This window comes from Apodemus sylvaticus, chromosome 6, assembly GCF_947179515.1.
Source record: "Apodemus sylvaticus chromosome 6, mApoSyl1.1, whole genome shotgun sequence".
Classification (NCBI taxonomy): Eukaryota; Metazoa; Chordata; class Mammalia; order Rodentia; family Muridae; genus Apodemus; species Apodemus sylvaticus.
Window position 1 is genome coordinate 41,623,479 of NC_067477.1, and position 60,948 is coordinate 41,684,426.

Here is a 60,948-nt window from a genome sequence, read left to right on the forward strand (position 1 = left end):
GAGCCACCATTCTTCAGTCTGGTTTGGGATCCTGAAGAAGTAGGTTCTAAGACCAGTGAAGGAATCCCTCAAGGACAGGATAGATGAACTTTCCAGAGAGTGAGGACAGGCAGGCAAAAGGCAAAGGCTCTCTTCTTCCATGTCCTTTTAGAAGGGCTGCTACCAGGAGGTGTGACCTAGATTCGGGGTGGGTCTTCTGATTCAAATGACCCAACCAAGGTAATCCCTCACAGGTGTGTACAGCTGCTTGGGATTTAGGTGATTCCAGGCACCAAGATTAGCCACAGCAATATCTATGTGTGTGAGAATCTGAAACCACACCATTCGCCACCAGGCAGAGCATCAGGAAGCTCTGACCCACCTGTCCCCATTCTCCTTGTATTTCTAGACAGGACTAGGACTCTCCATCTCTGTGGTCCTCATCTGTTCTGGTGGGTTGAACACTTAGCTCCTGCTCTGACACCAATGTCAGCTCTCCTCAAGGTATCAGGGAGTGGACAAACTACTACACCAAGAAAATGGAGAAGTGGAGGCCCATGGCAGGCCAGCTACGTCCTGTCTCGGTTCGTTATTTTGCCTTTCCTAAACTGCAGCATTGGCTGCATAATCTGCATTTCCTCTGACTAAATAACAGTGCAAAGTCCCTTCCATAAAGATCATTGAGCACTTCAAGATGCTGTTAGCAGAGCAAGAAACCAAGGGTGAACTCTTCTGGGCATAGGGCTGTGTGCTACATGTCTTAGTTACTTTTACATTACTGTGATAAGACACCATGACCACAAGGACCTTATAGAAGAAAGAGTTTAATTTGGGGCTCATGGTTTCAAAGGGTTACAGTCCATGGCCATTGTGGGAGGGAGCATGGCAGCAAGCAGTAGGCACGGTCCTGGAGCAATAGATGAGGTCTTACATCTCCATCCAGAATCAGGAAGCAGAGAGATAACTAGGAATGGTGTGGGCTTTTAAAAAGTCAAAGCCTTTCCAGTGACACGCCTCTTCAGCAAGGTCACACCTCCTTGTCCTTCCCAAGCATCTCCCACGAAGGAGTGTTGCTCACTGGTTTGCTCCCTCTGGCTTGCCTGGTCACCTTCCTTATACAGACCAGGCACACCTGCCCAGGGGTGGTACCACCCCCAGTGAGCTGGGCCCTCCCGGTCAAAGTTTCCTGATGCTCTGACTGGCGGCAAATGGTATGATTTCAGATTCTAACACAGATAGATATTGCTGTGGCTAATCTTGGTGCCTGGAATCACCTAAATCAATTGATAATCAATAAAGTACACACACACACACACACACACACACACACACACACGCCAATCATATGGAGGTGGTCCCTCAGTTGAGACTCTCTTCCCCCAGGTGTACCTCGGTCTGTGTCAAGTTTGATACTCAGAGTAATTAGGATTTTTATAGTTGAAAAAACAGACACATTAGTCCAAAGGAAAAGACTCATACTTCATATTTTATGTGTTTGTCTCATTCCTGTCTAGACCTGTCTTAGTTAGGGTTTTACTGCTGTGAAGAGACACCATGACCAAAGCAACTCTTAGAAAGGAACAACATTTAATTGGGGCTGGCTTATAGGTTCAGAGATTCAGTCCATTATCATCAAGGTGGGAGCAAGGCAGCGTCCAGGCAGGCATGGTGCAGGAGGAGCTGAGAGTTCCAAAGGAAGCCGGGAACAGACTGACTCTTCTGCTCTGGGAACAGTTTCAAAGACCACTTCCACAGTGACACACTTCCTCCAAGAAGGCCACACCTCCTATCAATACCACTATCTATGGGCCAAGCATATTCAAACCCACAAGACCCATTCTTATATATCAGTATATATATATATATATCAGTATAAGGGACTGATTTTATGGAACCATTAAACAGAGGTGTAGGACACAGACTTCCTCAAGTTTCATCTTACTGCTGTGGCATTCTATCCTCTTACAAAACGGTGAAGTGTTTAAAATTGAAGAGTAAGTCAAATACCCCTGGCCCTGAGGTCACCTAAAGAAATATTATATGATTTATTTGAGCCTTATTTTCTTCATATGTAAAACGGAGACAAAATTGCTATACATACTACACAGATTACTGTGAGAACTATGTGAGAAAAAGCATACAGAGAGAACAGCATAGCACTTGTTGTGTAGTATATGTTCAATAATAGCCTTTGGCAATACCATGATGAGTTTTTTAAAACAAACAAACAAACAAACAAACAAACAAACAGATTCTCCTTATATATCCTTGGCTGTCCAGGAACTCACTCTGTAGACCAGGCTGGCCTTGAACTTACAGAGATCTGCCTGCCTTTGCCTCCCAAGACCTGGGATTAAAGGTATGTGCCATAACAGCTCATTACTTTTTACATTTTAGACAGAGTTTTTGCTATTTAGTCCATACTGGCCTCAAACTCTGAATCCTTCTCAAACTCCTACTTCAACCTCCTGAGTTCTGGGATGATTAGCATGGACCACCACACTTAGCTCTCCATTAATTAAAATTTTTTAAAGATTTGTTTGTTTATATTTGTAAACATGTTTTGTTTGCTTGTTTGTATGGGCAGCGCGTGTATGCCTGCTGCCTGCAGAGATCAGAAGAGGGCATCAGATGCCCTGGAATTGGATGAGCCACCCTGTGGGTCCTGGGAACAGAACCTGGGTCTTCTGTGAGAGCGAAAAATGCTCTTAACTGCTGAGCCATCTCTCCAGCCCCCTGTCACCACTTTTTAAAACTAGGCAGTTTATGGGGCTAGAGAAATAGCTTAGTGGATAAGAGCACTTACTGTTCTCACAGAGGACTCAGGGTTGGTTTCCAGCATCTATGTGATGACTCCCAACCATCAGTCTGTACTTCCGGTTCCAGGATTTCTTCTGCCCTCTTCTGGTCTCTATGAGTACTGTACACAAAGATGCATAGACTATACACAGGGGGAACACTCAACATGCATTTTTTAAAGCAGGTAGTTGGATTTGGTTTTGGGTTTTTTGTTTGTTTTGTTTTGTTTTTGTTTGTCTGTTTTGTTGTGCTGTGGTTTTCTTTTTAAAATAGAGTCTTGCTATCTTGTTCAGACTGACCTTGAACTTCTGGGATCAAGTGATCTTCCTGCTTTTGCCTCTAGAGTAGCTGGGTTCAGAAGCATGACACTGTATCTGGCTTAACATAGATAAGTCTAAGATTGAGTTCTATTGAAACAGAAGTGTCTTAGTCACTGTTCTAATGCTGTGAAGAGACACCATGATAATGGCAACTTTTTTTTAAAAAGATTTATTTATTTATTATATGTAAGTACACTGTAGCTGTCTTCAGACACACCAGAAGGCATCGGATCTCATTACAGATGGTTGTGAACCACCATGTGGTTGCTGGGATTTGAACTCAGGACCTTCAGAAAGCAGTCAGTGCTCTGAATTACTGAGCCATCTCTCCAGCCCATTGGTAACTTTTATCAAAGGAAACATTTCAATGGGTGCTGGCTTACAGTTTCAGAAGGTCAGTTTATTATCATCATAGCAGGGAGCTTGGTGGCAAGCAGGCAGATGCTGGAGCAGACGCTGGAGTAGTAGCTCAGAGCTACATCTTGATCCACAGGCAGAAAGGGAGGGAAAGACTGGGTCTGATGTCAGCTTTCCAAATCTCAAAGCCCACCTCCCTAGTGACACACTTCCTCCAGCAAGGCTATACCTCCTAATCCTTCCCAAGCAATACCTCTCCCTGATGCCTAAGCATTCAAATATACAAGCCTGTAGGGACCACACTTAAATCACCACAAGAAATAATCACAGCTGAACCATTTCTCTTAGCATTATGTTTTAAAAAGGGATGGATGCAGAGAGGCTGGCTGGGAGTGTGCATGTCAAACGCAGATCACAGATCCTAACTGTCCGTTAGAGACACATCATCATTAATGTTCCATTGAGCTCATGAATGAACCTCGACAAGTTGAATAAAGGCACTTCTCAAATTGTAGACAAGATAAAATAACTATAAATTATATTAGTTTTTCCCAATTTTTAGAAAGACTCTGGTGCATAGTTCTGGATATCTATTACAAATAATGAGTGTTTTAAAGTCTAATCACACGAATTTATGATCTAGAAGGAGGCTCAGTTGCATGGATAGTTACAAAGAGGGTGATGATGGATAGTGGTCTTGCAGGAACACTAGCCAATGCTCATAAATGAGAGTGAGCAGAGGGCATCTGTGGCCCAAGAGGACACCCCCTGCTTTTCCTTTGGCCACGGTTTGATTGTGTGTGTTAGTTAGCTTTCCAGTGCTGTAACAAAAAAAAAAAAACAGAATAGGGAAATCTATTGATAAGGAGAAATTTATTTTGGCCCACAGGTTTCATTCATGGACTTGACCTGGCTCTATTCGAATGGGGCCTGGATGAGGGTGGCACATGCCAGGCACTGGTGGTGCACGATTTTAATCCCAGCACTCGGGAGGCAGAAGCAGGCAGATCTCTGTGAGTTCTAAGCCATCCAGGTCTACATTTCAAGTTCCAGGACAGCTAGGGCTACATGGAAACTGAAGAGGGAGAAGGAGAGAGAGAGGGAGATGGAGACAGAGAGATAGAGAGACAGAGACAGAGAGAGGAGAGACAGAGACAAAGATAGGAGAGACAGACAAACAAACAGAGACAGAGAGGGAGAGGACCACAGGGAACATTTGCTGAAACAAAGCTACCCACTTTACCATCATGGCAGTCTGGAAACATGGAAATGGACAAGAGATGCTGGAGTCCCAAGAATCCCTTCAAAGGCCTCCAGTGTTCTAACTTCCTTCCACCAGAGCCCAGCTCCTGAAGGCTCCAAACATCACAGCAGCATCATAAGCTGGCAATGAAGCCTTCAGCATGTGGAGCTTGAAGGACATTCTAGAGCCAAACTATACTACTACACTCTGCAGAACTCATATGTTGAAATATTCACCCCCAAGGTACCATACTGAGAGGCGCCCAGGTCATAAAGAGAGAGTGTGTATGGCTATCGGGAATGAGTTCTCTCTCTCAGGACTTGATCAGTTACCTCAAGAGTGGGTTGTCAGAAAGTAGGTCTGCCCCTTTGGACATGCCCACTTCCTTCCATTTCCTACCAGGGTTTAAAGCTGCACAAGGCTCTCACTGGTACCATGCTCTTATTATTCCCCACCCCCACCCCTGCCAGAACCATGAGCTAAATAACCTCCTTCCCTACATTAACTACTTAGCCTCAGGTATTCTGAACCATGAGCTAAATAACCTCCTTCCCTACATTAACTACTTAGCCTCAGGTATTCTGTTATAGCCTCAGAAAACAAAGACACTGGCCTGTTAGGATGGACTACCTATCTCTCCTCCTCCTGGGTTCCACCAGATAGAGAAGCTGAGATGACAATTAAGGACAGGAGGGCAGAGAAAAGATAAGAAGAGGAGAGGTGGGGGGGGGGGAGAGGAGAAGAGGAGAGGAGAGGGGAGGAGAGGAGAGGAGACAGAAATGTGTGGGATTCTGGTCCTAATGCATAAGTCAGTCAAATCTGCACAGTCCAATGACTACCACAGAGGGTTGCCTTGGTTCCTAGCCCTCCTAGGCAGTGAGGTGACAGCTGCATTTGGAGGTCAGTTTAGGAATGTGGACCATGCTGTGCTTTGAATCTCTACAGCAGAGGCTACTGGATGGCATGGCAGACAGACAGACCTCTCTTCTGACCCCACCAGCCACAGTGAGATTTGCTGTGTGCGGAGAATGCCAAAGAAGGATCTGGCCAAGACAAGGTAGCTATAATAAAAAGCTTAGCCACTGACCGCTGCCAAGGCCAATGTCTTGAGTAGTGTCTTCAAGGAACGGCTGGCAGGAGACCAGAGCCTGGGGCTGCTAACACCTCCGGTCTTGGCGAGTATATGGCTCCTGCAACAGCAACTGCGGACACCCGCCCCAGATCTAAAATAGACCCCACAGTTCTGTACAGTAGAAAACAAGTTATAGAGCATACGTGTCTCTTCCAGTTAAATATACTGTCATATTCGACATATACAGTCCCCCTTCTCTTCTGCCAAAATATGTTGATTTTTTGCCTAGGTTTTGAATCTAGTGAGGGAAATTCAGATTCCTGCTACGCACAAGACCCTACCTGTCTTCCTTTTGGGGGCAGAGTGAACAAACATATTTTGAGGCAGGGTCTTATGTACCCCCAGGTTATCCTCAAACTTGCTATGTAGTAAAGGGTGATCTTGAACTTCCGATCTCCCTTCTGCATTCCAGGGACAGGGAATCTAGGCGTGGAGGCCTGGTTTGTGCAGAGCTGGGACAGAATCTAGGGCTTTGTATGTGCTAAGCAAGCGCCCTGCCAGCTGAGCCGTGTCCCTAACCCGGAGCTCTCCCTTTCCAGGGTCTGTGACCAGTCAGTCGTACAGGGAGAAAGCAAGAGGAGAGCGGTGATTGTTCTTCAGTGGCTTGCATGTGCGAGCTCGTGAAAGTGCTCGTTCCTTTATACAAGAAGGAAGGCAGTTTGTATGCACTTCTACTGTTCTTTTTTCTTTTTTTCCCTGCATCTATTAAGTGCCTACTGTGTTCTTGATTCCGAGAAACAAGGGCAGGTGGGATTGCAGTCCCTGACTCATGGGTTTGCAGACCAGTGACGTCACACCGTGGGACACTGTAATGGATGCTCTGTGGAGGACAGGGTGAGCACTCACAGGAAGCCTTGGGCAAGAATGGCCACACAGAGAACTGTCACACAGACAGCCTGAGGGAAGACCAGAAGGCTGGAACGAACAGGCATGCATCCTCTTACTTGAGTCTACAGGTGCTCCAGACTGGGTAACGAGCCCTGGCTGGTCAAGGTTCAGCTCCGTTACAGCTCCTTTCGCCATCTTCTGGGATATCTTCCAACTCACCAGCACCACCTGCTCTTCCTAGGAGAAAGGATGAATATGCTGGGGCAACCATTTCTTCTTGTAGACGGTTGACAAATCACCTTTGCTATTGGCTAGAACCTTATCATAGGGCAACACCAGACTACAAGTAAGGTGGAGAAAGAATATAAAACCAAACCACCAAGCATCAAAGTACTTACCACAGAGCTTAGTGCCTAGCTCGTCCTCCCCAAGTCTGTCGTTCTGTCCTGTCTCTTGCCCTCTCATAGACATTCTGTTTCGCAGACATTCTCCTCCTCCTGTGGCCTTGGCTTCTAATTGTCTGCTAGCAACCACCCCCTCTTCAGGGAGATGTCTCTGGTTCCCTAGGGCTTTTTCGAATGGTTCGGCACTGGGAGAACACACCCCCCTGGGTATAGCGGTTTGATGAGGCCCAGATGTCTGCCCATGTGTTAAAACCACTAATCCACAGACTAGAAACTTTGGGGAGCTCAAGGGTTCCCACAGACACATGGCTTACCTCTGTGTGTGTCAAGTGTACTCATTACTCTTTGTCTACACCCTCACAGCTACCACCTTGAGGAAAAAAAATCACTCTGAAATTTGCAGTAGGATAGGCCTATGAATAATTCAGCAGTGCTCCTGACTGGGAGGAAGGATTCTGTTTCTTAACTGACAGAAACAGTAGACCTGCTGCGGTGTGGCATCTGCTCAGATTGGAGACGGTGGATGGAGGAAGCAGGGAGAAAGAAAGATGCAAGTGGGAGCATGGGTAAGAGATGGAATTAATCAAGAATGCCTTCTTTCGTGGGGCTTAGGAGTTCCTGGGTTCTTTATCTCACTGGAGGGATGTTCTGTGGTCTGGCTGGCTGACTGACGGGTGGCGTTACCAGGCAACCACAGCTGGGAAATAACTAAGGGCAAAGCCTGGCCGCCAAAGGGAGCCTTGATCTGAATGAAAGAGGAACACAGTGTTTGCGTGCAGAGACCTTCCTAGACAGCACAGACCACAAGACCATTCTCCCATTTCTGTTTAGCATTGTTTCAAAACTCCAAGAGGTTAAAGGGTGGGGAGGGGTAATGAGGACTTAGGTTGTAAGTTCCAGCCCCAATTCTGCCTTTTGTGGGAGTAGGATCGTGGGAATGTTATCCTCCTGTGATGTGAATGGGGTAAGGATGGGATCTGACCAGGGATCCCAAATTGTCCCAGCCGGCCCCATCTCAGGGCAGACAAAGGCAGCGTTTATCACCGAAGTTTGTTTCCATTTTGTTTTTGTCTGTGTAGACTAGGCTGTCCTATGTAGGGGACCTTGGTATGTGTGGGACTGACTGAGGCACCGTATTTTAGTTTTCTTTGCTGAATCCTAAACCTGTTTAAATTTCCCATCATAAGGAAAGGTGAACCTGAGGGAAGCAGGCTGAGAGAAATCCATCTCAGGGCAGGACAACTCCAAGAAACCCATCTTCTGCTCACTGAGGGAGGGGTGGCCCAGGACTCACAGGAGCAAGGATGCAGCTGACTCCTCCTCACTCATCTTCACCAGTCACACGGATAACGCATCTCCACATGGCTCCTTGGGAGTGGAAGACAAAGGTGGGCTGGGCAAGGATGGAGTGGTTCTCTGAGCCAGCACTCTGACCTCACCTCTCAAGTAAGAATTACAAAAGCAATAGTCCTGCTTCCTCAGCGGGTGGGGAGGAAGCAGACACTGTGCAGGTGGAGGTGGTGTGAGTGACAGCAAGAAGCCTCACTATAGAGGCTATATCACACACACACACACACACACACACACACACTCCAAGCAGTGGTGGTACATGCCTTTAATCCCAGCACTTGGGAAGCAGAGGCAGGCAGATTTCTGAGTTCAAGACTAGCCTGGTCTACAGAGTGAGATCCAGGACAGCCAGGTAGCACTACACAGAGAGACCCTGTCTCAAAAATCCAAACCAAACCAACACACACACACACACACACACACACCTGGGACTTACTATGGGACATGGCTGGGAGATGTATGGGACATGGCTACAACCCCCAGGGACAAACTGCATAGGACATGGTCCAAACTTTCAGGTTCCCTCCCTTCCTCCCTCCCTCTCCCTCTCATTCTCTGATGGAATTAAATCCACCTCAGAGTGATTCTAAGAGACTAGAAAATTCTCTTATAAACTGAGTGAGACCATAGAGTGCTGAGACAGGAAGGCAGGGGTCTGCCTTCAACCGGTCTCATCCAGTTTCTTCTCTGGGAACCTTGGGGGTGGGCTCTCTGGATCCTCGGTGGATAAGCACACTCCCTTTCCTGACCATCTCTTGCCTTTCCCCCCTGTCCTTTGTAAGCCATCTGCCAAGAGAACACTCAGCAAGTCAGTATTCCTCAGACACCAGCTGCCAGGGAGACCCTTGGAGAGGAATCCCACTTTCAGCCCCTCGGAGCAACATTCTCTCTGTGGATGAACAAACTGTGATAGCAAATAGTCTCTGAAGCTCTCTCAACTTTCGCCTGGGGGAGGGGCAGTTACAGAAGCTCCAACCCAGGAAAAGCAACAAAAAAGCCTCTTCACGGAGCCACATCGCAGGCCTCGAATTTTTCCAGCTCAATTTCTGCCCACAGAACTCTATCAAGTTTTCCTACCTGCAGTCTGAATGACAAAAGAAGTAAGTCATATGAAGAACTATCATAATTGTAATAATTATTATTTAAAATTGTATTAAACCATCGGAGGTAGTTTCGAATTCTGTCTTGTGGGTCCCCTCCCAGGAGAACGTTTCCTTTGCCATCGTGAATCAGTGTTTTAGATTGACCACTCAAACCGGTCCTTTCTTGTGCTAAGGTGAACCAATCCCTTGGGTGATCAATCACAGGTGCAAGATGCAATGTTCATGCTACACAGCCTGTTAGTGTGTGAAATAATTACTATGCAATTCAGTAACTAAAGTGTAAATTTACCCAACTGTGCTTTAGGATTCTGAGGATGATTTGGAGCAAGATGAGGTACATCGCTCAAATTGAGGTATCATTGATAACCTGGGAGCCAAGCAAATACCCAAGAAAGCACTCCTGGCGCCCCCTGGAGAGCACAAACGGTACAACACATTTGTTGATGAGGGTTTAAGTAAGCCTTTTCCCATTAACAGTTCTTCCAGAGGCCGCCCCAGCAGTCCACCTCACTTACCAGGCCAGGCAGCCTAGAATGTCACAACTGACCCTGTCCCTTTCCAGGGAGTTCCTGGAGCACTCCCGTTATTACTTTTCCCTCAAAGGTCCCCAAGGCCTTGTCTGTCTGGGATTGAGAGACAAGCGTTGAGTACATCTTCGTGAGGTGGGAAATAGTCAAGTCCGTTTCCGGTGCCCCCAGTTTATGCTAAATCCTAACCCCTCGGTGTGAAAGTGTTTAGGCATGGCTCTACAAGGTAGCAACTGAGGTGAAGGAGGCCACGACCATTAGGGTTCACGTCCTTTAGGAGAGGGAACCCGGCGTTCTCTTTCACCTGCACAGGCACAAAGGAGGCCACAGGAGCACCCAGCAAAGGGTCAGCCACCTACAAGATAAGGAGAAGGTCTGGGAATGAAACCTGCCTTACTGGACAGTAGTTTGAACTCCAGTCTCCAGACCTGTGGCCCTCGGTTTCTGTTGTTCACATAGCCAGACAGCAATATTTCACTGCTGCCCTGGTCCACCGACTCAAAGCTAATCCTGTTTGCCTACATTCTGTTGCCACGGCTCACCTCCCTTCCCAGGGCTCCTAGACTCCCTTAGTCTGTTTTCTTGTAGGTTTCATCCTTGTATGTTTTCTATTTGCCATAGCTTTCTAAGTTTTTCAGTATGCTACATAATACTTTTTTCCTTATCCCTGCCCTGCCCCGCCCCACCTCCAGCAGGAAGATAAACTCTATGAAAGCCTTAGGGATTTATTTTTGTTTCTTTTTGTTATTGTTGCTGTTGCTGGGGGTTTGTTTGTTTTGTTTTGTCTGAACAGGGTCTAACTAAGTAGCCAGGCTGGTGCTGAACTTGAAATCCTCCTGAATCAGTCTTTCAAATCCTGGGATTATAGGGCTAAGACATAACTCCTATTGTGGTGGTTTGAATGAGAATGGTCCGGATTGATTCATATGTTTGAATGCTTGGTCCCTATTGGTGAAACTATTTGGGAAGGATTAGGTGGTGAGTCAAAGAGATGTCACTGGGGGCAGGTTTTAGGTTTTGAAAGACCATTCCACCATCCAACCCCCGTCTCTCTGCTTCCCACTTGTGGGTTAAGAGGCAAGCTCTCAGCTGTTCCTGCTGCTTTGACATCACGAACTCGAACCTTTTGGAATCATAAACTGTCTTCTTTTCTAAACTGCATATTGTCTTATTACAGCAATAAAAAAGTAACTGACCAAGCTCCTCTCAGTCAGTCAACAGGTTCTCCAGCGCAGGAGTGAGAATTGAAAAGAAAGAGACAATTAGACAAAACTGCAGCATGACCCCAGTCAGTTCTGAGACTGAAGATGGGTTTAATAATTTCCAATCCACTTTTATACCAATTTAATTACATGCAGGAATTAAGATCAATAGTAGTACAATGAGGAACAAGCAAGACAGTAAACACAAAATTGTCAAGGCAATAAGCAAAATCTCATGATCAATTCAGTGACAGTTGTTTCCAACGGTGTGTAAGGATGACCAACTGAGCCTACTTCCTTGTCCAAACCCAGAATCTTGCCTGAAGCCTGCTTCTCTCATTCCATCCTAAGATTAAAATTCCTGCCTTCCGGCTATAACCTACTTCCCTATTATGTCCTAAAGTCAGATTTCTGCTAGAAGTCCTTGTCCTTGGTCAAGGTCAAGTTCCTGCCAGGCAGCAGGGTACCCCAATAAGGCTCTCTACAAGTAACTAAGATGCCCACCTTAGGACAGAAGTCTTAGCTGGTTCACTGTATGTCTAAATACTTGGTACATTATGGGCTTTCATTACAGGAAAGAGAGAACTCGCCCCTCCGGACCCAAGCTTATCTCTAAATGGAAAGCCATCTAGCCCAGCAGGAGTGGCCAAAGGGCTGTGTACGATTGGGCACTGATATGGGGAGGCTCAGAGCAAAGTCCTGTGGTTGGTATTCTCCCCATGCCACTACTGGAGAGGTCACACATTGTGCCTGAAGAAGACACAGGGGAGATAGGAAGATGTCCCTAATATACAGTGCTTGAAAAGACCTAGTGGGGAAAAGCCTCCCTGGAACACAGGCTATTAAGGCATGAAGGTGAAAGAGAGCGGTGGATAGCCAACAGGGGCCAGAAAAGAGGAGATCATGTGACCAAAATGGCCAGGCTCAGCATTCACCTGAGCTTTCTTCTGCGGGGAACCTGGAGTCCTGAGGGATTGCAGCAGGAAAGCGAGGTGATGAGGTTCACTCTTTAGAAAGATGGCTTTGGGCAGCTGGAGGAGGAGCTGGTAGGGGCAAGAAAGCCCCGTAGGGGAGATGATACACAAGCCTGGCACACCCATGTGCCCTGTGGCTGCGTGCTCTTCTTGGCACCCGGTGAGACCAGTTAGGTATGGAACACATCTTTGTTAACCCCTGGGACTCATGCACAGGCAGAGTGAGCGTGGGTGTGCTCCTGTAGCCTTGGGGGAAAGAAAGCCAAACGCAACACTGTATCTCTGCAAACTCTTCTCCCGAGCTGAGATGGCCGAAGAGGTGTCATCCTTTGTCTAGCAGAAGAAAGACTCGTGTCCTTAAGCAGTTATCCTTCAAAAGACTCTCACCCCAGTCTTTTTCTTGTGACCAGGCTCCATCAGGCTGTTGCCATGACAACCGTGGCTGGCCCAGCCTTCAGGAAGCAGCAGCTGCAGTCCAGAAAAGCTGTGGTCCTGCTGCTGCTCCAAATTACTCAGCTTGTGATGCAACTGTGGCAGGTTGCAGATCTCTCTCTCTCTACACACACACACACACACACACACACACACACACACACACAGCCATCCCTTCTGCACCTATCCTTTGCACATATTTTTATTTCTGGCAACACCCCTCCCCCAGCAGTATTGGTGGATTGCCTAAGCAATTCTAGCAGCTCACTCTTCCCACCCGCAACAGTGATTTAGCCAAGTGGTAAGCAAGCACAGGACTGGAGGAACAGGGACAGTTCAGTCCCTGGTACTGAAGCTTCCTTCCTCCCAGGGAGGCCATGCTGGGGCTTCTCGTGGCTGTGCCTTCACCCCAGATGTCTGCAGTGGCAGAGAGCAAGGACGCCACACAAAGACGCAGAGGCAAACAGAGCCAGCATTTTCATGGCAGCCAGACCCCGCTTCTGAACCCTGAGCCCCAGCTCCTGTGGCTAACACTTCCTGTCTGCTCCGCCTTAGCTTCGGGAGCCATTATGCTCTGATCAAAAGCCCAAGTGGATTCGTCTCAATTAGCTCCCGTCTGCTCCTCAGCATCCTCTGAGGGGATCACATCCCTTCTGTGTGTCTTACCTTCTGCAGCCCCGACAGGGGTTAGAATGCATCTTGGTCCCAACTGTCTCCACTCTAGATGGGAGAGGAAGCAAGAGCAGGTGGTGGAAGGCAGCAGCAGGCCAGGGGATTCTGGAATGATAGCCCTGCTAAGGAGCAGGAGAGAGACAGAAGGGACCTCTCCAGAGAGCTGGCCTAAGGCCGAGAAGTCAAAACCATGTTGCCACACCTGGAAAAGGGCACCTCCTGGCACTGACAGGCTGCTGCCGCCAACAAAGAATGCACCAGAGTTGGCACACTGGAGAGGACGCCCCCAAGCCAGTCTTCCTCCTTCCCAGAGAAGTCGGTGCTCATAGCAGGTCTTTGTTACTGAGCTCTGACTCACATTTTATCTCAAATGCAGAAAGGATCAGCCCCACCATGCATGCATGCATCTGTATGTATGCATTGTGTGTATGCATGTGTGTATATATGCATGTACACATATGTGTGTATATGCATGTGTGTATGTATGCATGTCCATGTGTACAGCACATGAAGGGGCTCAGAAGGAGAGGGAAAGAGTTTTAAACAAGCAGTTTATGAGCCAGGCAAGTCTTTGGGTGACAGAGGCAACTGGAATTCTGAGTTCGAGGCCAGCAAGGGCTATAGACCCTGTCTAAAACAAAACAAAACAAAACACAACAAAACTAGATGAAACAAAGTGAACCTGAACAAGGATGAGGCCTGAAGGGGCTTAAAGAGAGAATTGGGGGTTTAGAGAAATGAGGCACAGCAGTGTGGGGGAAGGGGGTGCCCAGGCAGGCCCTTGTCCAGGCACCTCTTTCCCCTGAGGGACCACACACACACACACACACACACACACACACACACACGCATGGTATAGAATAGAGTTTATTCAGGGTAGAGGCTGGAAGTTAGTGGTATAGTGGAAGTAGAGAAAGGCAGAGAGAGAGACAGGCAGACAGAGAGAGAGAGAGAGAGAGAGAGAGATAGTAGTGGAGCCCAGCCATGACCACGTGGAGAGAGGGGGGAGGGGAGGAGAGCCCAAGGGGCAGAGAGGTGAGAGTGGGATGGAAGAGAGGGAAGAGAGAGAGAGGAGGGGCAAGTAGCCCCTTTTATAGTGGGCCAGATCTATGGGGCGGGGCATACCTGGCTATTGCCAGGTAGGTGTGGGGTGGAGCTTAAACAGAATACCAACAAGGCCACTGTCATTTCAGGGAGTGTTCACAGACTGGAGACAATACTTGTAATGTCCACACTGGGGAGGGCGGGGCACAGCTGCAGTCCCAGCACTTGGGAGGGTGGGGCAGTTTAGTGTGATTTATCTTGTGCATCTGGCCCTTCAAAGGATCCCCGGTTGCTAGTCAACCAGCCTTTAAAAACTTCTTAGGTGTAGAACTACTTGACCCTATGACCTTCTTTGTTGGTTGCCTCTTGGATTTCTGGGAACAGGATGGGACACTAAGAAAGGGGGTTGGGCTAGCAGAGAGGCAGTTGGTGCAGAAGGACCACTGAGCCAGAGGAGGCTGCGCGGAGAGGAGCAGAGCGGATAGCTGGATAGCCTGGAGCGTTGTTAGAGTTCGGAGCTGCTAGTACAGGGAAAACTGGGAGAAGGGACTGTTTAAGCGGACTATTGGCAGGACCACTCTGTTCTCCATGCTGGGCCTGCCTGACTAGAACAACACTGCACTGAACAAACAACGCGCCGTCTCTCACAAGCCCCTCTGAGCCAGCAGAGTGGGTGGAGCCAGCTGGTTAGGACCGGGGTTAGGGCCGGGGTTCTGCTGCACTTCTGAAAACCCTCTTCCACCCAAAGATGTCCCCAATAGAGATTCCGGGTTTGGGATAAGCATCGCTGGCGCCATTAACCACATAGAGCCAGTTTTGTGAGTCTTGAGCATCTCATTCAGGACACCAATTCCAAAGAGACCAACAAGATAAACAGGCTGGGGTTTTCTCGCCTCTGGAACATTTCGGGCTGTTGGGACATCCGAGGAGTTGCTTACCACGTGCATCACAGCAGGCACTTGCGTCCATCAGTGTCCCTCTGCCAGACTACATTTCCCAAACTCCCCTGCAAAACGATGTGGTCGAGCTTCAACCAATTAAATGAGAGCAGAAGTGCTCGCCACTTCCAGGAACATCCTATGAGCAACTGGAGACGCGCCAGCAGTAACCTTGGAAACCTAAGGTTGATCACTGAAAAGTGACTGTTGCACAGGCCTCTGGATGCTGTGTAAAGGACTCTGTATGGTTAACTTGGGTGTGGCCTCATTATGCATCGCTAACCCTTGCACTGTAGCAGTGTTCAGCCCACAGAACACATGTACCATCCAGCCCAAGAAACCAGAGAGGACATGACATAGTTTTTATGTACCCATAAGAAATCAAAATACTGGCAATTAAATTATAACATGAAATCTTCACGTAGAACTGTCTTTTCTTCCTTTGTTTCTTTCTTGCTTTTTGTTTGTTTCTTTGTATATTTTTTCGAGACAGGGTTTCTCCGTGTAGCCCTGACTGTCCTGCAACTGGCTCTGTAGACCAGGCTGGCCTCAAAATCGGACCTGTGCCTGCTTCTGTCTCCCCAGTTTTGGGATTAAAGTCACCTGGCATATGGCTATTATTAAAACAGCCACGACTTTCTGGAGAAACCTAAATTGGGTGTAGTTATCCTTTCCCTAAGAGTCTTTTTCTATTAATGCCCAAGGTTAAACTCTTAAATCTCTTCTCATTACATTCCAATTCTAGGGCCTGAAGAGATGGCTCAGAGATTAAGGCATTTGCTGCTTCAGAGGACCTGAGCTCAGTTCCCAGCACCCATGTTGGGTGTCTCAAAGGAAATTCCAATTTTAGATATTGAATTGCAGAGGAAATGGGCCAGAACTCTCAAAAATATGCTTTTGATCCTCAATGAATATTCATTGAAGGAATGAGTAGATGTCTCTAGTTTCTAATCTGTGGTTGAAAAATGCCTTTGACTATTTTAGGGCCAGAGCCCTTAGATAAGGGAACAACATCAGTAACTCAGCAATTCTGGGGGGACCAAGGCTCCACCCGTTTGGCTATCCTGCATGCACTGGCATGGTCCTCAGGTCACGTGTGATAGTTAGACAGGGCAGAATCCGCACAGGGAAGGGACTGTAGCTCTCCTATGACTTGCTTTAAGGAGAAAACCTTTCCCAGGAGACCTCTGACAGACTGGGACTTTGGCATCCTCTTGGCCATGCGCTGCCTCCGGAAGCACTATCTCCAGCAGAGAAAAATAATTGCCATGATTCCACTGAATCAATTATGATGTGTCATTGAGCTGGAATCAAGTTCACCTTCCTCTAGGGGTGAATGCTTGGACGTGAACCAAAATTCTATTCCTGTGAGAGAAGCGACCAAGTGGCGAGAGGTACCCTTGAGTAGGCACCAAGCATTTGACTGTAAAGCTGCTTTAGGGCCACTCCTACACAAAGCCAGCCTGGCCTGGAGACTGAGCTTCAGGACAGCCAGGGCTACAGTAAAGCCCTTTCTAAATCAAAAACAAAAGGACAAAAAAATAAAACAACAAAAGAATGTTCATTACATGATTTTTGGTTTTCTTTTTTGAGACAGGGTCTGAGTATACAGCTCAGGCTATACTCTCTAAGTAGCCCAGGCTAGCCTTAAACTTGCAGAAATTCTCCTGCTTCAACCTCCCAGTGCTGGGATTACAAGTGTGTGCCACCACACGTGGCTCCTCCAAAGGATTTTGATTTTGATTTTAAAAGAGTGGTAGGGGGCCAGCACGATGGTTCTGTGGCTCAGGATACTCAATGCTTTCGCAGAGGAGCAGAGTTGTGTTCCCAGCACCCACTCTGGGTGGTTCAGAGCTGCCTCCAACTCCAACTCTGAGGGATCCAATGCCTTTTCCTGACATTGCCGGTACCCACACGAGATGACATTCACACCACACACACACACACACACACACACACACACACTACCTGACAGATAAAATAAAAATGTTAAATCTTCAAAGAAGGAGCCATTTACAGGTGGCTACAAAAGGCAGAGAATGGCCATCAAGCAGCCATGGATTTGTGTAGAATGCTAATCCAAGAATATGAACAGTATTTTTTTGTTGTTGGTATAGATGCTGAAATTCAAAACTGAAGTCAGTCGTCACACTGACACATGATCTATGCTGCAGCGCACAAATCTATAAGAAGAGCAATGGGCACCTTCTTGTGGGTTTCTTTTACACCCATTCTTAGTCTGTTATTGCTTGTTTTATGAATAAGCTCTCGGGTATGTTCTAGGTTGGCCTCAAACTTGCCAGGCAGCTGAGGATGACCTTGAGGTTCTGGTCCTCCTGCAGAGTTGTGTTCTGAGTGGGTGTGGATGCTACTTTCTGAGTGAAATAGCATCCACACCCACCCACCTCTGGTTTATACTATACCGGGGATTTGAACTTGGGGCTGTGGGCATGCTAGGCAAGCCCTCTTCCAGCTGAGCTATATCCTCGGCCCCCACAGCCACACTCTAAAGCAGCTGTTTCACACAAGGTCTCTTTAACGTTGAAACGGAATGTTCCCTCTTTGCATAGATAATCATTCATCGGAAGCAAACTCTAGGCAAAGTCAGAATTTTCAAATGAGAAATGTGGTAATGATTTTCTTCTGTTAATGAAAGGGAAAAGAGTGGGTTATATTGTACCAGCCTTCAACCACATATTCATCATCAAATGCTTAGTAGAGAAGGTGGCATCCTGGGTCTTCACCTGGATGGCAGGCCCGGGAACACTTAGCCACTCTGTTGAGGGGCTCATTACTTTCTAAGATCATTTGAAGAAAACAAGGATATTTCCCCTTCAGTTGTACCATATGCCTGACAAATTCACCGTATCTATGGTCTTAACACTTTCTGCCCACAACAGATATTAAGTAGACTTCTGCCCTACCCCTCTTGTCTCATGCACCCTCAACACAATTTGGACAAATGCCACCAGGGGCAAATGGAGTTCCTTGGGTTAGGGCCTGGGTGGCGGCGAATGTGGCTGCTGCTTGAATTCTGAGGCAGCTCCAGGGGCAGGAAGCTGCAACCTACACCAGAACTGGGGGAGAGTTGACTAGCATCCGCAGTCGCACATACCATAATGCTGTTCCAGGAAATGTTATATTTTCCAGGGTGTGCTATAAACAGCACCAACCTTGAGCTCAAGCACCTGAACTTCCATCTCCAAGTCACGTGACCCTGGGCAAGTCCTTAGCCACAATGGACCTTATTATATAAACCTAGGAAAGGGATGTTGTGAGACCACAAACGAGAAACCAGTGTGAAAGGGTCTGGTTTATAAGGTACTAGGTGTACGACGGTCAAAGCAGAGCCTTTGTTTCCTGTCCTAAGGGAAGGAGTGACCTACAGATCCACCCAGACCTACCATGCAGCACTGTGCAGTCACAAAGCCCTCCCCGCTGATGCCAGGAGCCCCAGCTCACTTTCCCACCAGAATCTGCAGGCCGGCTCAGAGCGTGCTGCCATCTGCTGGGTAAAGAAGGCAGTGACCATTCAAGCATCCCTAAACTGCAGGAAGCCAGAGTGAAGAAAAGAAGGGTAGGAACAGGGCAGTGAACCCTTGTCCTTTGAGACAGACAGGCCCCCCCCCCCCACTGGCCAACAGCTTATCACAATAATATTTCAATTAGCTTTTATTTTTTAAAAGTGATAGGATATTATTTAAGGAAAGAAATTCCGACACACTGGGGAACCTTGAGGATATTATGCTAATGATGTAAGCTAGTGGGGAAGAAAAATCTGGTAAAGAACATTGGGTACTATTGCAAAAGACCCTGGCTTGGTTCCCAATGCCCATGTGGGAGCTCGCAACCATCTGTAACTCTAGTCCCAGGAGATGCAACGCCCTCTCCTGCCACCTTTCAGGCACCAGGCATGCGTATACTGTGCACGCATACGTGCAGGCAAAGCCGTCATGCACACAAAATAAAATAAATCTTTAACAAAACAAACAAAAACGGGCTCATGAGACAGCTCATCAGTGGGAACAAACACAAAGATTGACAAAGACTTGTGTTTAATCCCAGAAACCCATCGTGGTGGAGGAGAGAACGGTTCCAGCAAGTTGACCTCTGACCTCCACGTATGTGCTGTATAGCACTCAATAGACAAATAAACATACAAAGAAAAAGGCAAGTACTGCCTCGATCCACTTACTTGATCTATTTGTGTCTAAAGTTGCCATAGACACGGGAAGTAACATGGTGTTTGCCAGCACAAGGAGTGAGGCCAGGGGATTCTTTCTTTCTTTTTTTTTTTTAAAGATTTATTTATTTTTATATGTAAGTACACACACTAGACACACTAGAAGAGGGCGTCAGATCTCATTACGGATGGTTGTGAACCACCATGTGGTTGCTGGGATTTGAACTCAGGTCCTTCGGAAGAGCAGTCAGTGCTCTTAACTACTGAGCCATCTCTCCAGCCCCAAGGGATTACTTTTTAATGGGTTCCAAGTTGTGCCAAATGAAGCATCCTGGAAACATTTGCACAGCAATATGAATATATTTAGCATCACTAAGTCACGTGTGCAGATATGGTTCAAATGGCCAGGAGACAGAGGCAGGCAGATCTCTGAGTTTGAGCCAGCCTGGTCTACTACAGGGCAGATTCAAGGACAACCAGGGCGACACAGAGAAACCATGTCTTGAAAGAACAAAAAGACAAGAAAAGAAAAGAGAAGAAGAAAAGGAAGCAAGCAAAAATAAAAGGGGTTCAAATAATTCTATATTTAAAGCGATAATTTTGATTGCATATTTTACCTCAATAAAAAGCCCAATAAAAGACAATGGAGGTGTGCAACTCCACACCAGAGAATCACAACAAATGCTGACTGAATGAAGATGGGGGGGACACGGCCTCAGAGTGTGAAGGGGACAATGGGCATCTTCCACTGATCATTTTAAGTTATTATTTTATTACTTTTCCCTTGTCTTTCCTGTTCTCATCTCAAGGACAAAATTAATTAACTAATTAATTAATTTGAAATGGTGTAGCCCTAGCTCTCCTGAAACTCACTATATAGGCCAGGCTGGCCCCAAACTCACAGAGATCCACCTGCCTCTGCCTGCCTAGTGCTAAGACTAAAGGCGTGCACCACCATGCCTGGCTCACTTTTCTATTTCCGATCATTTGGAGGACAGTGTGGCACTTAGTTCAACTAACCAGAGCAGCGCCCCCGCCCCCCAGAGGGCCTGGCTCTCCTGACCTCTAGTGGCAGTCACGGGCAGTTTTCTATAGGCTACAGAGCAGGAAAATCCTGGATTATGGGAGTCCATACTCCACAGTCATCCATGTGACCTTATGAGATTAAAGAGGCCTCTCTCCTGCAATATAGACATACACAGATAAAGAAATCATTATAAAGAGGGGCTCTGCAATGCCACATGTCCAACAAGTGGCCAGCAGAGGCTTTACCTTCTCTATCAGGGCCACCTCTCCACAGAAGTAGCCAGAGAGGCCAGGTCCTCCCGGGGTCTTGTCAATTCAAGTGCTGCCTGGCAAAGGACAGTCTCTTTTGAGACACCCCAAGTCCATCAGCCATGGCTGGGATAGGGTAACAGGCATGGGTTGACTGCTCAGAGAATGACTAGCAGGTGTCAGGTCCCCTAGGACCATGAATCCCAAAATGTAGTTTGCTCTTTGTCACCTGGGTGGCACCCTGGAGCCCTAGATGCACACACAGCTTGTGTCTCTGAGAAGCCCTGAGTCACCTTGGCTTCACCTGATCACCCCCAAAGCAAAGCCACAGAGACACAGGACAAGTTGCATTTCCAACTGTGGCGATGTGGGGAGACAGTTACCAAGGAGTTTGTTTTATTAAGATCTATCCCAGAATTCCTGGGCTTGGTGTGTTCCCTACACTTTTGACGGACCTCCGTTCAACCCTGCTGGATGGAGTGGCTCTTTCTACCAGACTGAGAAGATAGAAAGATTCTCCCTCAAAGCCTTACTGTTCTACCCCTTCACAAGAGGTAGAGTGAAAGAAGCCATCAGCTCTTTCCTGAGTCAGAGCTGTGGGGTTTCTGACTTTGAGGAGACTCTGCAAAGAGATGGAGATCTGAGAAGCTTCCTCTCTGGCAGGGGCCCCGGGGCTCCGTGAACAAGTGCTTTGCCCTGTAATTTGCTGCTGTCTGGTTAGATCACACCTGACACCCTAGGCTGCTCCTGAGATGGGGGCATGCATCTGTCCTCCAAACAGGCTGCCCAGGCCAGGCTAAGCTGTGATTAATGGTTTGAGAGTATTGCCTCCTTCTGTAGATCGAGACAGGAGGCAGGTTCAAGGTTGGAACATTTGTGCTTTCCCAAGTCTCTTGTTTTCTTTAACATGCCTTTGGGGTGTGGGGGTATAAGGGTTAATCTTGTCAACTTGCTGGGATGTAGAATCCCCATGGAAACAAACCTCGGATTGTGTCTGTTCAAGATGATCTAGAATTAATTCATGGAGGTTGGAAGATCCACCTGAAATGTGGTTGGGACCATTCTACAGGCTGGAGTCTGGGGATGAATATATAGAGTCAAACTGTAGTGACATGAATAGTAAAGTCTTTGTCTGGCTGTAAGTGAAATGTTTCAGCAAACCCTTTGCTGTGTTTGGGTCAATCAGTAGAGACTGAGAAATTGTTTTGAGACTGTTTGAACCTTAAAGAAATGTCTCTCTAGAGAATCTGCACTCGGTGTCACGTGAGAGCTTGTAGGTGCACTAATCTTGGTCCTAAGACACTCCTGGCACACCTGGAGTTCTTACTTTTGATTATGGCTAGCTATGGTCAAAAGGACTGAGATCTGTGTGGGTTGTCTGCTCTCGAGGGCAGCAAGGGCAAGATAACTTTGGTAGCTGGAACCTTTCCCAGCCCCAATTAACTTTGTATAATGTTTGGATAAAGTAACCGGAGTGAGCTAGCTGGGTGCCAGTCTTTTCCAAGAAGGCTGACCCCTTCTGGTCCTTCAGAAAAATGACGAATGACAGCTTAGATCTTGGTGAGCCTCCCCCCTTCCATCAATCAATCAATACTAAATCAATATCAACATCAATCAATATTAAATAGTAGCATTCCTGTCTCCCTGCTACAGTAAAGGCAGTGGGACAGCTTTGGGAGCAGCTTCTTCTGAAAACACTCTTGTCTTCAGAGACTGAACTTTTGCTGGCCTTGCAACCAAGTTAATGATGGGCCTGGGGGCCACTGAAAGCTATGCACCGACCTGTTTCACACTGCATTTTCAGCCTGTTCATCAAGCTTTAAGAAAGCAATGCAGAGCCCACCGTATGAGGCCTTGGACTTGCCCTGTAGGCACTTTGACAAGCTAAACGGAATGCATCACTTTATTCCACCACATTCCTCCCTCTCCTTTGTGACTCTTCCATGCCCCTGACCCAGAACAGTGTGTGTGTGTGTATGAGAGAAAGGGGGGGGGGAGAGAGAGACAGAGAGACAGAGGTTAGCTAAATCAGATAAAAATCAGCAGCATCAGAAAAAATTATTTAATTGTCCATTATAAACGTTGGAAACAGCCGGGCAGCAGTGGGGCGTGCCTGTAATCCCAGCACTTGGGAGGAAGAGGCAGGCAGATTTCTGAGTTTGAGGCCAGCCTGGTCTACAGAGTGAGTTCCAGGACAGCCAGGGCTACACAGAGAAACCATGTCTAGAAAAATATAAACAAACAAATGTTGGAAACAACAGGTGGACATAGGTTGGTGACATCTGCTTGCAGTTTTGAGTGCTATTCTGGGTCAGTAGGGTTCAATAAACTAAATTCTTCCCTTGTAATCTCTGGTTTAAAAAAAAAATACAAGTCAGATGGCTCAGTGGTTAAGAGCACGGACTGCTTTTCCGAAGGTCCTGAGTTCAAATCCCAGCAACCACATGGTGGCTCACAACCATCTGTAATGAGATCCTACACCCTCTTCTGGTGTGTGTCTGAAGACAGCGACAATGTACTTACATATAATATATAATCTTTAAAAAAATATATAAGTCCAGCTGAGCAGTGGTGGCACACGCCTTTAATCCCAGCACTCGGGAGGCAGAGGCAAGCAGATTTCTGAGTTCAAGGCCAGCCTGGTCTACAAAAGTGAGTTTCAGGACAGCCAGGACTACACAAAGAAACTCTGTCTCAAAAACAAACAAACAAACAAACAAAAAAAAAAACCAAAAACATTCTACTTGTCTTTGTGAATCCAGTCTTTCCTGAGAGACATAGTTAAGACTTTAGCCAGGTGGTGGTGGTGCACACCTTTAATCCCAGCACTTGGGAGGCAGAGGCAGGCGGATTTCTGAGTTCTGGGCCAGCCTGGTCTACAGAATGAGTTCCAGGATAGCCAAGGCTACACAGAGAACCCCTGTCTCAAAAATAAATGAATGAATTTATTAATGAATGAATGAATAAATAAATAAATAAATGTCAGAAGGTTCCTCAATCCTTCTATACCATGTTTTTGTGTTTTTCAATAAATATAGAGTAAAGCCCTTATGGACAGACTATAGACATGGGGAGAGAACTGGAAAATTCCAATTGTGATCGTCCTTGGCAGAGATCGCTCCAAGAGGAAGACTCTCATTTGAGGTGGCACCATCACAACCTTCTGATGCCATGGCTTCCGCACCAAATGGGTCTCGAATGGCAAGCCAGAATAACCCGTTTCTTGATCCATATCTGGTAATTAGTCACAGGAACAAGAAATGTCACTAAACTGTGGGGAAGCATTAGAGGCAAGCGACCATTCCATGGGGACATCCATGATAGGCAAATGGAAAGCCTCTAGGTATGCAGGGGAAAGGTAAACACCAGGGCAGCCTGCGTGACACACATCCTCAGCCAGGACACTGTCTGAATAACAGTGACTCCTTTCTGCCTCTCCTGCTGATTATGAGACAAAGCATGGTTATGAAACAGAGCTGGGAAGACCATCCATCCCTGGTGTGAGTGTCGAAGCTAACAGGCACATCGTCTCTTTCAGGCTGTGCCTTTGTTCTATAGTTAAGTAAGAGGAAAACCCTGATGGCTTTATAACATGGAGACATCCAGGACCTCGGGGTGGAAGCACATAGTTTCCAGTTAATTATTAAGAAGTCAGTCACAGGAGGAGAGCTGTGGGGTTTTCAGCTGGAACATGCAGGACAGGATACAATTCCATGAGTGGCCTGCAGGGGGCAGCACAACTCTAGGAATGACTCCACTGCCTACTTCAAAAACACTGCCAGGAAGTAATGCACTTAATTGGACAATGATTAAGAGTTACTTTTAGAAAGTGCTTAATTAATAACATTAATGTTATATGTCCTGTCAATGTTTCCAGCAAGTAATTCCAGCCCTCCATATTTTCGTATAGGGATGCTGGTTGGTACGTGCACACGTTTGTGTGTGTATATACCACGTTAGCTATGGTTGGAGGTAATCCAGACTTGCCTGAGGCATGGAAAGCACAAGGTGAGATGAAGAGAAAATGGACTAGGGAACTGGTGCTTGTGCTCACAAAGCACTGCTGAGATTTGAGTCTGTCTCCTCCCAGATTCCTGTAATCCCAGCACTCTGGGAAGCAGAGGCAGGCAGATTTCTGAGTTCAAGGCCAGCCTGGTCTACAGAGTGAGTTCCAGGACAGCTAGGGCTATACAGAGAATCTCTGTCTCAAAACAAAAACAAAAACAAAAACAAAAAGCAAAAACAAAACCCAAATGTAATTACTCCTGGGCAGTGGTGGCACACATCTTTAATCCTAGCACTCTGAAGGCAATATAGAATTATTACAATAGAATTAAGAGTGGGAACCTATCACGTGGAGGTGGTGGCACAAGCCTTTAATCCCCACACTCAGGAGCCAGAGGCAGGCAGATCTGAGCTCAAGGCCAGCCTGGTCTACAAAGGGAGCTTCCATCCTTCATAGATTACTGGGCTGGGTGTTTACTAGCTCAGTGGGTAGAGTGTTGCTTAGTTTGCTTGAAGTCCAGTCCTCAGGAGGTAGAAGCAGGTCATCCTCAGACTCCCTGAGTTTGAGGCCAGCCTGGGCTATCTAAAATTCTGAATGAATAAACAAGGTAAAATACATACTTGCACCGGGCGGTGGTGGTGCACGCCTGTAATCCCAGCACTTGGGAGGCAGAGGCAGGAAGATTTCTGAGTTCGAGGCCAGTCTGGTCTACAGAGTTCCAGGACAGCCAGGGTTACACAGAGAAACTGTCTTGAAAAAAAAAAAACAAAACAAACAAAACAAACAAAAAAAAAACAAAAACAAAAAACAAACAAAAAAAACATACTTGCAGGAATTCTTGTATAGCAGTACTTTTCTTTCTGGTTAATAATTTGACCAGGAACACCAAATGCATTTGAAATTTTCTCCAAGAGCAAGCCATTATTAATTCTTTAAAAACAAACAAAACCAGTAATGTGGTTTTATACGTCTTCATTCCAAGTCCATTCCGCACACATATCATGTAGACAAGCTTTGGGTATATGCAGGTTCATATGCATTCAAAGCTTTATATTTGCATTCAGACACACTGATTCCAAAACACCCTACCGAAGGCCACCCCCACCGGGAAGGGATCTTGGGGAGCAGGGCAGCCCAGACCGTGGCAAGGGTTCTTCCCCAGGGCTACTTCTGTCCCTCCCTCAAGATGCTTCAGTCTCCTGAATAGAAAATGGATGCCTTTGATCCAGCACTGTCTTAGCACCCAGCCCCTTTTACATTTTTTTTAAAGTTTTATTTTGTGTATGAATGTTTCATCTGCACATGAGTATGTACACGCACCGAGTGAGTGCCTGGTGCCTGTGGAGGTCAGGAGAGGGTGTTGGATCTCCTGGCAAATGAAGTCACATGTGGTTGTAAGCTACCACGTGGGTGCTGGGAATCATGTCTGGGTCCTCCGAAAGAGAAACAAGTGCTCTTAACCACTGCCTGCATTTCTGTACCCTCCCCAAGTCTTGTTTGGCAAGACTGATAGACTCAAGCAGCTTCTGAGGGATAGGCCCAAAAGACTGTCAGAGATGAAGAACACATCCCTCAGTCCTTGGCCTCCTGAAGGGTAGTGGTCTTCCATAAAACCTGCAGGCTGATGTTATAGTGTCACCCTGACAACACTGAGCCAACCGATGGCTACTGGCTCCCCACAGGCCCATGTTCCCATGTGGTGGGTTCCAGGCTACATTGGCTCACTGAGTGAGGATGCTGCAGGAAGAGGCAGCAGGGTGAGCCGGCTGGGAGAGAGGCAGGCCTCTGTGATCTCAGGGCAGCAGGGTCACAACAGCCAGAGGCAGCTAGAGCTCTGCCTGACTGGATAATACAAAAGCTTCTTCGCTCCTGATCTGGCTGTGTGTACTTTGGGGAAACCCTGGGGTCAAGAATTCTCAATCATGGCTGGAAAAGAACAAATCAGGGACCATACACTTCTGTACCCTCCAGCAGGCTGCTGGAGCTATCTATGGAGAAACCCATTTGTGACTAGGAGGCCTGGGTGGACTTACAGACAGCAGCCCCCAGGAACACTGCAGAGAGGTATGGGGTGCTGTGAGCCTGGGGTTGTGTCTTAGGGCCTGCTCTTCCCTCTCTGAGGACATGGAATATGTGCAGAGGGCCTGGATACGACACTGTTGTATTGGAGGATTAGGAGCGAAGAGAGAGTTGGGGGTTGTTATGTGATCAGGGTCAGTGCTGCAGAGTCACGGAGGGGTACGGTGGGTACCAGAGGAACTTTCCAGTACTCACGGAATAGACAACTTCTCTTCTTGACCAACAGATCAAGAAGACACAGAGTCAGGCCTCATCATGGCAACCAGGTGAGGACCCACCCCACCTAGGGTAGACCCAAGGACAGGGCTCAGGCCTGGAGAGACGGCTCAGTGGTTAAGAGCACTGTTGCTCTTCCAGAGGACCCGGGTTCGATTCCCAGCACCCACACTGTAGCTCACAACCATCTGTACCCTCCAGTTTCCCAGGGAATCCAGTACTCTCTTCTGAGCTCCAAGGTCAGGGCTCCGGGTGAGGCAGAGCAGGGTATCACCTCCCAAGGGGAGTCAGACCTCCCTGCTGCCCCACCAAGGAAAGACAGGAGGTGGGGGAGGGGTTCCCATTACTTTCCTCCCCGGGGGAGTGCAGAGGCCCCGGGCTGGGTGGCCATGATGTGATAGATGGATTCCCGGAAGCGCTGGTCTCTGCTTAGCCTCTTGGCCACCTCCTTCAGCTCCTCTAGGTTGTTGGCTTCTAGCTGAGAGGCCATGAAGGACTGGGATGGCTTCACTGTGGAGGTGGGAACCCATTGCCCGTGAACAGCATTCCCCCCTGCCGAGCCCACCCTTCCTCCCTCACCCCAGCCCTGCACACTGCTGAGTTTCACTTGGTCCTCCCCACCTCAGACTGGTGGTAGAGCCGCGATGAAGGACATACTGTCCAGGCTTGACTACCTGTTCTCTAACTTGTCCACTCCCTGCCTTGTCGCCCACAGCCTGGCCCCACCGGGACATAGGGGTACTCACTGTCATTCCAGGAAGTGCTGGACCGGCGGCGGTGGAAGCGGCAGCTCTTGATGCGGCGAGTGGCCGCCTTGTGGATGTACACGGAGTTCTTCATGATGACCGGCATCTTGGCCTCCAGCTCTGCATTCCGGATGCACTCCTCGAAGAACCCTGGAGGCAGGAAGGAGCAGCTGACAGTGTCTTTCTCTGGGCCTGTCCTCCTCCTAAGTACTGGCTTGGTCTGGTGGGAGATAGATTGATCTATCCTTTATAGAACACGGTTTGCTCCTCAAACCACAACCTGTAGCTATCACAGGGAAGAACAGAGCTCTGAGCTTTGTTGTTGTTGTTGTTTTTTAAAAAAGAAAAAAAGAGGACAAAATTCCAGGCTTCCCTTCCATACTCTCACTTGCCAAAGGTGCTCCTACAGGAAGGTGTCTGAGGAGGAACAGGAAGGGCCACCTCACACCGCTAGGCCTGTCCCAGCTCTGGCGGGTCCTGGCTTCTGGGGGCGGAGCTCTGGGACTAGAGCTGAGCCCCGAAGGGGAGGGTCTTACTTTTCAGGTGGCTCACGTCGGCCCGCATCCGCTCTTCCTTCTCCTTGTTCCGAACCTTGGAATTGAGGCCTTGCTCCAGGCTCCGCAAGGCCGCCTCTGCCTCCCGGAGGCGTCTCTCAAGGTCCATGCGGACTTTCACTTCAGCCTACACGGAGGGACGAGCAAGAGAAGAAAAGTCCGGGGAGCTGTCTCCACCTCCCCAGAAACCTTCTGTGGTGGTCGATTTTCACTGCTAATCGGACCGGTTTTAGGATCACCTAGGAGGCACACTTCAGGATGTGTCTGTGGAACACGTCCAGAAAGGTTTAACTGTGGGTTGAAGATGCAGTGAGGGCAGAAGTGGCACTGTCCCATGGGTTGAGGTTGTCCCAGACTGAACAAACAGGAAAGAAGAGAAGGTATAGATCCTTGCTGTTTCCTGACTACAATGTTGCCAGCTGCTTCATACAAAGATTGCCTTGGCTTCCCTGTTAGGACCGACTATCCCCCTCCATCCACCTTCCTTTCTTAGGCTGGGTACTTTATCACACCCTCCCTGGTCACTGTGAGTTCAATAGGCTTAGATGGAGGGTTCCACATCCGTGCCTTACCCATGACCCAGATGGCCGGGCTAAGCCCTATCACACTTTATATCAATGATAGAAAGACTGCTATTGTTGTTGTTGTTGTTGTTATTGTTGTTAATTTTATTTATTTATTTTTGGTTTTTCGAGACAAGAGTTTCTCTGAGTAGCCCTGGCTGTCCTGATCACTCTGTAGATCAGTCACTCTGTAGACCAGGCTGGTCTCGAACTCAGAAATCCGCCTTCCTCTGCCTCCCAAGTGCTGGGATTAAAGGATGCACCACCACTAGCTGCCAGGCTGACTGCTATTCTTTTTTTTTTTTTTTTTTTAAGATTTATTTATTATATGTAAGTACACTCCAGAAGAGGGCGTCAGATCTTGTTACGGATGGTTGTAAGCCACCATGTGGTTGCTGGGATTTGAACTCAGGACCTTCGGAAGAACAGTCAATGCTCTTAACCACTGAGCCATCTCTCCAGCCCCTGACTGCTATCCTGGGAGAGAGGATGGGGGTAGCTGTGAAGTACAAGGATGGACAGGAGTCCCCAGTAGTATGGAGGGCCCAGAGCACAAAGCCCATGCATTGCACACCTTGAGTTCCTGCTCAGCCTGCTGCTTCTCTGCAGTGAGCTCCTGCAGCGAGTTCTGCAGGGCTTGGGACTGGCTTGAGTAGAACTCCCGCTCCTCCTCCAGGGCCCGTGAGCGCTCCTCGTTCTCCTTCATCCTGTAGACAGGAGACGTGCTTACCCACAGCTCGCCTACAAAGGGGGTTGCACCTGCTAGAGACATGCCTAGAGAAAGACTGCGTCCTCTCCAGTCCGGTCAGCTAGGTGATGAGAGGGGTGCTGTGGAGTGCTGGGAGCCCCGGGGGAAGATGTTTGGGGATTGCTACTTTTCTGACCTCAGAGATGTCTCCCGAGCCCAGTGAGTGGGGAGTAAGGCTGTTTCTTCTTGGGTCGGATGAGTGAAAGCTAAGGGAAGCCGCCGGCTGGCTGGCCAGGGGCACTTTTTGATGGCACTCTGTAAGGTTGGTCACGTCAGCTTTGGGAAAGCCAGGTCATAGGCAGGCAGGAAAGGAAGTGACCCATGTCGTGAATGACAGCTAGAACTCGAGCCCAGCTGTCTAACTTGAGGGCAGACACAGCTCCCAAGACACCGGAGGACCGGACAGCCTCAGGTGCCTCACCGCTTCTCTGCCAGAAGCTTCTCGGCCAAAAGCTCCTGCATCCTCTCTTCGATCTGCCTGAGGTTGCTATGGAGACCGTCGCTGGCTGGAGGCTGCTCACTCTGATTGGTCAAGGGCTGTGGCTGGTTCTTATCTTCCTCCAACATCTCTAAGGTTTTCTTCTTCTCTATGGACAGTTCCTGTTACAAAGAAAGGGAGAGAGCAGAGGTTAGCTCTCCAGCATGGTTGCCTTGGCCTTTTTACAATTCAAGGGAATAAACAACTCCTCCTTCAATCCTCCATGAAGGATATTTTACGTCTCATTCCAAGATCTCCTTTCTGAGAACATGGTCAGGTTACTCCTTCATCAAAACAGGCAGACAGACAGACAAGGAACCCAATGTGACTTCCAATAGAGATGGCACCCATCAGAGCCAAGGCCTAAGGGCAGCATGACCTTTTGAGGCCCTTGTCCCCCAAGGAGGAAGAAAGTGTACTCATGTGAAAATGCCCAGAAGGATCAGTTTAGGAATACATTTAGACATTCTCCACATTTATCAACTAGGATCTTAACACTACACTGAAATTATGCTATTGGAAATATCCATGGTGGGCTGGAGAGATGGCTCAGTCTTTAAGAGCACTGACTGCTCTTCCAGAGATCCTGAGTTCAATTCCCAGCACCCACATGGTGGCTCACAACCATCTGTAAGGGGATCCGATGCCCTCTTCTGGTGTGTCTGAAGACACTCATATACATAAAATAAATATACATATATATATATGTATATAAATATACATATATATATATATAAATATATATATATATAAATATATATATATATATATATATATATATATATATATAATATATATATATATATATATATATATATATATATATATATATATAAATATATATATATATATATATATAAATATATATAAATATACATATATATATATATAAATATACACATATAAATATGTGTACTCATATACATAAAATAAATCTTTTTTTTAAAAAAGAAAATATCCATGGTAACCATTCCCCACATTAGGAAAAATTAAGCAAATCTAGGATCCAGTTGCTAGGGAGACTAACACTCTTGCAGCCTTCATGACAACTCATGGATTCAACTAAGATGCATGGTCCCATGCTCACTTCAGATGCTGGACCTTGGGATGCTGTGAAGACATGATCAAGGGAAGCCCACAGTCTTGAAAACACAGCCCTGTAACGGATGTGCAAAAGGCACAGGACACAGAGAAAATGCTTGCCTGGAAGAATCAAAGAAACTTTGACCAAAGAGAGTCTGAAGACAAATGGCTCCCCAGAGAGAGAGGATAGGGCTATGTGTCCTGGAAGCAACCGTGGGATTGAGGTGTCGGGGCTTGAAAATCTTACTGTCCTTGGGGATCTGAGCTCCGTGGTTGGAGCTGGGAGTGGAGGGATGGCGGGGGTGGGGGGTAGGGGTGGGGGTGTGGAGGGCTGCACTCGGGAGTGGGGTGGGGTGGGGTGGGGTGGGGGGTGTTTGCGTGCTATGCTAAGAAGTTTGTTCTCTGTCCTTGGCACAGGCTGCTGGCCCCTCCCCCCCTCAGTCTCTTGTATCCGATGACAGTGACCTATAAGTTGATTTCCCTTCATGCTCAATGTCACCCAGGAGCAGCTAAGTTAGGAACCACAAACGGATGTGGTGGGTGACACTAATCGATCCCACCTCTGGTGTAAAAATACCAGCACTTTGGAAAGCTGGTTTCCTGTGACCACGGTCATCACAAGGGCAAGCTGGAATTCCTGCTCTGGGTCTGGGAAAGGCCAGTCCGTGCTTTGGGTCTCATGTGCCTGTTAGGGTTCGCGGCCGAGCTCAGAGACGGTCCTTTGAGTATGCTCGCCTCATGCTCACCCTCCTGTTGGTACCTTCCCTGGGAAACACATGGGGGTCCAGTGTTCCACAGCCCAGCCGGCTTGCTTGTCTGCTTACCTCCAGTGTATGCTGCAAGGATTCTGTGAGCTGCCTCAGCTCCTTCTTCTCCTGCTCCACACCCCTGAGGCATCTTGCGGTGAGTTCTAGCTCCCTGTGGGGACAGAGAGCTGGTTGGGCAAGCTTCCCAACCTCTGCATCCGACACGCTTCTGCCGTACATGACGTCATTGCCCAGTGGGACTCTTGGATAGCCAATGCTCTGCAACACTGGGTTGCACTGAAAACAGCCGTCGGGGTCAGGGCTGCAAGGAAGCTTCAGCCAAATGGGTGGATTCACTTACCAGATAGTGACTGAGGTCCTGAAGCCGGGGGACTTATTTGGTGTCTAACAAATGCCTGACTTTTTATTTAAGTAGATTCTATTATTTGTATGCTAAGTCTAAAAATGAGTAAAACTAACAGTCTCTGTATTCCATCCCCCTCCCCAGTACATATCTAAATGATTCCCTTTAATAAGGTCTTCACCAGTAAGTTTCTCTGGGCTATCACAGATGGCCCATGGTGGTGGTAGAGATGATGATGGTGGTGGTGGTGAGTGTGATGATGAGGCTATGACACTGAGCACTGTCAATCTCAGCAATAATTTCCGAATCCTGGATAAACTACACCTGAGTCACCTGTGCTGGGGATACATAAGCGCCCTATCTTTATGAGATTATAATTCAATGAATGCTTATAATGGGCAACTAGATCTGCCCATGATACATCAGACTGAAGATCCCAATGTGTCATTAACTAAAATGTGAAAGGACTCCAGGAGAGCAGAAGAGCGCTGGATGCTGCAGGAGCAGTTGTGGGTCAGGGCATCTCGTGGCCAGGGGCGTCACAAGGATCAGAGGGAGGGGCCTGTTCCGTGGGAGAGGCTGGCCCACGTCTCACACTCCTGCTCACACCATTGCAGGAGACCATTATCAGTGAGCAGAAATGACCCGCTGACCTGGCCCCAATAGTCTGGGTGTACTCAAGGCCCAAAGCATTGGGAAGACCAGGCCATAAGTGGTTTTCTGGTAAAAGCCTAGTCTGTATGAACATCAGTCTGCCAGGGCCAGGGCCAGGGCCAGGGCATTCCCTCTGTCTCCCCTCCCAGAACCAGGGCACCCCCCCCCCCACCTCTTGCCCCTCTCAGGGCCATGGCATCTCTCTGTTGCCCCTCCCAGGGCCAGAGCATCCCCCCCATTGCCCCTTCCAGGGTCAGGGCATCACCCCCATTGCCCCTCCCAGGGTCAGGGCACCCCCCCCCATTGCCCCTCCCAGGACCAGGGCATCCCCCCACCCCCGATTACCCCCCCCCCCCAGGGCCTGCCGTCACCTCCTGATCTGCTCCTGCTCCACTCTCAGCTCTTGCACCACCTCCTCGAACTGCTGTTTCTCAGCCTCTAGCACTTGGTTCAGGCGCTCGAGCTCCTGAAGAGAAAGGGAGAAGGGGAAAGTCACAGTGGGCACAGAACCCCTAGGCTCCCTTCACTAGTCCAGGGGACCATCTCGGGTTTGGTTCAGTCTGGAGGCATAAAGCCAAACTTCTGAGAACTGAAGAGTTGGCACAGCCTCAGCTAGCCCAAGAATGCGATGAACCTGGCCCATGAGGGAGGAAGGACGGGGTTAGACATGATTCCAGTAAGGGTCCTCTGGCAGATATGGCTACTTCTGGACGTCGTTCTTCTGAGCAGCTCTAGGGACTAACACCTAACGGTGAGGTAGTTATGCCTTCCTTGAGCATGGAACAGACAGACGGATAGACAGACAGACGCTGATAACAAAAAACGTGGAGTTTATATTTCCAGGACACTGGATGGCATCAGGTAAACTGTCTAAGACAAGCTATTCCCAACACAAGAGTCAAAGAAAAGGTGTTTTATCTCAAGGCTCCTGGGAGTCAGGCCTACAGCTTCCCTCTCCTCAGTCCTATAGGAGTAGGAATGTCAGGTGGCCGAGGACGGGTCCCAAGGGGCCAGAACAGTCCCTTCAGGAAAGCCGGGCTCCCTGAATGTTCCCCACAGCAAGTTGGAGCCGCCAGGCTAGGCGTCCTATTTCCCCTTGCTCAGTAGAGGTGGTATTAGGAAGTTTGGCTCTGTGTTTTTATGTCAGCTGCTTTGTTTCTGTTCGCTTTATGTTGTGGTAACATTGTTTCTGCATCTGCTCTTCAACTTTCCAGTTCCAGGTGACTTCCTAGGCACCTGGGGGCTTTGTTCTCAAGCATAATGGAGTCCTTGCACCGGAGTGGCACTGCCTATGGACAATGATGTTGCCGTTGGCTTTGAAGAGATACAGAGAGGAATAAATTATAGGGGGAAGAGTCTAGTTTCAATTCCCACTCCTAGGTTTCCTCACCCAAAAAAGTTACTTCTCATCTAATCTTATCTTTAAATGTGCTCACCACCTCCGCCGTCCCTGGGTACACACATGGCTACAGTATATTATTGTATAGGTGGCTGGCACTCACGAGAGTGTCTGAAGCTGATAGAATACGAGCAGGTATCTTTTGAAAAGACAATGTGCTCTGGTCCCTTAACCCTGGCACCAGTAAGTGTCCCTTTAGCCTGGGCCTCGAGGAATGAGCATCAATCAGCCGAGGAGCAGTGTGGGAAACGCATTTGTGCTGTTGAAAGCCCTGGGCAAGCCAGGAGGTAGTGGCGCATTGCCTTTAATTCCACTTGGGAGGCAGAGGCAGGCGGATTTCTGAGTTTGAGGCCAGCCTGGTCTACAGAGTGAGTTCCAGGACAGCCAGGGCTACACAGAGAAACCCTGTCTCGAAAAACAAACAAACAAACAAACAAACAAAGCCCTGGGCATATAGGGGCTTTGGGTTACTGCAGAAGCCATGACCTCGCCTATATCTATATTTGATGTGTCTTATATAGACAAAATATAAATAAGATTAAATTTGTATTCTTGCACATACCCCTCTTTACAATTGAAGACAACTTCAGACCTTAAAAAACAAACAAACAAACAAAAAAGCAGAGTATGAAGCTCTGCTTTAAAAAAAAAAAAAAAAGATTTAGCCGGGCGGTGGTGGTCCACACCTGTAATCCCAGCACTCTGGGAGGCAGAGGCAGGCAGATTTCTGAGTTTGAGGCCAGCCTGGTCTACAGAGTGAGTTCCAGGACAGCCAGGGCTATACAGAGAAACCCTGTCTCAGAAAAAAAAATCCAAAAAACAAAAAGACCAAACAATAAAAAAGATTTATTTATTTTATGTACGTGAGCATACTGTCTCTGTCTTCAGACACACCAGAAGAGAGCATTGGATCCCATTACAGATGGTTGTAAGCCATCATGTGGTTGCTGGGAATTGAACTCAGGACCTCTGGAAGAGCAGCCAGTGCTCTTAACCACTGAGTCATCTCTCCATCCCCAAAGCAACATATGCATGGTGTTATGGGTGCTGACAGCCTCTCTGGCCCCAGAGTCAACAAACTTGAGAGGCTCTCCCTGGTAGCGACTGTCTGCTGTCAATTTGTCAGCAAGAGCTGTTGAGAGGCCCATTAGCTACAAGGACCCCAGCCCCAGGATGGCTCTCACAGGTCCCATGATCACCCAGGACTCTGCCCCATAGCCTGGCTTCATCTTCCTGCCAAGTTCCCTGGCACCGCAGCCTCCAGCCGCTCCTGATCTCTGCTCCCTCTGTTGTCCTGGCCTAACCACACTGGAATAGATTTTGTTGAATTGTCAATCAGTGTCTGAAACTCAGGCCTTCCTTCCCTAGGACTCAAGCTCCTCTGGATACCAACAGATGCTAGGTTGTGCCTCCAAGAACCCAAAAGGGAAAGTAACCTTCAACATAGCAGGGCAATTGAAAACAACCCAGCCATTTAGGACCACTCAGTGGCCCTAAACATATGTGCTAAGATGTTTCTACTTGTGTCAATGAGTAGCTACTGTCGGCTTTGCTGCTGCCTCAAAGGGGGCAGGAAACTGAGTGTGGTGAACCAGAGCCCTCCAGGGCCTAAAGGAAGTTCAGTCTTCCCCAGAAGCTTAAATCCCCCAATGGTTTTCTGCCAGCAGGTGGCCAAGCTCAGCTTGAGTAATGCTCAGGGTAGAAAAATCAGAAAACCTGTTTCAGCTTTGAACAACCAACATAAAGCACCCCACCACCAGCTCTGGGTCTTAGTCTCCGAAAGCCACAGACACAGGAGCATGAGCAAATGATGGAGAATTTTGGTGGAATTCTTCACCCAGAGGCGACCATTCACGTAACAAGTCTCTGCTACTATCCCAGTCCCTGAAGTCACCTCTGAGGGACCCCTCCCTTTAGCCACTACCTCCCTCCTGATCTGTATCACACTTTCTTCCAGGGTCTAAGTCTCTGAGACCTGTGGATCCCAGGAGCTAGCAGGGGGTCCTGAGTCGAGCAGAAGACCCACAGGGCCAAGGGCAGTGGCCAGCCCCCGGGCAGTCGGGGCAACCTTCCTGCTCTCAGAGAAGCAAGCAAACCCATGTGGCCCACCAGCTCCATTTCAGCCCAAATCTGCCTCCCTGCCAACTTCCCTCCCTAAACCCAGCTTTTCCCTGCACCATCAAACAAGACTTATTTCTTTTCCCTTTAGGTATTTAAGAAAAAAGTCTCTTCCCAAGTTTCCTGTCCTCTAAGCTAAACACAGCTTGTTTGCCATGCTTCACAGACCATGATTTCTTGTCCTCAATAAAACTAATTATACTCATAAAAGGAATGCAGCAAAAGGGGAAGACTTAGACAAGGAAGGTTCTTTGGAAGTCATTTACAGGCTCAATGCAATTCCAGGAAATGGCCCAGTGAGATTTTTTTTTTCTTATAGTTCCATTCATTCACGCTATGTCTATTTACCAAGTGCACAGTATGTTCCAAGCACCTGCTGGGCTCTGCATGGAAGATCTGAAGCTGTTCTTGCAGAGACTATGGTCTAGCGTAGCTACTAAAAATCCCAGAACAGGCATTTACACCAAATGCAGGATTCCGGTATACTAAAATAACCGGGTACACCAGAGAGCAGTACAGAACAAGAGATACATGTCCTGCAGGACAGGGACCCAGTTCGAGTCAAGCTGTCCTGGGTGGAAGTAGAAACTCCACAGAGGTGGGGGACTGGCAGGCAATCAGTTGGTTCTTGAGCTGAGAGACAAAGACAGATGCCTGGGCTAGATGTTTAGTTTGGTGGCTCGCCTAATAAGTACAAGGCCAGGGATTAAGTCCTCAGTATTGAAAACCAGCAAGCAGCAGGACAGTGGTGGCACACGCCTGTAATCCCAGCACTCTGGGAGGCAGAGGCAGGTGGATTTCTGAGCTCGAGGCCAGCCTGGTCTACAGAGTGAGTTCCAGGACAGCCAGGGCTACACAGAGAAACCCTGTCTCTTAAAAAAAAAAAAAAAAAAAAAAAAAAAAAAAAAAACGAAGAAGAAAAGAAAAGAAAGAAAACCAGCAAGCAGCCAAAGGAAAAAAAAAAGTGGAAGAAAGAGGAAAGAACATTCCAGATGTAAGGAACAGTACCTACAAAGCCCCAGTGGAAACCTGTTGCCTGGAAGAACCAAGTCATGCTTGTATGAGACACGAGAGCAACCATGATGAGAAAGAGGCTGGGGTCTGAGAAGCGGAGAGACTGACAAAGAAGACGCCATACCCACGTAGGGCCTCTGGCTTAGCTGGGGATTTTGTAGGTTTTCTTTCTCCTGAACAAGAAGCAAAGAACACGTGTTGGTTAGTTGGCTGTTTGGAGACTCACATTGACCATGTCACCTGTCCCAGCCCGGCCTCAAATTCAGTCTTCCAGCCTCTGCCTGCTGAGTGCTGGGATTGCAGCTACACACCTTCACAACAGTGGCAGCCAAAGATCCGAGAGCAGAAGGCGGCTGGCAGGCAACATGATGTGTTTTTCCTTTAAACACTGAGTTGGCTGCAGTGTGGAGGAGAAAGCAGAGGGGTAGAAAGAGTCTAAGGGCCCCAGGCAGGAGGCCACAGCACATCAGGTAAGGCCTGGTAGGTAGCAGCAGGACTTGGGAGTGGGGTGAGAAAGAGGAAGGAAGAAGGACTGGGTAGAGCAAGCCCCCTGAGTTCCTGACCCACACAAGCCTTGGATGCTACACCTCCCCCCCCCCCCCAGATGGGTATGCAAGAAGACAACCAGCCTTCTAGAAAGGGTAAAGGCAAGACATCTTGACCTCAGACAAGATGTGCTCTTAGTATCTTTGGATGTCTGGATGGGGGTGTGAAATCAGTATCAGAGGATGGGGCAACAACAGAGAGAAGGGGCTAGAGGTGTCACCCCGGGAGTCGTCAGCACATAAATAGCAAACTGAAGTTAGGGACTCTAGTCTAGACAGTAAGATCTAGAGCAGAGAGAAGAGAGGGAGGTTCAAGTTCTACCTAAAACAAGGCAGCGCTGTTTTGTAGCCCTCATTCACACAGACTGCTTGCCGTGTAGTATGTGCTTAACAAGCACCTCCCAGGCCAGGCATGGTGGTGCATGCTTTTAATCTTAGCCCTCAGAAGACAGAGGCAAGTAGATCTCTGTGAGCTAGAGGCCAGCCTCATTTACATAGTGAGCTTCAGGCCAGCCAAGGCTACATAGAGAGACCTTGTCTCAGATCAAGGTGTAATACACACTTTGAAGAGATTATCAGAACCAGAGTCAGATGGTGGCCCTGTTAAAAATGATCAGACCAGGAATTAAAAACAAAAAATAAACTCAATTGTGGGCTATATGCTAAAGGCTTTAATGGAAAATAAATAAGTAAAAATAGATGACTAATATATGTGGGGAGATTTGAATCAATCTCTCTCTCTCTCTCTCTCTCTCTCTCTCTCTCTCTCTCTCTCTCACACACACACACACACATGCACACAAATACACACATAACCCCCACACACACACCAAAAATGCAAGATTCAAAACACAAGACAATTGGGCAATGACCAAGTACAAGGGTGTGCTCTTGTAGTCCAAGGAGACAAGGAGGATCAGGAATTCAAGGGTGGTTTAAACTATACATCACCCTGCTTCACAAAGCAAACAAGCAAGCAAAACCAAGCAGAACAACAAAACTACACTATGAAAGAATATGGAATGTCTTTGCTACAAAAAGCTTCCAAATACACCAGAGAGCTTGCCCTCCATCTCTTCCTATGTGTGGAGACATAGGTACACCATGATCTGGCAGTTGTCTACACATCAGTGGAAGAGACCTCAGAATACAGTATGACTTTCTAACAACTTCATCTTGAATTTTCTACTCTCCAGAACTCTGAGAAAAAAAAAAACATTGTTCTTGTTGAAGGTACTTAGACTGATTTTGTCATGGCAGATCAAACTGACTAAGATCTGTAACCCACAGCACCCAACAATGACATATTCACATTATTCACAAGCTTGACTAGAACTTCACCAATACAGGCTAGACTCTGAAGGAGGAGACACACTTTACAGATTTAAAAGACTAGAAATGATACAATGCTCTCTATATAATGTTTGCTTTTAGTAATAAAAGTATACCATAAAGTAATAACAAAATAATAGCAAGAAAATCCACACACAGATTGGAGATTTAAAAATTCATTTATGGGGCTGGAGAGATGGCTCAATGGTTAAGAGCACTGACTGCTCTTCCAGAGGTCCTGAGTTCAATTCCCAGCAACCACACGATGGCCACAACCATCTGTAATGGGATTTGATGCCCTCTTCTAGTGTGTCTGAGAACAGCTACAGTGTATACATACGTATAAAATAAATAAATCTTTAAAAAATACATTTCTGATTAACATGGGCCAAAGAAGTAATTTCAAGTCTAAAAAGATAACATTCATTGTTATTCATTCAAGTGAACTGACAGTGTTTATCCACACCAAAAAAATTATCTATGGATACATATAATAACTTCATTTATAATTGCCAAAACTTGGAACCACCCAGAGGTCTTTGAGTGGGAAAATAGATAAACTGGGGTATATACCCAGATAGTGAATTTATTCAACTATGAAAAGAAACTGGTATTCAAGCCGTACAACAAACAGCACAGTGGATGTTTGGATGCACCTCACAGAGTGTAAGACATTGATTTGAAAAGTGTATGTCGTATATGATTTCAACTCCTGGACATTCTGGAAAATGGTAAAAACTCTGGAAGGCAGATGGCCCAAGCAGCTCTCTGTGCATCTCTACTGAAACGCTCAGAGCATATGGGCAGCTGTTAGTCTCAGCAAGCATTAGAGATGAAGAATTGAAGTCCTTAGGAATCCAATGGCATCCACCTCATCAGGGCTGAAGCTAAGATTCTACCAGGGATCCTGGCTGCAGATTCTGAGGTTCCCTATGGGTCAAGGCTGTCCCCTAGAAACCTCACACATAATTATAAGACTCACTTGTCTCTGGGATACAGTATTTTTTCTATGTGGTCCCAAACCCCTCTGCCAATCTCTGATCTAGAATAGGATGTGGAAGATACTGGAGACAAGCACGCCTACCCTACAGGTGAGGAAACTAAGGGAGAAAAACACTTAGGCAGAGTGACTCAGGGTGGTCATTCCAGGAGTAGAAGGGGCGGTTTCTGGTTAAAGCACATCACTCACAGGTGGCTCGAACCTGGCATGGGTCTCTTCCTGTTCATGCTCCACGCAGCCTCTGGCACATTAACAGCTGGGCTTGCACCTTATTTAGACTCTACAGCTGCCAGCGTCCCACTTCAGTAGGTGGCATTAAGCGAGGCCTGTGTGCCCTGGGTCTCCACTGCCCTAATTTCCAAGCTAAGACCTAGATAATGTGTCTAAATTTTCCTCGGGCCAATTGCTGCCCCAGATTCAACCTCTGTTGGCTAAATCTACTTTCCCTGTCGGGGGCTGTGTCTCCCACTCCAACCCATGCTGAGCCTCCCAGATCATGTCTTTAAAGTCTCTGAAAACATGCCAAAGTGTCGCATGCAGGCAAAACACCCCCACACGTAAAACACTTCCTAAAGATACTAAACCCCAATTTTAACCCCACATCTCCAAATTAAAATCTTCAACTTTGCTTTTCTTTTCTTTGTAATCAACGAAGAGAGTCTAGGTCAATGGTTCTCAACCTTTCTAATGATGCGACCCTTTAATACAGTTCCTCGTGTTGTGGCAACCTCTAACCATAAAAGTATTTTGTTGCTACTTCATAACAGAAGTCTTGCTACTGTTATGAATTGTAATGTGACCATTTGAATGGCAGGCCATCTGATAGCCACAGGTTGAAAACTGCTGTTGTCTAATTGGAAGAATAAACTGGCACAGAAGGTGAGATTTTTGGAAGAAAAACAAAATCAGATTATCCTAGTGGTTTGAAATTAAGCCATAATGTAACACTGAAAGAACCAAGTCAGTCAGTCTCCATTTCTCCCACAGTTACCATCTCTCATCACAGCACCATCATCTGGGTGCTGTGTCAGGACCTGGAGGGTTTGGGGTCCAAAGGAGACGCGTGTTTCTCTCTCTCTCTCTCTCTCTCTCTCTCTCTCTCTCTCTCTTTCTCTCTTTTGGTTTTTTGAGACAGGGTTTCTCTGTGAGATGCATGTTTCTTGACTTTTGGGCATGTTTTAGAGTCCCATCAGGGGTGATGGGCAAGGCACTGAGTTCCTGAACTGAGTTACAGTAGGGCACTGAGCTACAGCAGATGGCGTCAGCCCTGTGGCTGGCCTGAGGGAGGGCAATGAGAGTGACAAGGTGGAAGGACGTGGGTTGGGTCAGTCTCCTATCTACAGGCTCCTCTGAGCATCGCTCTGCAAAGCCAGACCTCACCCATGCGGGCGTGGCCAATAAGTAACAACATCAGTGCTGAGAGAAACAGCCAGTCACTAAGCACACACTGCACATTGTGTGTGCACAGCGTGTCAAGCGCTCTCGATGTAATGTCTTGCTTAATCTGTGTAGCATCCCTTATTATTTCCCCCCCCCTTTTTGGGTAAGAATACTGACATTCAGAGAGGTTAAGTAACTTTTTCAGGGATCATACATTTAGAAGGGCTAAGGTCAAATGCTAGCACAGGCAGTCTCACTCCAGGTTCCCTCCGCTTACAACCTGCGCTGCCCTTCAGGTGCGGGAATGGAGCAGATTCCAAAGGCTCAACTGAGACAAGAGTTCCTGAGGCCTTCAGGCTGGTTTAAGCCTTGCTGAGCCTCCACCGGGCTTGCATTGCTGATGCCAAAGGGGATAGATCTCTGAGGTCGGCAAACTCCATCACCCTTATGGACCAGAAGTCCCCCCCCATCCCCCTATACCCCCCCAGTGGATAAACTGAGGTCATTGCAACCTCCTGTGGATAGCAACAAGCCACTTATGAAATGTTTAGAAGGCTTTGTCCCTAAGATGTGTCTCCTGGGGGCTCACAGGAGAAAAAAAAAAACGCTTCCCACCAGATGCTACATCAAGGTGCAGACACTGTCACCTCAGTGGCCTCATTGCTCCATCCCTTCTGAAGCCTCTTGGGCAAGTTTCTGGATGCCCAGTGGCCCACCCCCACACCCAGATCCCTCAATGCCAGCTGTGTCTGGGGGGCAGGGCTGAGTCTCTCTGCACAGCCACGCATGTTTCTTACCTCTCTCTGCTCCCTCTGGAGGCACAGTTCTTCTGTCTCCTCCATCAGCTTGTCTGCCAAAGCAAGCACACACACCCTGAGAAACTTGCTCAGAGGTGTCTTAGATGACCTCTGTCACCTGTGCCATCTCCTTGGAAGATGGGGTTGGGTTCTGTTCTCCTGAACTGAAGGGGTCTCACTGGCCCAAACTGCCTTTCAAGCTATCTTCTCTGTTTTGTGCTTTTATGGGTCACAGAGGACCTGCACATGTAGGCTCAGTGGGTCTTTGTAACCTGTGCCTCCACAATCTCCTGCTACCTGAGCTAGTGCCTGGTTAATCTGGGAGGCCATATTCCACCAAGGAAGAGGTGCTTAGAGCAGGCAGAGAGGAGCCAGGGTCTCAGATGTCTCAGCAGGCTCCCACGAAGGGGGTCAGCCCATTCTCTCCCAAGTAGAGGGCATTTAGCAGACCATTAGGGCACGAGGCCTGGATCCTTGTAGCTAGGTTGGTTCAAAGTGGGTCTGGTGGGGAGAGGAGAGGAAGGAAGGTGCAGGACCTGGAGCTCAGGCAGGATAATATTTTTTTCCATTTCTAAATCTTCCAACTGAAGACCTGGCACAGGCACAGACCCAGCATTTTCCCTTTAAGCTGATCTCCCCATCTCTAACACTTGAGGTCATTTTGGTCTCTTCTTCTTCTTTTTTGTTTGTTTTTTGTTTTGTTTTGTTTTGTTTTTCTGATTTTTTGGTTTTTTTTTTTTCTGAGACAGGGTTTCTCTGTATAGCCCTGGTGGTCCTGGAACTCACTCTGTAGACCAGGCTGGCCTTGAACTCAGAAATCTGCCTGCCTCTGCCTCCCAGAGTGCTGGGATTATAGGCATGCGCCACCACCGCCCAGCAGTCTCTTCTTCTTCTTCTTCTTTTTTTTTTTTAAGATTTATTTATTATTATATGTAAGTACACTGTAGCTGTTTTTAGACACACCAGAAGAGGGTGTCAGATCTCATTACATTACGGATGGTTGTGAGCCATCATGTGGCTGCTGGGATTTGAACTCAGGACCTTCAGAAAAGCAGCTCTTAACCACTGAGCCATCTCTCCAGCCCCAGCAGTCTCTTCTTTAAGGAGAAGGAAATTGAGGCTTATAGAGACTGAGTGGCCAACTCATCCACACAACGAACAGGTAGATGACAGGGCTAAAGCCCAGGTTCTGGCCACTAGTATGTCCTGTTTCTTGCTCCACGGCCAAAGGGGCATTTATCACACCATCAAGTTCTCTAGGGACCAAACTCCCTTCCAGGTCCCCAGAGAGAACTCCCACACCACTCTCACCAGGACCCTCCCTGGCTGTCACTCAGGTCCCCAAGTGCCACCATCAAGCAACTTCAGATTCCAGTTTATCCCGGTCACCAACCTAAATATTCCTGTTTTTCCTTAGCCAGCTGTAGCCCCTGTGCCTCCAGGCTTTTGATCATAGCTTCCCCTAGCTGGGCATTTTTCCAGGTCCTGGGGAGGAAAAGCAGAAGACGTGAGGAAAAATACAAAGAGTTAAACCAAAAGGAAGGCCCTGGGAGAAGGAGAGTGCTCGTTTTCTGTGTTGGCCCTGCCCCTTGCTCTATAGAATCTCAGCTCAGTCTGGCACCCAGAGATCTGGGCACGCCACCAGCATTGATCAGTTACAGTAACTGGAAGCTGAGGTTGCAAAGTGGGCCACCGGGACAGAGCCAAGTGCACTCACGGAGGAGGGCTAGGACTGCGTCCCTAGGAGCCTTCTACATCACTGCATGCATGCCAACCACCTGGTGCAAGGCTGGGCACTCAGTGTTATTGGTTAGGTTAGAAGTATGGACTGGCTTGAATGGGCACAGGCTGTGTTGGTCAGGTGGTTTCTGGGACCTGCACTGTGATTTGTAAACACCATCTCTAGACCTTGCCAGGATTCAGTACAGGCCTGGGAAGGGAAGATGGATGCACTGAGGTGCTGAATATGAGGAACAATGCTCAACTCCTTCCCAAGAGTTGGAAGCAAATGGTGTCCACATCTGCCACCTGTCATTGAGGACACCTTCCCAAACTTGCCACTCAGGGGACCCTCACAGGTGCTCTACAGCCTGAGTTGCCTCCTCCCGCACATCCTAGGAAGCTCCCACAGCCCTGTCTCAGGACCCAGCAGAGAGGCAGGTGGACAGGCCCAGTCTAGCCCACCCCCACTCATCCAGCCCCTCAGATGCCCCCCTGACAGACACTTACACCTTCCCAGACTCCTGCAACATCTCCAGCCATTGTGTCTGCTCAAACTCAGACTCAGCAGCCAACAAGACATTTCCCTGCCAGGAAAAGGAGCCAGCGTGAGAGGTATCTCAGAGAGAGAGAGGAGGGGGGGAGAGGGAGAGGGAGAGGGAGAGGGAGAGGGAGAGGGAGAGGGAGAGGGAGAGGGAGAGGGAGAGGGAGAGGGAGAGGGAGAGGAAGAGGAAGAGGGGGAGGGGGGGGGAGGGGGAGGGGGAGAAGGAGGGAGAGGGGGAGGGGGAGGGAAGAGAGAGAGGGAGAGGGGAGAGGGAGAGGGGGAGGGGAGAGAGAGAGGGAGAGGGAGAGGGGGAGGGAGAGGGAGAGGGAGAGGGAGAGGAAGAGGGGAGAGGGAGAGGAAGAGAGGGAGGGGGAGGGGGGGAGGGGGAGGGGAGGAGGAGGGGGAGGGGGAGGGGGAGGGAGAGGGAGAGGGGAGAGAGAGAGGAGAGGGAGAGGGAGAGGGGGAGGGGGAGGGGAGAGAGAGAGGGAGAGGGAGAGGGGGAGGGAGAGGGAGAGGGAGAGGGAGAGGAAGAGAGGGAGGGGGAGGGGGAGGGGAGGGGGAGGGGGAGGGGGAGGGAGAGGGAGAGGGAGAGGGGGGGAGAGAGAGAGGGAGAGGGAGAGAGGGAGGGAAAGGGGGAGGGGAGGGGGAGGGGGAGGGGGAGGGAGAGGGAGAGGGGGGAGAGAGAGAGGGAGAGGGAGAGAGAGGGAGGGGAAGGGGGAGGGGGAGGGGGAGGGGGAGGGGAGGGGGAGGGGGAGGGGGAGGGAGAGGAGAGGGAGAGGGGAGAGAGAGGGAGAGGGAGAGGGGAGAGAGAGAGGGAGAGGGAGAGAGAGAGGAGAGGGAGAGAGGGAGAGGGAGGAGGGGGAGGGGAGAGAGAGAGAGGGAGAAGGAGAGGGGGGGAGGGATGAGGGAGAGGGGGAGGGGGAGAGGGAGGGAAGGAGAGGGAGAGGGAGAGGGAGGGAAGGAGAGGGGAGAGGGATGGAGAGAGAGGGAGAGGGGGAGGGGGAGGGGGAGGGGGAGGGGAAGGGGGAGGGAGGGTGAGAGGGGAGAGGGGAGGGGAGGGGAGGGAGAGGGAGAGGGAGAGGGTGATTTCTTCTCTTCCCACCCCATCTTCCACAGGCCCCGATAGCCCTCTCAGGCTAGCTCACAGGAAGCTGTTCCCCAGGGGACCAGGATGAAGCTGCTTTGTCCTGTGGAGCCTGGGCTGTGGGAATGTTCCCCACTCACATGGAAGTCCTGGTGTGAGATCTTCATGGCATAGGGCATACTGGGCTCTTCTCTGGCCTCCACCAGGCAGCCACCCAGTGGGATGACACCCTGAAGAACAAAGCAGAGCAGGCAGTTCCCACCCTACCCAGCTCCCCTCCCTTGAGAGTCTCAAGAACCTCCCGGAGAAAGCCCGGGGCTTCGCCAAGGGCCTCAGGCTGGACCACATCTCAGGACTGTGCCATTAAATTGAGGACTGACTTCAGCAAAAGACCTGGGACAGACTCTGCGACTCAGGAAGTGTGTGTGGAGGGAAGGACTCAGCCCAGAGGCTGGAGGCGGGTGTCTTGAGCCCTGAGAGGATTTGTTCTCCAGATTCTAAATTAAATCAAGACAACAGAGAGTTCTCTACCATCCCCAAATGTCCCAATCCCCCCCCACCCCAGCGAGGAGAAGGTACCTCCTCACCTTAGGATGGATATTGAAGTATTTGTTGGTTTCAAAGCTCTTTCTCTCACTCTCGGAGTAGTAAAGCAGAAAGCTTTCTTTGATGATGAAAAACCTAAGGAGAGAGCATGAGAGAACGGAAGACCTCGGGAGGTGAACAGCAAACTCCACACTATTGCATGGAAGGTGACAGAGCTGTGGCTCTGTGCTGGCCTCGTCCCTGCCCTCAGCCCTGGAGGTCCTGGACTCACACAGGAGCCCCACTGCACAGAGCTCTCAGATGGCCTCCTGTACAGGCAGCGAAGGAGAGGGCTCATGACTGGCTTCCAGGACTGCCCTCTTCAGCACAGCCGAAACCTGCTGTCCTTCTCCTCCCATCCCTTTATCCTCTGAACTATCACCTCAGGTCATGTGGGAACTCCTTCAGGTCTGGGTGGAGGATTCAATGGATTGATTCTTGATGGGTGTTAGTTATGGTTTGATCAGATGGGATTATTGTCAACTGCTGAGGTCTGCAGTCCTGTACCCCAAGGTGATATCTGTCTCAGAGTACTCACATCCTTCTGGGACTCAAGGACTCAAGTCTTTTTTTTTTTTTTTTTTTTGGTTTTTTTTGGATTTTCTCTGTGCAGCCCTGGCTGTCCTGGAGCTCACTCTGAAGACCAGGCTGGCCTCGAACTCAGAAATCCGCCTGCCTATGCCTCCCAGAGTGCTGGGATTACAGGTGTGCACCACCACCGCCCCGCCCTGGGACTCAAGTCTTAAGTGGACCAAAGTGGCCATACTTTCTGATTACGGGGGAGGCAAATCCTCAATGCCAACAGGTCCTTGGCTTGCCTTGAGGACTCTTACAGAACTAACAGCAGAAGCTTAAAGAAACCAAGTGTGCTCCAGGGGGAGCCCCAATTAGGCCTCAAAGCTCCTGAGGCTCAAAGACACTAGAGTTCTCTCTCCTCCAGAGACACTGCTTTGATGTGACCTGAAAAGACTCTGAGTTGTTGAGTGTGTGTGTGTGTGTGTGTGTGTGTGTACATACAAGGGAAAGTTCAGAGCAGCGACATGTTGGAACCTTCTAGGATAGACTCACAGTGGCCAACAGTGTGACTTTCTTACCTGCTTACCATTCTGTGAAATGACACAGGGAACTTGATACAGGACATGGCAGGCACAATTGCACCATGAAAATCAAATGCCACAGAACCACCCCAGAAGCCTGTTTTCAAACCATTCCGTGGACCTTCTTGTGAGGAGCTTGGAAAAGATATAAGTAGCATCAAAAACTCACAGGATTCCTGCAGGTCCCCCAGCTGCATGATCTTCCCCGACACCATAGCTGCTCTGGGGCAGAGAGGAGGGGTAGCCTGGATGGCTGCAGCCTCTGCTCTCTCTCCAGAGGGACCTGAAGCTCAGTTTTGTAGTTTGGTATGAGTTCCATGATTTTGCCCCCACCCCCACCCCCGCCTCTTTTGGGAGGGTAGGGTTCTTGTTATATTGCCCTGACTGGTTTTGAACTCATAGACTTGACCAGTCTCCCTCATCTCAAATTCCTGAGCATCCAAGATTATACAGCTGTACCACCATGCCTGCCTTCAACTCATTTTCTGTACTCTTGCCAACCCTCTACTAGCCACAGAATGCAACCCTCGTGGACACTGTGTCTGGGTTCTTGCACTTCATACTCAATACCCACTGCCACAATGTGTGAACATCACAGGGTAGGTAAGAGCTCAGACCTCCCATTTTCCAGCTTGGGGATGGGGAGTTTAGGTTCAAAGTCATTGTGATAGTTTGTATATGCTTGGCCCAAGAAGTGGCATTATTAGGAGGTGTGGCCTTGTTGGAGTAGGTGTGTCACTGTGGGTATGGGCTTAAGACCCTCACCCTAACTGCCTGGAAGTCAGTCTTCCATTAGCAGCCTTCAGATGAAAATGTAGAACTCTCAGCTCTGTCTGCATCATGCCTGTGTGGATGCTGCCATGTTTCCAACCTTGATGATAATGGACTGAATCTCTGAACCTGTAAGCCAGCCCCAATTAAATGCTGTCCTTTATAAGACTTGCTGTGGTCATGGTATCTGCTCACAGCAGTAAAACCCTAAGACAGTCATCCTCAACTATGTAGTGAGTTCAAAGCTAGCCCAGACATGAGACTCCTATCTCAAAAAAAAAAAAAAAAAAGCCTCATTAGTAGCACATGCCTCTATATGCTCAGCATTCGAGAGGCTGATACAAAGACAACAAGTCTAAGGTCATCCTGAGCTATGCAGAGGCCCCTATGTCAGACTCAGAGCCCACAGGTACCAAGGTCCTGGGTTGAGAATATAGCTGGTTCTAAAAGGAACTAGCAGGCTGACTCCAATCCCTGGATCCAGACTGCACAGGCCTCCGTGGTCATAGCAATGATGGCAGCACTTACCTCATGGAGCCCTTACCACCCCAACCTACCTGGACTTGCTTCTGTCACAGTCACCCTGCCAGGCAGATGCTCCTGAACTTTCTATGTAAGGAAATGGAGGTGAGAGATGGCATGAGGAACTGGAGCTACTTGGTAGCAATTGGCTTTCTCTCAGAGAAAGATGGCCCTGGGAGGGCTTTGAGTGGGACTGGCGTGGGTAGCTTTGGCTGTTGCACGGGCAACAGATTATCCTGGCATAGGCAGGGAATCTGCTAAAAGCTATTGACACATATCACTGGGGGCAAGAGATATATAGAGTGGATCAAGGCATGTAGAGTTCCCAGTCTCTCCCCAATACACAGGATGTCCCCCAATGCCAACCCCTTCCTAAAGGCAGCACAGGAAGACAGAGGAGATGCTCCAGATAGGCCTTGCTCCATGGTGGCCACACTTGAGCAGGCTGAGAGTCACCATGGACTGGCACATGGGCCATACCTGGCACAGACCTGGAGGTGGAATGCAAGCTCCTCCCACCATGGCTCACCAGACAAGATCTTTGATTATCAAACTGGGTTGGTGGTGGCCACTCTGACTGACACCCTCTAGCTTCTGCTCTGCAGCTGGGCCCTTGCAAGTCTATGTCAGATTGCAAAGGGAGCCATTCCTCTTCCCGTACCTTCCTCCAGAGGAGTCTACATGCTCTGGACGCCCTCAGTATGCAAGGCTGGGATGACTTCCTTTGAGCCCTGCAGAACTGGGCTGTCGGTTCAGGGGCTGGTCACAGGCACCATCTTCCTGTGTTAGCTTCTGTGAGGCCAGTTATGTGAGGATCAGAGACCCTGCTCCTCTGAACAACGCTGGAGGTGTTCATTCCCATTTCACAGATGGGGAAAGAAAGGCTTATATATGAAGTAACTGTGGTAGGAGGATTGGATCCCAGGACCACCAGGCCCTCTTCCTGCTCCCTATAAGACTCATGGAGCTCCTGTCCTGGCGTAAGCCACACACCCAGGATAAAGGCTTAGGTAGTCAAGTTGCAATAGCTGATGTGGGAGACTCACCACTTACTAGCAGTTTTGGGGTGAGGCGTGTCATCTTCTCAGGCCTCAGGCCCCTCCCTTGTGTGGAGCATGAGGATGAAAATCAATGGCTATTTCTCATGCTTGGGAGGGAAAGGAGTCTGATCACAGGAAGACTTGGCCCCTGGTGGGCACTGGGGAAAGGATCGTCACTATTCTGATCGCTGTCACTGCTTATCGTTAAGTTCAGCATCCATGCTGTCACCCTGCCCTCTTCCCATGCATGCTCACACAGCAGCCGCCTAGAGCATGGCTGACGCCCAGCTGGCTGCTGCCTGCTTTCCAAATACCTGGACAGCCCTGTCCTCCTATGCGGGAGAAGGTTTACTGTAAGCTTTTGCTTTTAGCCCCCTGGGCTATAGGAAGCCTGGAGTACAGGCATGGTAAAGGTTTCATTCAGTTCTGGCTGTCTCTTCTCTCTACAACAACAACTACAACTACAACTACAACTACTACTACTACTACTACTACTACTACTACTACTACTACTATAACCACAACTATAAACTACAACTACTGCTACTACTATTATTAATTTATCTATTTTAAGATAGTGCCTCAGGTAGCCTAGGCTGACCTCAAACTCCCTATATAGCTGAGGCTGACCTTGAACTCATCTTCCTGCCTCTACCTCCTGAGTGCTGTGATTACAGGCATGAGTCATCATGCTTGGTCTATGGAGTGCTAAGAATTGAAACCAGGCTTGTATGCATGCTAGACAAGCAGTCTATCAAATGAACCATATCCTGAGCCCCTGCTCTGGTATTTCTACCTCCAGATGAAAGAACATTTAGAAGCCAGCAATATATGCTCTTTGCTACACATACTTTATTCTATCTATCTATCTATCTATCTATCTATCTATCTATCTATCTATCTACCTATCATCTATTATCTATCTATCATCTATCTATCTATCTATCTATCTATCTATCTATCTATCTATCTATCTATCATCTATTATCTATCTATTTATCATCTATCTATCTATCTATCTATCTATCTATCTATCTATCTATCTATCTATCTATCAGGTTTTTTGTTTTACTTTTTGTTTTTTATTTTGAGACAGCTTTTCTCTGCATAACCCTGGCTGTCCTGGAACTCATTTTGTAGATCAGGCTGGTCTCGAACTCACAAAGATCCATCTTCTGAGTGCTGGGATTAAAGACATGCGCCACCATGCCCAGCTATACTTTATTGACATTTTCTTATTTAAATGTGATGGACGATTTTTTGTTTGTCTCATTTCTTTTTTTTTTTTCTAGCACAGTGGTAAGGAAACAGAACCACATCAAGATTAAGCAATTAGTAAGTGGTAAAGCCAGAGCTCTGCTGACAGGTCCAGGTTCTTAGCTGCCCGGACGCCATGTTGCTGACGATCATGCTCACCACCATCCTCAGATGTTTGTCTCCCTTGAGCTGGTCACTGTGGAAGGGCTGTAGAATGGGTGAGAGCGCTGCTAAGGAGGCAGGGACATGGCCTAGGCAGATACAGTCTTGGCCACTGCCAGTTTGGTGAGCCCCTGCCCTCGAGGAACTTAGGAGATGAATGTAGGAGAGAGCAAATGGAAAGAAATAATTTTTAAAAATCAAGCTCCTTCTTTGCACCAGGCCCTGTTTGTATCACAGCAGTTTGTGTGGTAATACATTCGCTGCTTGGCCAGGTAGAAGAGGAAGCTGGAGTGCAGGGAAATTAATACCACGATCCAGATCACACAGTGGGTGGTAAATGGGAAAGCTAGAAATGCACAGCACTAGAGTAGAGGGTGACACTGTCGGCCATGAAGGTTCACAGCAACACAAGAGGGCACCAGGAGGATGCTGTGACATCATGACCCATCGGGGTGCAATACAACACCACATAGCGCCCAGAGGATGCACAGCAACTACAAAGCACCAGGGAACAGAGCAACAAGGGGTGTTTGTATGAAGAACCGAAGTATGGCCTGCAAGGTGATGAATGGCTTAGGGTCTGGCCAAGGTCTGAGAGGAGGTCCCAGGTGATCAGGGTTTTTAAAGAATAAGAATTGTCTTAAGTTGGGAGGCGGTAAAAGAGTAAGAGATTTTTTCCAGACACAGAAGGACATGTATAGAGAACAATGTGTTGAAGGTTATCAGAATACCCTGTGGTTATGTGCAGATAAGTTGTGTGCTAAAGCAGTGGCCAGGGTATGGGGGAAGGACAGGAGAGAGCACAGCTTTGTGAGCAGGACCCGAGAGCAGGCAGCCCACCCCATGCCTCTCTCACGCCTCCCCCACACCTTGCAGAGACATCAAACAGGTACTGGGAGATCTTAGAATTAGTCAGGTGACCTTGAGGAAGTCACAGCTGGGCAAAGGGTGAACCAGAGTTATCAGAAGGTAAATATCAGCAGAACATGCTGAATAGTTAGACCAGGGTAGGACAGCCTAATTCTCATGACACCGTGGCTAGGGTTTTAGCTTGAGTGACAAAATAGACACGGGTGTCACCTAAGATGATAGTGTAGCTTCCCTGCCCCCTGTGCTCTGAATATAATAAGGACCCATCCAGAGCTTATCGGTTAACACTGGTCTCATGAGATATCTAGTGGAGGCAGAGGAAAATGTTCAGAGCATAGATGCAGTGTAACACCAAGCAGGTCTTTTTAAAGAAGGACCAGCCAGGGGCTGGGAAGATGGCTCAGTGGTTAAGGGTGATGGTTACTCTTCTAGAGGACCAGGTTTAGTTCCCAGCACCTACATAACAGCTCATAACCATCTGTAATTCCAGTTCTAGGAGATCCAGTTCCCACTGTGGCCTCCGTGAGCACTGCATGTACATGGTGTACAGGCAGAACACCGATATACATAAAAATAAAAATAAGAAAAATCTCAAGAAAAATAACAGAGCTAGTACCACTACCACCAGTCAGTCTGGTCTACTGAGATCGTCAATGTTTGTGGGTGTAGATGGTGGGGCGTGGAGGGGGCAGAAATTGAAAGTTGGGGATATCCTGAAGGTCAGAAAGGAGGAGGTATAACGGTGAGTGCAGAGAAAGGTCTCAGGAACATGCATGAGAGTTTTGCCCAAAAGAAGCATTGCACGCACTTGGTGTGATGGTTTGTATACAGGTGGCCCAGTAAGTGGCAGTATTAGGAGGTATGGCCTTCTTGGAGTAGGTAGCCTTGCCCTGGCTGCCTGGAAGCCAGTATTTTGCTAGCAGCCTTCAGATGAAGATGTATAAAAAGGCAGTGCTGAATATTAAAGTTTGAGCCTTGCCGGGTAAGTGGTGGCGCACTCCTTTAATCCCAGCACTTGGGAGACAGAGGCAGGTAGATTTCTGAGTTCAAGGCCAGCCTGGTCTACAGAGTTGAGTTCCAGGACAGCCAGAGCTATACAGAGAAACCCTGTCTTGAAAAACCAAAAATAAATAAATAAATAAATAAATAAATAAATAAATAAATAAAGTTTGAGCCTTGATCAGAAACTTTGTCTTGGCTTTATCCTTCTCTCACACCTTTTTCATTTCCAGCCTCCCTTTCAGGTACCCAGTTCACCCATGGCCACTGGACCACTACATGTGGTACCCGAACAAGGGACTTCCAAATTTGGTTCCTCTGATGTGTACTGGGTTCAATCTATTACTAATAAGAGGTCTAACCTTAAGATACTAATTAAAAGGGGAAAAAAGGCTTTGAAGTATTAATAGACACTGGAGTTGATGTACTCACTTACCTCCAAGGGATCGGTTATTCCATTAATCCAAATCAAAGTTCCAAACTTAAGATTTATGAATGGTGAATGAGGCTGTGGAACTTGTGGGGGCATTGCAGCCTGGCTTGCCTACTCCAGCTGCCATTCCAGGAAATGCATATAGAATTATTATAGATTTCAAAGATTGTTTTCATACTGTTCCTTTGCATCCTGGTGACTGTGAGAGGTACACACTTAGTGAGCTTGCTTGTAATTTTAAAGAACCCATGAGTAATATCATTGGAAAGTTTTGCCTCAAGGAATGGCCAATAGCCCTAAGTTATGTCAAAAATGTGTTCTTGCTTCAATACAAGAAGTTAGGACTCTGAATCTTTCAGTGTATACTATTCATTATATAGAGGATATTTTGTAGTTGATCCCTCTGAAGGAATTTTACTACAAGCCTTTGATATTATACAACGAGCTTTAAAAATTTGGGGAGTAATTGTTGTTCCACTAAAGATTCAAAGACAAAATCATTTTCAATATTTAGAGCCTCAGTTATGTCCTAAACAGACTGTGGCACAGGAAATTCAAATAAAATAATTTACCTACTTTAAATCATTTTCAAAAGCTTCTAGGATAGGTTAATTGGCCAAGACCTCACCACAGGAGGACTTAATTCTCTGATGTTCTCAAGGGCGATGCAAATCCTAATTCCCCTCAAAATTAACTGATGAGGGAAAATAACTTTGCAAAAAGTAGAGGAAGCTATTAGCCAACAATAAATACATTATATAGACTATAATCATTTGTTGGGTGTTTCACAGCAGTCCTTTGTCAAAAGGGACCATTAATGTGGATTCATCTTTCTTCCTCTCCAAGTAAAGTTTGAAAACCCTATTATGAAACTGTTGCTGTGTTAATACAGAACTGTAGAACATTAAATTATCTTGAGAAAGAACTTGATGAAATATTTATTCCTTATTTCAAATAGCAATTAAACTGGTTATTGCAGAATACTGATATTTGCCCATTGCATGGCAAACTTTTCAGGCAAATTTGATAACCATTGTCCAAAAGTCAAGTTGTTTCAATTTTCCTCTATACATGCTTTTGTATTCCCTGTAAAATTATGCATAGAGAGTGCACTTACTGTATTTTCAGATGGCTCTTCTAATGGGAAGGCAGCATATGTGATTGGATCACATGTTCATTCTCTTTGAGTTTCCCTCCACTTCAGCACAAATATTTGAATTACATGTTGTACCCACTGTTTTTGAAATGTTGAAAAATCAAGCTTTTAATTTGTATACTGATAGCTGATATATAGCTCATGGTTTACAATTACTTGAAATTGTTCCCTTTTTTTTAGATACTGCTAATTCTCATATTTTACAGTTATTTATACAAATACAACTTAATTTAAGAGAATGTACTGTTCCTTTCTTTATAGGACATTTAAGAGCTCATATTGGATTGCTTGGACAGATCCCTTAGGGCAATACCACAGCAGATTTGCATACCAAGCAGATTATAGGCTTTACAGGAACAATTGGCCATACAATCTCATTCTTCATATCATCAAAATAGTATTGACTTGAGACCATAATTTTGTATTTCTAGAGAATATACATGTCAAATTGTAAAGACTTTTCCTCAATGTCCTCAATTTCTACTTGTACCACATAATAGTGCTAATCCTTGATGACTTATATCTAATCAATTATTGCAAATGGATGGTACTCATATTTCTGATTTTGGAAAATTAAAATATATACATGTGACTTGACACTTTTTCAGGCTTTCTAGTTGCAACTGCTTTAACAGAAGAAGCAACTGAAAATGTAATTAGTCATGACCTGCATTGTTCTATGCTTGGCATTCCAAATCAGATTAAAACAGATAATGGAACTGGCTATTACAGTCAAGCATTTGAGATGTTTTGTAGACAATTTAATATTACCCATATTACTGGGATTCCTTATTGTCCTTAAGGACAAGCTATTGTGGAACAGGCTCATGGAACTTTAAAACAATATCTTCATAAAAAAGAAAACAAAAAAGGGGAATTATATCCCCATACACCACATTATTTAAATCATGCTTTTTCTTTTTAAGATGTTAAATTTGGATGCCAAGGAACTCTCTGAGTATCTATGGCACCCTACAACCAGGCATACTTATGCCTAGGTGAAATGGAAGGATCACTTACTGCATATGGCATGATCCCAAACAGGTATTTAATATGGGGAAGAGGCCGTGTTCCCCACCCCCACACCCCCAAAGGTTGCTGAAGGAGCATGGTAGTAGCCAGAGTGATTGGTATGACATGATGATTGGACAAAGAATGATGCTGACTGTGAGCTTGCTGAGAGCCCTGACAATAGTGACAGGGATGCTGTATTGTGCATATGTTCTTGACCCACCATAGTTTGCCTATATCCCAGATTGGACAAGCTGCCTTGCCTCAAGCTTTTAGACCTTGTGGGACAAAGAACATGGAAACTGTGGAAACTGACTTAGAAAAATTAATCAAAAGAAGTTATAATGACTCTTCTCTGTCCTTTAATGTGACAGTTATTCTGACTCAGTCATGGACTGGTCTACAAATCAATCAAATATTGGAACAAAGGAAATTACAGTCTTCATTTGGAAGGCTAGTTCAGGACATTTTCAGAGACATATTTGTAAGTTAGTTGAAGTTCTTTATGAAGTTACATTTGCAGTGGATAAAATCGGACAGGATCTGGATTTTGAACAGGTGTTAGTACATGTGTTTAAGCTCCTAACCTATTATTCCTTCAACAGGGAGGACTATGTACAGCCCTCCATGAAGTGTGTTACTTTTATTCTATGGCTAAAGTTTGAGGACTAGCCAATAGGAAAAGAGAAAACGGACATAATCAGGGATGGTTTGAATCCTGATTCTCCATTTTCCTATGGCTTACAACTTTAATTTCTACACTGCTTGGACCATTGATTATAATTTTGTTGCTTTTAACTTTCTACTTTGTATCTTAAGCAGGTTGGTTGCCTTCACACAGGATCACTTTCTAAAAGTTCAGCTACTATCCATGGCAGTTATACATCGCTATGAAGAAATGCATTGAGTACATATTCATATGTCCTTCTTGGCTTTGGTCTGAATGGGAAAGAGTATGCTATAGAAGGCCGGTAGTCAGAGACTGATAAGAGTGTTCTTGAGCTCCTGTTGACCTAAGACAAAGACATACATCAAAATCTCTGTTTGTTCTCCCTGATAGATAAGAAGGAGCAATATAGGCACTGACCTAAGACAGCATAGTCACCTGTCCACTCTATACCCTAGATGGCATTATGAAAAACAAGTAAATCTTGTGCCCCCATCCAGCCACTGAATAACTGTTCATCTTTAAAAAACAAAAAAGAGGGAATTGTGCCCTTCCCCTACCGGCCAAGAGGTAGGAGTGTCTCTGCTTTACAGGTGAGAAAATAAGATCCAGCGGCCTGGAGTAGGCTAAACAAACGCACGAAGGTTTTACAACCTAGGTGGAGTCATCTGGCCTTGCTGCATTTGTAATTTCCTACAGGAGCTTTGAGGAGCAGACCATCCGCTGAGCTTGCCTTGCAACATAATCCAGCTGAAACAAAGGATGGGTCTGTGGGCTCTCCCTGTATAAACTCAGCGTTGAATATTAAACTTTGAGCCTTGATCAGAAACTTTGTCTTGGCTTTATCCTTCTCTCACACCTTGTTCCTTTTTTCATTTCCAGCCTCCTTTCAGGTAACCCCATTAACCCATGGCTGCAGGATGGCTACAGAACATAGAGTTCACCTGAAGGAGCTTACCCTTCCAGGATGCCCCTCATGTTGTCACCTTTCCCTTACATTTAGCTTGCTGTGTCCTCAAAGACCATGCGTGAGAGATTGAAGGTATGTGGCAGTGGAGAAGGCTGGGCCAGGGGCAGGGAGACTGAGGAATAGGCCAACTTCCACCTAAATTATACAACATCTGACAGCAGGATACCTCCTGGGGATTAGTGAGGACAAGATGCATGATTTAGACTTCTGTGGGATTTGATCTTGGAGTCAAAGTTACCTCACTCTCAAGAGGTCAGTGGGGACCTATCCATGGATGAATGGGTGTGTAGGGTATAGATTCCCAGCAGAATAGTGAGCTGAGTCTCAGAAGGGCATCCCATTTACCTCTTGCTGACCCTGACTGAAGCCAAGACCACCCCCATACCCCTCCCTCCTGTTCAGAGGACTCAGGTCTTTGTATCTGTGTTTCTCTGCTACCCCAAGAGGAAGACAAGGTCAATGTACCCTTAGACCTCTCTCAAAATTCTCTTTTCACTCTTAACACTTTTGAATTCCTTCCCTCCTCCCTCCCTTTGCCCACAGGAAAGTAAGCTAACAATGAGAGCATCTTCCTACTGCTGTTTGGGAAAGGTAAGGGTAGAGGTGGTAGGACACTGGAAGCTGCCGCTAAGACAGACAGGTGGAGGAGAGTTTTAAAGAAGTCAGTCAGCCACAGCCAGTGCCATCCTGCCCAGTGGTTATTTATGCAGCATGGAGCCTTTCCAGGCCTCTTCCCCTCAGCTGCCCACTAGGGCATCGATTTCTCTAATGGCTAGCCTCTGCAGTGGAGGGTATTGGCTGCTCTGTCCCACACCTTCCTGTGGTCACTAATTATCTGAGACTGCACTTTGCAAATGAAAAAGTGGAACCCAGAGGCCCCACTGGGCGGCAAGAGGAGGAGGCTGAGCATCTCTGCTCCTCTGTACCCTGACTTTCTGACTGGCCGTGGCTGACTCAAGGGAATGTTGGTGGAGGATGGGGCAGAATCCTCCCAGAGGAGGAGCCATGAACAAAGACCTAGAGCTGGCAAGTAGGATGTTTTCTGAGACCCAGAGGAGAGAGAGTCTGCACAAGGAGCTCTTGGGACTGAGGTGACAGTCTCTTTCAAAGGATACAGAGCTCACTTGGCCCTGAACTTACTGTTTTGACTTAGATTGCTTTGTTTTGGGCAGCTGTGGGAACTGCTGTTAGAGACTTAGGGCCCCAACTCCAAGTGCCTTGTGCTATCAGCACCAAATTAACTGTATATGCAGGAGCCAGGTCCCCCCCTCCACACCTACAGAGGAAAAGGGAGCCAGGAGACAGCCTGAGGAGTCCAATGCACCTATCACATACCAGATGCAATAGGGTTAAGATGCCTGGCAGGATAGTCTTAAAAGAGGACCCAGGAAAGTACTTGGGATAGAGTCAGACTCAATGGAGAGAAATGGCTATCTGCTGTAGTACTCAGGATTTTCTGCTGGGAGTCTACAATAGCCCCCCCCCCCACCTCTCCACCACCCCTGCCCTGCCCCCACATCTGCACTTACACACACACACACACACACACACACACAAGTGCCGTGGCAGAGGCAGGGGCTGCTCCTGGCCCTCAGTGTCTCGAGTCCAGACAGTTCAGCACTGTGAGCCTCTTATATATAACCTTTGCACCTGCTCAGAGCCTTTACTTAACGTATCAGAGAAAAACTCAACTTGGGAGGTACCCAAGGGGGCCTGTCTCCCATTAAGTCCCCAAGAGAAATCAGGCAGAAGCAATAAAAGTGTAAGAAACCGGCTCTGTGAAACATGAAGTCCTACCCATACCTCCATTTGTCCTGAGGTCTTACAGGAATATTAAATTATTCATCAAAATTGATCAGAACTAACCACTACCACATGCACTGTGATCTGCAGTCCTGAAAACATCTGAGGCATTCAGACTCAAGGTGTGGGAGGGAGAAGGAGTCATGCTTCCAAGAATGCTCATACCCTCCAGGGAGGGAGTAGGACAAAGTCTGAGTCTTCTAGACACCGCAGGAAATCTTTGTTGACTTGAAGATGAAAACTGTACAGAAAATGGCCCATCGCACCTGCGACCAGCTTTGTGAGGCTTCTGCAAGCCCAGGTCTGGGAGTGACCCTTCTCCCAACACTTGTCATGGTCATAGAAAGCCCTGTTAGCATCTGGGCTCTCATTTGGAGTTGGGGCAGAGAGCCTGGTGCTGATAATAGGGCCAGGGTTGCTCTGTCTTTTCCCCAACACCTCCCCCAATCATCAATCCTTTGAAACAATATATCCTCTCTCCCACTCCAAGATCAGTGATGTCAGGGCACAGTCGAAGGGGTTTCCCACACAACTCCTTAGAGAAGGTTTGTGGTTCTCCTGTCTCCCTAGTACTTCAGAAAGGCAGTAGTCTGGCTTGCTCAAATGCCATGTAAGGTTGAGGATGTGTGAATGGATAGAGGAGAGAGGCGCCCATTTCCCAGCCCACTTAAAGCCTCGACCAAGGGATGGAATTGGCTGTGGAGGTCTCTAGAGAATCTCTGGTTTGGGGTGGGATTTCTCCTTCTGCAGACTGGCCCAACTTAACCTCAATCTCTAGCCCACATGCAGCCTCGCCACTTGGGACTTAGATCCTTCCACAGAGAATTCCCTATCGCCAGTGATCCATTCCAGCTCTAGCGACCAATTAAAGTCGCATCTTCCAGGTGGGGGGACAGCATAGAGAGAAGCTGGCTGAGCAGGTCAAGGTCACAGCAGAAGGCTGAGGCAGGGCGGTGACTAGATGAGTGGGAGGGGTCCTGAGGCTTGGGGCTCCCTCCCGGGGTGGGGAGGAGAGATCTTCCAGGACGAGGGGAACACAACTCACCGCCGGGACCACTTGGCCGAAGATCTCCCGAACGGCCGCTTCCACAGAACCCCGTAGAGCTGCACTTTGGTGCTGATATCCAGCGCGTCCGCGTCGGCCTGCTCCAGGGACGGCGATGGTGACACGGAGTTGGACTTGGATGTGAACATTGTGTCTCGAAGACTCTGCCCTGACCGGGCCCACTCCCTCCGTGGGACTAGAAGGGACAGGGAGGACAGTGGGAAGCAGTGGGCACGGCGACGAGTGCAGGCAGCTGGGGACGCCGTCGGGGCGCGTATCCCGACGAGCTGAGCGGTGAACAGAGGGGCTCGGGAAGCTTAGCCAGCGGCTGGGGTGAAGCTCTGGAGCGCCGCCGGCCAGGAGGGAACTCCGCGGGGAGGGCAGCTCCGCCGCAGGCTCGCAGCATCACCCCCCTCCTCCCTTCCCGTGCGGGCAGCCTCAATTCTGGTGGCCTGGATTGGCTGGGAGTGGCAGGTGAGCCGCTCAGGCCGGTCGCGAGCGCCAATCAGGGCTGGCGCTGACTGCAGGAACTAGCTCAGTGAGTCTGCAGGGTCCCGGTCGGTCACTTGGCCCAGGTTTGGCTACTGCACCTCCCCACCCCCCACTCAGGAGCCCAAAGCTCCCCCAGT

The 60,948-nt window shown here is 47.9% G+C and overlaps 1 protein-coding gene across 1 annotated transcript; it reads right to left on the bottom strand.

Annotated features, from left to right (window-relative positions):
* Positions 1 to 25,691: 25,691 nt before the first annotated feature.
* Plekhd1 (pleckstrin homology and coiled-coil domain containing D1) lies at positions 25,692 to 60,579 on the bottom strand. Its single transcript, XM_052185551.1, has 13 exons — positions 60,320 to 60,579; positions 46,519 to 46,612; positions 46,072 to 46,161; positions 44,814 to 44,890; positions 43,978 to 44,069; positions 42,585 to 42,637; positions 33,371 to 33,465; positions 32,060 to 32,153; positions 30,096 to 30,274; positions 29,501 to 29,633; positions 28,346 to 28,490; positions 27,810 to 27,959; positions 25,692 to 27,573 (listed from the first exon to the last, which is right to left on the bottom strand). Exons 1-13 carry the CDS (start codon positions 60,466 to 60,468, stop codon positions 27,407 to 27,409), a joined length of 1,518 nt encoding a protein of 505 aa, XP_052041511.1. The 5' UTR covers positions 60,469 to 60,579; the 3' UTR covers positions 25,692 to 27,406.
* Positions 60,580 to 60,948: the final 369 nt, after the last annotated feature.

Bases quoted from the DNA above. Each gene is read 5' to 3' on its own strand.
- Plekhd1 (XM_052185551.1), bottom strand. From the start codon at position 60,468: ATGTTCACATCCAAGTCCAACTCCGTGTCACCATCGCCGTCCCTGGAG. The intron at 46,162-46,518 runs GTGAGGAGGTAC...TTTGTTCTTCAG, and splicing joins ACTTCAATATCCATCCTAAG to GGTGTCATCCCACTGGGTGG. The intron at 30,275-32,059 runs GTAAGCAGACAA...TCTTTGTAACAG, and splicing joins CCTTGCAGCATACACTGGAG to GAACTGTCCATAGAGAAGAA.